The sequence below is a fragment of the Pan troglodytes genome, chromosome 6 (assembly GCF_028858775.2).
Source record: "Pan troglodytes isolate AG18354 chromosome 6, NHGRI_mPanTro3-v2.0_pri, whole genome shotgun sequence".
NCBI lineage: Eukaryota > Metazoa > Chordata > Mammalia > Primates > Hominidae > Pan > Pan troglodytes.
Window position 1 is genome coordinate 32,677,230 of NC_072404.2, and position 72,089 is coordinate 32,749,318.

General features: G+C 39.3%; 1 long non-coding RNA gene and 1 pseudogene across 1 annotated transcript; one reads left to right on the top strand and one right to left on the bottom strand.

The window, feature by feature from the left end:
* Positions 1 to 17,669: 17,669 nt before the first annotated feature.
* LOC134810418 (uncharacterized) lies at positions 17,670 to 56,418 on the bottom strand. Its single transcript, XR_010158370.1, has 4 exons — positions 56,265 to 56,418; positions 47,137 to 47,198; positions 20,050 to 20,184; positions 17,670 to 18,186 (listed from the first exon to the last, which is right to left on the bottom strand). It is a non-coding gene; the product is annotated as an uncharacterized LOC134810418 (long non-coding RNA).
* LOC472319 (large ribosomal subunit protein eL8-like) lies at positions 51,101 to 52,049 on the top strand (annotated as a pseudogene).
* Positions 56,419 to 72,089: the final 15,671 nt, after the last annotated feature.

The window sequence follows — 72,089 nt, forward strand, 5'->3', positions numbered from 1 at the left end:
ATTGTGTGGCAGTCAACAAGAAAAAATATTCTCACTGGAATTCATATGAAGTCATTTACTCTGAAAAGATGTGACATACAACCCAACCAGAACCAAAGGTACTGATAGATGCAGTTCACAATTTGAGTTTTTAGTTCATAATTGTTATTAATCTTATTAGTATAATTTACTAAGTTAGCAAGATTTGCTGTCCATCTCATTCCCATACACACAAACATACACAGTCATGCATCACTTAACAACAGGGACACATTCTGAGAAATGCGTCATTAGGTGATTTTGTCATTGTGTATGTCTGTGTCATCATAGAGTGTATTTACACAAACCTAGATCTATAGCCTGCTACACATCTAGCTAGATGGTATAGCTTATTGCTCCTAGGCTATAAACCTGCACAGCATATTAATGTACTGAATACTATGGGCATTGTAACACAATGGTATTTGTGTATCTAAACATAGAAAAGGTACAGTCAAAATACAGTATTATAATCTTATGGGACCATTGTCATATACATGGTCCATCGTTGACCAGCGTCACTATGTGTCACATGACTGTACTCAGGCACTTTGCTGCCCTGGTCAATCATTTTAAGAATAAGCAATTTAATATGAACTAGAGTTGAGTAATTAACATAATGCTGTACGTCTTTAGGGTTCTACAAATTAGGAATAAGGTGAGAGAACTATCCATCCCATTCCAGACTTGTCAGAGGCTACCTGGTTCCCTGCCCAGGTAGCAGCCCTCTTCTCCCTTTAACTGAATTGATTTCCTTTATCTAAGATTCTCAGTGCTCAGGGACCTAACCATCAGAAGGGTCAGCTTTCGTGATAATCTGGCTCTGATCTTATATCCTAGCTCTAGTAACTGAGTTTCTCCTGCCTGGTTCGGAGACAAAGTCCTTACTGTACTTATTTTTAATAAAGAGACATATTTGTCTTTATTACATCTTGGACTCTGGCTCTGCCTTACTCTTAGTCTTAATTTATAGGCTGCTGTTATATTCCACCTGGATCTCCAGAGAAGAGATGGGCCCAAATCCCATTCTTGCCTTCTATTACTTATTAGGCTTAGTCCCCAAGGTGTATGTGCACTAGGAACATGCCAAGAAAATTCTCATTCTTCATTACTACCTAAAATTTAATGCAGAATCCCTTCTCTTCATGTGAATTGTTTTACTACTCCTCGATGGTTTGATGAAGTTACCTTGAACTGTGAGCAGGTACATTAAAAGATAAAAACTTTTGATTCTCTCCCTTTAATTCTTATCACCAAAATCTCTACTTTCTGCCTCAGAGGCCCAATTGAGTGATCCTAAATATATCATTTTTATTCTTGGTTCATAACAGAGTCAGGGAAAGTTGTCCTTGAGCTTTCCTAAGGGGGAAAATGCAGGGTCACTGATACAACTTAATTTTCCCCAATCCACCCTATTGCTAAAGATGACTCTTCCTGCACTCCTTGAAATTTTACCAATTAGAGAGAGAGTGGATGGGTAACTATCTTCCTTTGTACTTTGATCTAGGTTGGTTTGAGAAATCATGTTTAATGATTTAGTACCTGGATTTAATGGTTTAATACCTAGGTTAAGCATATTATGGCTTTGGATGAAAGATAATTGAGACAGTATTTTGGAATTTAAAACATTATAAAGGAAAGCAGGCTGCATCAGCCTTCCAAATAATGGTTTCAAGACTAGCAGTGTAAAGCAAGCAAGATGTTCATGGTCATATGTTATGCTGTGTGCCCTGCTCTCTCTTTAGGATAGCACTGATCCCCACAAAATCCTTATCAACATTTAATGAAAAGACAGTCTCCTAGAAGAATGAAACTGAAGAACATAGCTGCCTTACTAATTAAACTTTGGCAGATTCGCACTTGGCCTCTGAATCATAATTTATTCTATATGAACTATTTACTGAATTGTTGTACCATTGCCCATATGAATTATTTTGCTACAGGAATTTTGTTTTTGTTATTGTAGCTATTTAAACAACATTAATTTAGATGAAACATGATTTTCTAAATATACTCCTATAAATCATTTTATAGCTAAACAATAAAAACTACCCCCATTTGCAGTGAGCCAAGCTTGTGCCACTGCACTCCAGCCTGGGCAACAGAGCAAGAATCCGTCTTGGAAAAAAAAAAACTAGGTTGGCAAAGATTCCAGAACATTAAATAATTAAAAACAGGTCTGGATTTCTTTCTATATGTAAAGACAAAATAGTAAATTGTAACCAGAGTCCTTCCTATTATTATAGTACATCTATTCTCACTAGGCAATTTTAAAATACCAAGCTGTCTTCAGCAATAGTAATTCGGCGGGTTTGTGCTTAATATATTCATGAAGGGGTTTGATGGATTTGATAACCATAAGCAGCTGTTAACATTAAATTGCCATTTAATTTTTTTCAGTGACTTTCAAAGTTGTCAATATTAAACAGTAGTGTCTTACAAATGACTAAGACCAATATGAGTATGATTAAATAAGATTTAGACTGGTCACGGTGGCTCATGCCTGTAATCCCAGCACTTTGGGAGGCTGAGGCGGGCAGATCACTTGAGGTCAGGAGTTCGAGACCAGTCTAGCCAACATGGCAAAACCCCGTCTCTGGTAAAAATACAAACATTTGCTGGGCATGGTGGCACATGCCTGTAATCGCAGCTACTTGGGAGACTGAGGCATGAGAATTGCTTGAACCTGGGAGGTGGAGGTTGCAATGAACCAAGATTGCGCCACTGCACACCAGCCTGGGCAACAGAGCAAGACTCCGTCTCAAAAAAAAAAAAAAAATTTAAACGGAGCTCAAAATTCTCCCTTTTTCTGTAGTGTCCAACTACTAGGCAAAAGAAAAACACACACATGCATACGCACATTTTTACAGGACTTTAAGTACTGTCTTGTATATCTGCTCACAATTTGCATGGCATATTACAATACTTAGAAATTATTCCACCCCTACCCCCATTTCAACCCCATTTAATTTTTATACTTTTTCCCTATATTCATCCATCAAATCCATGTTTAATTTAATTTCATAATACTAAACAATTTTACCCTCATCCCTAATAGCATAATTTTAAGATACTTTTATTGAAATAATTCAGATATCAACTCTTCCCCTTTCAGTTCTTCTTTGTTTAATGACTACTTTAGTGTGGTTTTATGTACTGAAATTTGGTAAACAAAGAAAGTCCGCATTGTTGACATCTCCCAGTCTTTACAATTTGTGGGCTGCCACAGACATGTCTATGGGACAAGAGATGACATCAAGAATTATGTAATTTACCATTGATGTGCTTTGCTGTCCTTCAGTCCATTTGTTCAACATTCTGAAGACACATTGCAGTGTAATGAGAAACTAGCTTCCTCCTTGTTTTAGTTATTTGCTTTGACCCTAAAACCATGTTATCACTTCAAATATGATGCCTCCCCCAGGAACCCATATATATGAGAAAAAAATCACAGACAATTCCAATTCCTCTCCAGCCAGCTTGCTTTATATTTCTATAAGCATTTGCTTTTACTTTTTAAATAGCTACCTTATTTTTTTCAGAGGTAAAAAATTATTTTTATATTTTATGCAATGCTATGAAAACATACAATTTTTAAAATTTAGAAAAATTACCTAACTTGCTAGAGCACAGAGGACTTCCTGAAGTATCCCCAAATTATCTGCTTTCTTTTTATTGTAATTGACTGCTACACATTAGAAGAGGATTTTCTTTCTTTTCCATTTCTCTCGCTTTCTTTCTTTATTTCTTTCTTTCTCTTTCTTTCTTTTCTTTTCTTTCTCTCTCTCTCTCTTTTGGATCTTGCTCTGTTGCTCAGGCTGGAATACAGTCATAAAATCACGGTTCACTGCAGCCTTTGCCTCCAGGCTCAAGGGAGCCTCCGACCTCAGCCTCCTGAGTAACTGGGACTACAGGCATGCATCACCATGCCCGGCTTTTTTTTTTTTTTTTTTTTAAATAGAGACAGGTTTTCCCCATGTTGCCCAGGCTGGTCTCGAACTCCTAAGCTCAAGCAATCCGCCTACCTTAGCCTCCCAAAGTGTTGGGATTACTGGTGTTAACCACCAGTAATCACTTGAGTCCAGGAGTTCAAGACCAGCCTGGGCAACACAATGAGACCAACACAATGAGACCTCTACAAAAAATTTAAAAATTAGTTGAGCATGGTGGCACATGCTTGTTGTCCCTGCTACTCAGGAGGCTCAGGTGGGAGGACTGCTTGAGCCTAGGTGGTTGAGCCTGCAGTGAGCTGTGATTGCGCCACTGCACTGCAGCCTGGGAGACACAGCAAGACTGTTGCCAAAAAAAAAAAAAAGAGAGAGAGAAGATGGACCTGAATTAATAGAAAGCATTTCCCATTTTCATTTTCATATATCATTTCTTAACTTAAAAAATTAAAAGCTAATATTAAAAAACAATAAATTTGACATTTGAAGTACTGATAAGTCTTCAAATTTCATGCATTCAAATATATTCACATTCTTGATTTGTAATAATTAGAATCACTAGCAGTGTTACCCAAAGTGTAGTCTACTGACAGGTGCCAATCCACAAACTATTTGTTACCAGTACATGAAAAGATGAGTATAGAAAGCCAGAATATTCAGAAATGTTTTATAACAACTTGACACAGTTTCAGCATTTCTTATTGTATTTTATAAATGTATCAGTCAGCATAGATTAGAAACTTAACAAAAAATAAATGGTCCTTCATCAAAGATAGCTTGAGAAGCACTGGTATAAATTACTAAAATCAACAGATACTAACAAAACTTAGTTAAGCTAATAGTTTTAAACTCTTTTCCTACTAAATTATGTTTTTAAAGTCAGAAACACAATGACTCTTATGACTATAAAATCAAATTGAATATAATAGAAAGAATTAATTGTCACTTTTTTTTACGCTATGATTAGTAATATAATTCCTAGATACAAAAACAAAGTCTGCATCTTCTTCTCATATGTATCCCTAACACCAAGCACATTCATAAATTATCAGTAAAAATGTATTCAATTAATGTCACAGTAATGTAGATTGGCCATGATGATTAAGTAAATCAAATCTTTGCCATTCAGTTCAATCATAGAATGACTTCAAGCTCCATCTCTTCCTTGTGCCCTTTCCTCCCTTTTTTTGGCAATGAGTGCTACATGAACAGAGAATGAAAATTAAGCTGCCAACTTTCTGCCTAGATCTTTGCATATACCTGGCATACGGTAGTTGTTAAGTAAGTGTTAAATGTATGATGAAGAAATGTTATCTAGCAGTACAAAAACTATAAGTGAAAGATAAGATTATGAAAAAGGAAAATCTAAGATCTCTACTGCATCAGTGATTGCCACAAAAATTAAGCATAACAAACTATCTTAAAATTCACTGATTTAAAAGAACAATAATTAATTTGTAGAGATCCATGGATTGGCCAAGGGTTAACTGATTCAGGCCAGGCTCAGCTAAGGCAACTCAGCTCTATTCCACATGACTCTTGTCTTGGGTATGTTCTTCTCATGGCAATAACAGAAGTACAAGAGAGCAGGCCCAATCATACGAGTACTTTCTAAGCCTTTAATTATATCACAACTACCAACATCTCACAGGCCAAAGCAAGACATAGGGTCAATTCCTGAGCCAAGGGATGGGGATACAACTTAACCATTTTGGGAAGGCACTGCAAAATTGCTGGAAAGGGTATGAGTCTATAATCCTATTTCTTGGTAGGAAGTGAAGAGTTGGAACAATAATCCAGTCTGTCACACTGCAGTAGGCAGGAAAATATGACAAAGATGTCCATATCCAAATTCCCAGAACCTGTGAATATGTGTTCTTACATAGCAAAAGGGACTTTGTAGAGATGATTAAATTAAGGCTTTTGAGAGAGGGAAACTGTCCTGGATTATCCAGCTGGGCCCAATGTAATCTCAAGGGTCTTTATAAGATAGAGGAAGGAGGGTCAGAGTCAAAGAAAGAGATGTGATGACAGAGACATAGAGAGTGTTTATGATGCTATGCTGCTGGCTCTGAAGATGGAGGAAGAGGCCACAAGCCAAGGAAGCCAGGTGGGCTTAAGAGCTAGAAAAGGCAAGAAAACAAATTATCCCCTGGAGCCTCCAGAAGGAATGCAGTCCTAATAACAACTTTATTTTAGCCCAGTGAAAAACATTTCGAACTTCTGATTTCCAGAATGATAAGATAATACGTTTGTGCTGTTTCAGTCCACTAGGTTTGTGGTAATTTGTTACAGCAGCAGTAGGAAACTAATGTACATATCTACAAAATCTATAAACTGTATAAGATTTCTAAATAATCAATAGACCCATCATATGTAATTACACTACCAAATAAACACCATTTTAGTTGATAGGACTATTTGTAGAAAATACATTAAGGTTTATGACTTTAGTTTGCTTATTAATGTATGTAACCATTAAGCAGTTTCTTTATTCATCAAACATATATTCCATCAACAAAATTACTGAGACCATCAACCCTAAACTCCGGGCTTGACTAACGAATATAGCTTGACAACCTCATATTTACAAAGGTAGTAACTATGATACTCCAGCCTTGATGAACTTCCCTGAGTTTCTTCATATCTTCAAATTCATGCTGATCTGCCTTCCAATCTGCTTTTCAGAGATTACCATCCACTCACTAAACTTTTTAAAACCTAGTACTCATATTTATCCCCTCACTGAGACTTTGAGGTCAGAGGGCATTATTTCATTTGTGGTTAGTCTAGAAATCTCTAAAGTTCTTCTTGATTGCCAAAATGGTTTCATTTTTTCCTTATCTATGCTTAGAGTAAAATTTCTCTAGATAGAATTCTGAAACATTCCAAGCGAAAAAATATACTTTTTAAAACTGAACTGTACAGTGCTTGCTTGGGAAACTTAAAAAAATTATGTCATAGTTTTATAAAATGCATAACAGCAAGCCAAGCTTCAGCCTTTGAGAAGCCTTAGCTTTTTAAAGAATACTCACGTTCATTCTGCCAAGTAGTTTTGAACTTTCATTGCAAATTATTTTCAATTGTTTATTTTTAGTAACAAGTGCCTTTGAATGCAGTACCTATATTGTGCTGATTCTCTGGAAAAATTCTACTTAAGAGTTACCATCTGTCCAGTAAATGAAAGTTGTCCGGTTTAATCATAGTAATTCCTATTATTGCATCACACACTTGTGGAACCATCTTTTATTATTTCTACTACTCATGAAGTCTCATCTATAGGAACTTAATACTGGAGTTTTTCAATACCACATTTTCTGATGTTGTGGGGATTTGCTGCCCTTATGTGATTGCTTTAAGTAGCAACAAGTCATAAAGCCATTACAAAACTCAGATTAAGCAGCTGTTCTTACTGACAAGTTCAATAATTATTTGAAGACATGTAAATGAAGGTCTGCTCCTAAAATACATCTTCTGATCAGCTTGAATCAGCTTGAATAATTTTTTTTTTCTTATTGCTTTAACATCTTTTCCATTTGTGGAAACATATTCAATTGCTTCTTTTTACTGACACACATGGTCATAAGACATGCAAAATATGAAGCATTTAATGTTTCTCTACAAATATTCAATCCTGTTTATTAAAACGGTATTGCCAACTTCCATGGCAATGGGCTCCATTTAAGTAGCTAAGTACAGTACTAATTTTCAAAATAGGAAATTTTGGTCAACTCTTGATGTAAATGCAAGTTATTTCAATAAAGTCAGTAAGCCATAACCTCTTTTTTTCCAGTGGAACTACTCAATTAACATTGTACTTCTCATTGAGTTTTATGTATGAAAAATGAAAACTACAGACTAGAGACAAAATTCTGCCAAAGCTGCTATTATCTGGGTGGTGCACACATGTACACTAATTGTAAGAAGTTTTTGTTTGTTTGTTTGTTTTGAGACGGAGTCTCGCTCTGTTGCCCAGGCCGGAATGCAGTGGCACGATCTCGACTCACTGCAAGCTCTGCCTCCCCAGTTCACGCCATTCTCCCACCTCAGCCTCCCGAGTAGCTGGGACTACAGGTGCCCGCCACCACGCCTGGCTAATTTAGTTTTTGTATTTTTAGTAGAGACAAGGTTTCACCGTGTTAGCCAGGATGGTCTTGATCTCCTGACCTCATGATCCGCCCACCTCGGCTTCCCAAAGTGCTGGGATTACAGGCATGAGCCACCACGCCTGGCCGTTTTTTTTTTTTTGTTTTTTTTTAGACAGAATCTCACTCTGTCACCTGTGCAGTGTACAGTGGTGCCATCATGACTTACTGCAGCCTTGACCTCTTGGGCTCAAGCAATCTTCCCACCTCAGCCTCCCCAGTAGTTGGGACCACAGGTGCCCACCACCGTACTTGTTTTTTTTTAATTTTTTAATTTTTATTTTTTGTAGAAATGAGATCTCACTATGTTGCCCAGGCTGATCTCAAACTCCTGGATTCAAGTGATCCTCCCACCTGAGCCTCCCAAAGTGCTGGGATTTCAGGCATGAGCCACCACACCTGGCTAAGAAATACTTTTATTTAGAAAAATACTGCAAAAACTAGTGTTGTGTATTTTGAAGCCACACTGAGATCCTCTCTAGAAATAAGTAAATTGGGGGAAAAAAGATTCCTCTCTGGGAATTATAACAAGACATCAACACATTAAAGGGTGACAGTAGATATATGCAGCCACGTAAAAGAAGCAGAATAGGCTGGGCACAGTGGCTCATGCCTGTAATCCCAGCACTTTGGGAGGCCAAGGTGGGTGGATCACCTGAGGTCAGGAGTTCGAGACCAGCCTGGCCAACATGGTGAAACCCCATCTCTACTAAAAATACAAAAATTAGCCGGGCATGGTGGCATGTGCCTGTAATCCCAGCTACTCAGGAGGCTGAGGCAGGAGAATCACTTGAACCCGGGAGGCGGAGGCTGCAGTGAGCCAAGATTGAGCCACTGCACTCCAGCCTGGGCGGCAGAGTGAGACTTTGTCTCAAATAAATAAATAAATAAATGAGGCAGAATACCTGTCTCTTTTGTTTAGAAGACTTAGCTATAACCTTATTAAATATGGAGACCTATAATCTCAGCCATAGGGTCAGCTCTAAAAGTACAGAAAAGAGAGAATTACACAGGCAAGCACTGACATTGTTCATCCAAGCACTATTTAAGAAGGAGTGACTGTTAGCCAGGAGCCTTTCCTTTAATGAAGAAAACAAGCTTGTTTATAAGCAGATGGGAATAACCCCATTGAGAAGAAGACATTTAAAATATTTAAGATATAGGAGAGAGAAGGGATAACCTATAGCACAGATTTCCTGAGAAGACAAGAAGTGCTGGGATCCAAAGCATAGGTGAAGATATTGACCTTGGGTATGAAGAGAGATATTCCTTCTATTGTAACTTGAAGGAAGGAGACCAGGATAAGTATGGACATAGGTGGGTTTGGAGATTTGGTATTAAAAGTTGAGAGACCTCCCAACAGAAGGTTTCTATGTACTCTGAGAAGTAGGCCATGAGATCATCTACTAAGTGTTAAGGTCAAGGGAAAAAAGAAGGTAGGAAAGAGGGGAAAGTGGAGGTTTGATTTTTTTAAATGTTTAATAAAGATTAGCCTAGCAGTAGTAATGTCTTCCTCTTCAACTAGCTTGTGGCTAACAGTCAATTAAGTTGACTCAAGAAATCAGAAATGGGATATTTTTATAACAATATAAATAAAGGCAAAAGTGCTGTTATGATGTCACACAATAAAATGACTATTTATACACTATTTAAATGTCAATTTAGGCCCATTTGATCTAGAGTATAGTTTAACTCTGATGTTCCTTTATTGATTTCCCAACTGGATAATCTGTTCATTACTGAGAGTGGGTTATTGAAGTCACCACTATAATTGTATAGCAGTCTATTCCTCCCTTTAGGTCTATTAATGTCTGCTTTATATACTTTGGTGTTTCTGTGTTGGGTGTTTCTCTGTTGGTTTATAATTGTTATATCCTCTTGCTGGATTGACCCCTTTATCATTGTAGTGAACTTCTTTAACTCTTTTTAAAGTCTAAGTTGTAGTCTATTTTATCTAACTATAGCTACTCCTGCTTTTTTTGGTTCCCATTTGCATGGACTGTCTTTTTCCATCCTTTCATTTTTTAGTCTATGCGTGTCTTTATAGATGATGTGGGTCTCTTGTAGGCAGCATATAGTTGAGTCTTATTTCTTTATCCATTCAGCCACTCTGTCTTTTAATTGGATAATTTAGTCCATTTACATAAATGTAATTATTGATAGATAATAGCTTACTAATACATTTTGTTACTTGTTTTCTGGTTGTTTTGTTAATGTCTCTCTTCCTTTCTTACTGTCTTTCTTAGTGGTTAAGTAATTTTCTGTGGTAGCATGTTTTATTTTTATTTACTATTTATTTATTTTTTGGAGACAGGTCTTGATCTGTCACCCAGGCTGGAGTGCAGTGGCACAATCTCAGCTTATTGCAGCCTTCACCTCCCAGGCTCAGGCGATCCTCCTGCCTCAGCCTCCTAAGTAGCTAGGACCACAGGTGTGTGCCACCATGCCTGGCTGATTTTTGTATTTTTAGTAGAGACAGGGTTTCATCATATTGCCCGGGATGGTCTCAAACTCCTGGGCTCAAGCAATCCACCTGCCTTGGCCTCCCAAAGTGCTGAAATTACAGGTGCGAGCCACCACATCCAGCCTCTGGTAGTATGTTTTAATTCATTGCTTTTTATTTTTAGTATATTTATTATAGGTTTTTTCTTTGTGGTTACCATGAAGCTTACAAAAACATCTTATACGTATAACAAGTTATTTTAAACAAATGATAACTTATCTTTGATCACAGAGAAACCAACAAATAAAGGAAAAACTAATTAACTCCACACTTTAACTTCATTCCCCTGCGGACACATTTTTACTTTTTGTTGTCTCTATTTATGTATTTTATATTGTCTCTCTCTTAACAGATTACTGTAGCTAGTATTATTTTTGATAGATTTGTTATTTAGTCTTCATACTAGATTTACGAGTGGATTGCATACCACAATTATAGTGTTAGAGTATTCTGAGTTTGTCTGTGTACTTTCTTTTACCAGTGGGTTTTATACCTTCAAATGTTTTCTTTTTGCATATTAATTTTTTCTTTCATATTAAAGAACTCCCTTTATTAGCATTTCATGTAAGATGGGTCTGGGATGATAAGTTCCCTCAGCTTTTGTTTGTCTGGGAAAGGCTTTATTTCTCTTTTATGTTTGAAGGATAGCTTTGCTGGGTACAAAATTCTTACATGGCATGTTTTTTTCTTTCAGCACTTTGAATATGTTGTCTCACTCCCTCCTGGCCTGTATAGTTTCTGTTAAGAAGTCTGTTACCAGATGAATTGGAACTACAGTATTAGTCCATTTTCACACTGCTGATAAAGACATACAAGAGACTAAGAAGAAAAAGAGGTTTAATTGGACTTACAGTTCCACATAGCTGGGGAGGCCTCAGAATCATGGCAGGAGGCGAAAGGCCCTTCTTACATTATGGTGGCAAGAGAAAAAATGAGGAAGATGCAAAAGCGGAAACCCCTGATAAAACCATCAGATCTCATGAGACGTATTCACTACCATGAGAACAGTATGGGGGAAACCACCCCCATGATTCAAATTATCTCCCACCGGGTCCCTCCCATAACATGTGGAAATTATGGGAGTACAATTCAAGATGAGATTTGGGTAGGGCCACAGAGCCAAACCTTATGAGCTACTTTATATGTTATTTGCTTCTTTTCTCGCTTTTAGGATCCTCTCTTTGTCCATGATCTTTGAGAATTTGATTATTAATTGCCTTGGGGTAATTTTGAGTTTTATCTGGTTGGTGATCTCTGACCTTCCTATACCTGTATATTTATCTTTCCCAAGTTTGGGGAAGTTTCCTGTTATTTCTTTAAATAAGCTTTCTACCCCTTGCTCTTGCACAACTCCCTCCTGAATACCAGTAATTCTTAGATTTGCTCTATTGGGATAATTTTATATATCTTATAGGCATTCTTCATTCCTTTTCATACTTTTTTCTCCTCTGGCTGTGTATTTTCCAATAGCCTGTCTTCGAGCTTATTAATTCTTTCCTCTGGTTGATCCATTCTGCTGGATGAAGAGATCCAAGAGAGCCTCTAATGAATTTTTCAGTTCAGCAAATATATTTTTTCAGTTCTAGGATTTGTTTCCTTTTTTATCATTTCAATCTCTTTGCTAAATTTCTCTGATAAATTTCTTAGTTGCTTTTCTGTGTTATTTTGGAGATCACTGAGTTTCCTTAAAACTGCTATTTTGAATTCTTGATCAGAGAGCTCACCTATCTCTGTCTTGTTAGGGGTGATCACTGGCTCCTTGTTTTGTCCATTAGGAGAGGTCCTGGTTCTCTGCTTGCTATTGTTTCTTGTGGATGTGCATCCATGTCTTCACACTGAAGAATTAGTTATCTATTCTAGTCTTCTCTGTCTGGCTTGTTTCGGTTTTTATTGGGTATGTTTGCTTAGAGAATTCTTTGTAATATACCTGTTGAATACTTTTTTTTGCTGCAACACTTCCTCCTTTTTGGCAGTATATGGCTCTTAAGCCCAGGTTTGCCTTGGCTCAAGCAAACTTTGAAGCAGTGCCCTTCACAGATGGGGGAGTCTCAAAGGGGATATCCTTGCAGTATGGAAAAACTGCCCAGTGGTTAATGCCTAGGTCATCCATTAAACATACCTCTTAGTGCTGCTGAACAGCCACTCTGATTTGATGTCTCTTTTGGCCAAGATACAGAGTAGAGTTCCCCAGTCTGTGGATGCTAGTCCCACCTCCTGCCTTTGTCTCCGACTGTCCTCATGAATTTCACCCGCCCCCATCCCGCCCCGCCACCCCCGGCCCCCAGGCACTTGCAATGCTTTCCATGGATTGAAGCAGGTACAGGGAACCCAAGATGGTGGGAAAGCTGGTTGTCCACCTTGATCTAACGTTTTCCAGTGTAGTAACCATGAGTTGAGGGAAATTTTTCGTATGCTTGGTGCCTGGCAAATCGAGGGAAGGGCATCATGGATATAAAAGTCAAATTCTCTTAGTGTCTACATGGAGTTCTTCACTTCTGTGTGGCCCCAGGAACTGTCTCATCTTTATATTTCAGTTCTGGAATACGGATGGTAATAATCTCAGTGCTATATGTTTATTTTTAATTTATTTTATTTAATTTTTTGGAGACAGAGTCTCACTCAGTCACCCAGGTTGGAGTGCAGTGTCATGATCTCGTCTCACTGCAACCTCTGCCTCCTGGGTTCAAGCAATTCTCATGCCTCAGCATTCCAAGTAGCTGGGATTACAAGTATGTGTCACCACTCCCAGCTAATTTTTTTGTATTTTTAGTACAGGGTTTCACCATGTTGGCCAGGCTGGTCTTGAACTCCTGGCCTCAAGTGATCTACCTCCTTGGCCTCCCAAAGTGCTGGGATTACAGGCGTAAGCCACTGTGCTCAGCCTCAGTGTTATATATTTTAGCTTTCAGTAGGAGGAAGTGAAGTCACCTTGCTTCTGCTCACCATTTTAGTGAAGTGACATCACCTACTCACGCTCTCTTGAGGACAACTTGCACTAATTTGTATCTATTATAATACATATATTTATTTTATTTCATTATAGAATGGTAAAAACAAGTAGTACAATTGGGATAAGAACTCAGGCCTCACTTTGCATTTTAACTGTATTGTAAAATATGTTTTTTTACTTACTATGATGTTTATTTTTGTTTTGCTTTTTATCTATATTGTCCACAAAAAAGACACAAGGCATTTTAAATCAGATTTTAAATAAGTAGTGGTTCATTCCCAAAGTGGACTCAATGAGCCTTAAATTTGGTGTATTTAGGCTGGATGCAGTGGCTCACACCTGTAGTCCCAGCAATTTAGGAGGCCAAGGCGGGCAGATCACTTGAGGCCAGGAATTCAAGACCAGCCTGGCCAACATGGTGAAACCCCGTCTCTACTAAAAATACAAAAAAAGTAGCTGGGGTGGTGGTAGGTGCCTGTAATCCCAGCTACTCAGGAGGCTGAGGCAGGAGAATCACTTGAACCCAGGAGGTGGAGGTTGCAATGAGCCAAGATCACGCCATTACACTCCAGCCTGGGTGACAAAAGCTAAACTCCATCTCAAAAAAAAAAAGAGGGCTCTCAAGCTGCCAGGGCTCTCACCTCCACTTATATCTCTGGCCAGAGGCTAGCTACATGGCAACACTAGCTCAAAGGGGTCTGGGAGGTGTTTATTTGGATGGTCCCATGCCCAGCTAAAAATTCTATTTGTCTGGAAGAAGATCTTAGGGAATGACAAGAAGTCTGCCATAGATGTTGAATATGTTTCTTCTTCCTGGATAACAGCAGAACATAAACAGAGCTATGCCAAGACTAAGCTCTAAAATCCTACAATAGTTATTTAAGATAAAAAGAAAACTTTCAGGGAATAGCTCTACCTTCTGTTTGCCACATGCTACTTGCACCTTGTTAATAGCTTGTATGTTACAAAGTCTATTCCTTTGTTTCTCTGTTTAGTTTGATGAAAACTTTCTTCATAGATTTAATTGTGGCATTTTCTGAATTGAGATTAGCAATCTGTTTCAAGCTCCATATAAAGGGAAAAATTAATTTACATCTGTTTTTTCATCTATGCTAAGAGTCTCAGAAGTGAGTTTGCAATATTAGAAAAACCAAAAAGTAATTGTCGTAAGAGAGAAATGTAATAGTTTTTCCTCACTGACTGCAAGGCTCCTGGCTGAGACCCCTACAACAAAAGACAGATTAAAAAGAGAAAAGCATATAAATGTATTTAACTTTTACATCAATTACACAAGAGCCTTCAGAAATGAACACCCAGGCTGGTTGATGTGGCTCAGGCCTGTAATCTCAGCACTTTGGGAAGCTGAGGCGGATGGATCACTTGAGGCCAGAAGTTCAAGACCAGCCTGGCCAACATGGTGAAACCCCATCTCTACAAAAAATACAAAAAAAAAATTTAGCCAGGTGTGGTGACATGCATCTGTAGTCCCAGCTACTTGGGAGGCTGAGGCAGAGAACTGCTTAAACCCAGGAGGAAGAGGTTGCAGTAAGCTGAGATTGTGCCACTGCACTCCAGCCTGGGCAACAGAGTGAGGCTCTGCCTCAAAAAAAAAAAAAAGAAAGAAAGAAAGAAAGAAAAGAAAAAAACACCCAAAGAAATCGGGAAATCTGTGTAATTTTATGGACTGTTGGGCAGAAGTATGATTGGAGGACGAAAGGGACAAAAGGGTATGGTAATAAACTGGGGGGAGCTTAGCAAAGCCTGTGTATTCAGATTCTTTTCTTCTCTGTATAGCTTTATTCCTTTCCTCTGGATATATGGAAGACCCTTTTGGAATGAGGGTCTTATGGTCTGCTTTAGAGGAAGTTCAGATAATTTATTTTATGGCCTGCTTCAAGGAAGAAAGATGAGAGACAGTCAAAGAGGCCTTCCTGCTTCAGCTGTTTTCTCAAATGCCAAGGTGCCATATTTTGGGGTAGTGTGTTCTGAACCCCGTCATTGTTATTGCATTATCTTAGAAGGCCTTAGGTTTGGGATCCACTCTCTGTTAGCTAAGAGCAGGCCATTATAGGATCAACTGAATTACCAAAGAAAGTATATGAATCTAAATTTAAATGAGATTGAATTGATCCTTTACATATTCTTAATCTAACTTTATATTTGAATTTATTGTGCAAAATAATTGGCTGAAATAGCATTTGTTTGTGAAAATACCTTATTTTAAAACAGAAAAAGTTATAAAGTTTTTATATGAAAAATTAAACCAGTGCTCACTAATGAAGAGTGATTTAGTCTTTCAGTAAACTCAAAGTTAAAGCAGAATCTTCTAGTGTAAAGTATTTTCAGAAGACAAAATCAAAGCAGAGATGTAAAATATCTTATTATTGCAATATTTCAAAGTCTGATCCTTTCTTACGCTGCTTTTAATTTTTTTTCCTCTTCCCTCAAGTTTTTTCCAGCACTTCCTGTTATAGTAGGAGCTTTAGGAGGGTTTCTTACACCTCATTAATGAAGATTTTGAAGCAGTTTTTGCTCTGGATCTTCTTGTTCATCTCTCTGACATCAGGAGTTAGAGTACAACTTGATAAAAAAAATCTGAGATGGAAAGACACAGGCTTTTGAGGGTTTTTTGAAAGTGCTTCTAGGATGGCTAGAAGCATTTTAATTAGAGCTATTATGTCTTATGCTCAGAATACAAAATATACGTATTTATGTTGAAACTGTTATCATGGCGCACTGAGCCATTAATACATTACTATTCTAAAATAAAAAATTAAATGTGAACTATATAACTGATCAGTCTTCAGTTGCTGTGGGGAATAAAAACAAACATTAATAATTCACTTACTGTTAGAGCATTTCTACTTTTAAAAGGTGCAGTACTCTTTATTTTTAATTATTTAATTTAAAATGCTGTATGACATGAGCATTTTAAATGCTCAAAAAATCAGACTGGTATCAAGTGAAAAGTAAAATTGCCTTTCCCCTTCTCTAACATTATTACTCTGAATTTTAATAGGTATTTCCAAAGTGTCTTCTAAAAGGTTTGTACTAATTTACCTTTCAATGTTCTTAAACATAGTTAATAACAAATGTACTTAATAAGTTGTTATTCATTTGCTTAAAGCATTTCCATATTTATTGGTTATTAATCTAATTTAGTTTCACAGCCCTCCTATGAGATCAAGATATTAATCTCCCAGTTTTATAAACTTAAAAACAAAAATAAAGAGACTTTAAGGTGCTCAACAGTAATTTCATGGTGTGCTAGGAATTGAAATTAAACTTCCCATCTTGTGTAACATTATCTGGTTAATGGCCTATACTTCTGGGCTAATTGGTAAAAAAGAAAAAAAAGAAAAGATTTGAATATTGAGAATCTGGTGGGCATCAAATATCAGCTACTATTCAGGTCATCTAATTTGTTCTCTGACTTAGAATAAAAGTCACATTTATGATCAATTTGGTATCCTTTCTATATATGTGTCAACTGGGACTCATTAGGCAACAGTTAGGAAGACAAATAAAAGGCATAGCGCACTGGAAACAATGCAGTTCCTGTATTTTAGAGATTCTGGGAAACGCTTTATCTTGAGTTTCATATCTCATCACAGAATCTTCATGGTACCTGGGTAGCCATTGTGTCCAGTTGTGCATTATTACTTAAGAACCAAAAAGCACCTCCGGTGTAGACAGTTCTGACTCTGGAAAGTTTAGTCCTGACCTCAACAATGACAGTTACTCTACAGAGTATCCAGAAGCTAGATGAAACTTATATGAGGAATTAAAGTTTTAGCTCTGCTATGCCATGAAAGTCTGATGGCCAAAATGTCTCTCCTAATGTCCCTATGGTATCTAATCATGCCCACAGTTCTCACTCAAATGTTTTAAAAGAATCTCCATCCCTGCTACTACTACCTCTTATGTTCGCACTTGGCCTTCATGAGACTGACTTGGCATAGGGATTTATAGTAGAGGGACACCTTCGAGTAAGAAAAATGGATGTCCTCCTCTCTGTTGAACTAAATAATAACTCTATTCTAGTAACAGCTATAGACCCAACTTATCAAATTCCCATTAAAGTTAATTCTCAAGGTCTAAACCTACAGGACCAAAATTGTATTTATTCAACTGAAGTTCATAGTTTCCACAAAGTTGTCTTTGGATGAGAAGTGAAAATGTTAGGTAAACATCCACAAGGCTAAAAACAAACATGGTTATTTAGGGAATATCCATATAACAGTCATAAAAATTCACTTTGAAACTGAAAGTTGAGATCATGTAGGCAAAGTCTCTACATCTTATGAATATGTAAAAAGCAAGAAAGAGACTGAATATAGAGGCTGAGCTTTCATACCAATTTTATTTACCCCATAACATTTCATCTCTTGTCCAAAGCTCTGTATTATCTCATTTTCATGCCTCTCAGTCACTACTATTAAATCCTAATGGCTTCTGCAGGATTGGATTGGGCTGGATTCAAGGTATCTCATGCAGATTTGGCTTTTCTTTGTTTGACTATAAATTCGGACAGGAAGTGGTTTTGCTGGTAGATCTAGGAATACAGTCAGAATAGACTGATGTGTGAATCAGCAGATGGAAACTTGACCTTGTGTAGATGAGCTAGGAAAAAATTAAAACATCACTAGCCTAATATCTAGACTTCATCTCTATTTTCAGTTTAATTGCAATTTAACCCTGTCTTGTATAGCTCTGGAGTGACACAGAGGAGGTCTGGAATTCCAGCTCTGTCAATTTATGAAGGAACTTGGGCAAGTTATCTACCCTCTCTGAATTCCAGTTTACTCATCTGAAAAATGAGGATGAGATGACTGTTGTGGGGATTATAGATTGAGTTTGTATGTCTGACACATGACAGTAGCTAAAGAACTAGTCAGATAATGGTAAACATTAACAAGCTTCCAGGTGAAATGTGAGACTTTTATTTTATTTTTGAGACGGAGTTTCACACATGTTGTCCAGGCTGGAGTGCAATGGCACAATCTCGGCTCACTGCAACCTCCACCTCCTGGGTTCAAGCGATTCTCCTGCCTCAGCCTCCCGAGTAGCTGGGATTACAGGCACCTGCCACCACACCTGGCTAATTTTTTGTATTTTAATAGTGATGGGGTTTCACCATGTTGGCCAGGCTAGTCTCGAACTTCTGACCTCAGGTGATCCAACCACCTCAGCCTCCAAAAGTGCTGGGATTACAGGCATGAGCCACCATGCCCGGCTAAAATGTGAGACATTTTAATCAACAGTCCCTCTTATTAAACTCCTCCAACTGTTCTGGAACCACAGGAACATGTAAAACTAGTCTAAAGTTTATAAAGAGAAGAAACTGGAAAGTTCACTAATTCGTTCAACAAATGTAAGCATAGAGAAGGATGCAAAGCTGCCAGATTATGAGGTAAGTCATGTATATACATCACTATATTAGAGGGTAGAACAAGATTTGTGCCACAAGAGAAATTCAGTTAACATCCTATGGAGCTTTGAGAAAGAAAATATTTTTTCAGCTGAATTATAGAAAATATTTTATGGAAAAGGTAAGTTTAAGCAGAGTGTTAATAAGTAAACAGGCAGACTGCATATATGATATACTAATTCAATTTAACCAAAGCATGGAGTGAATGAAGAAGTGAAAAGTGAGATAGACAAAATGTAGATTTGGCCCAGACTATAGAAGCATTGAAAGGCCAAGCTGCAGCATTTGAGACTTTTGAGCAGAGGAATGATATGATCGATGTAATAGTTTTCCTGAGAGAAAATTCATCTGGAAGCTTTGTGAAAGAAAGACTGAAGGGAAGAGATACCAAATCCAATTAGGAGATTGCATAGTGATACATGTGGAAGATTATGAGGTGCTGATCTGAGGTAAGAGCAATAGAATTAGAGGAGAAGGAGTGGATTCAAGAGTTGGGGGAATCAGAGTATGTGAGGATTAGCAAATATGCTGTTAATTACTAACAAAAGGAGAGTAAAGTATAGATATTTCTAGCTTCTTATTTTTGTCTTAACCACAAAAATGTATGTTCTGATTCTGCCTTTATTTTCATTAGAATAATGGACTATTTTTAAGCTTTATGTCAATTTAAGTGTTTAATAAATATGGGATGTTTGATAACCAATTTTATAATCTGCCAATATTACTTCATTAGGAATTAAAAGCTAATTCCATGTTTGACTTCTGTTTTATTCTTCCTAAAAGTTCTGAACTGTTATCATTCCTAGAAGATGGTTCTCAATCCTGTCTACTCATTGGAATCCCATGGAAAGCACTTTAAAAATTCCAATATCTGAACTAATGAATCAGAATCTCTGGGAATTGGACTTGAGCATCAGTATTTTCATTTTAATCTTCCCAGTGATTTCAAGGTACAGCTTCAGTTGAGAATGACTGACCTTGAATAAGATATATTTTAGTCTCTAAACAAGAACTCCTGTTCATGTTGCTCTCTATCCATTCATTCTAAAACTCACCGAGCACACTCCTGGTTGTCATTCTTATGTCTTAACTGAGGGTAAGGTCCCCAGGATTCCTTTATGTTCAGCATTCCTTAATGGTCTTTCCCCACTCCGTGCCACTTTATCTTGGAAAAGTGAATAATCAAATTCCTATAAAAATGAGAAAATCAATCTGAACATAAAGTAGACATCACTGATAGCAGACAGCAAAGACAGAAAAAACATGGGTCCCTTGGTGAAATAAACTGTTACATCAATCAATCCAGAAGACTTGTCTACCACTGGATTTTAGGTTATGAGAGCCAAAAAAAATTTCCTTATCATTCAAGCCACTTTGAGTTGGAGTTTCTGTCACAGCCAAAGCATATCATATTATATCATCAGTCTTTTATGCACTTGAAATAAATGGTTTTAGATCTTGTCTGTTGATTCTAGACTTCAGAAATGACAAAGTGAAAATGTGAAATGTGACATCTTTTATAGGGTATCCAGCCACAATATTCTTGTCTTAGTATAGATATGTGGGCTGTACATGCTGCACAGCTGTGAAAACTTCGACTTTGAAATCTGACACATTTTCAGGCTGTACTCTGACCATTTGGCTCTGTTCTTTCATTTCATTGTTAGCAGCACAAACTATACTACGTGGAATTTTCTTATGGTGTTCGTTCAATGAATGTTCAAAGAAGAAAATAATTCCAAGGTCTAGACTCTGAATATGCTCTTGAAATTTAATCACACCTGTAATATTACCAGAAACTACTGTCATCTATTAATTTTTATGTGTGTTGAAAATATACAAAAAATCCATTTCTTCAAAAGATGCCTCTTGAAGTACAGAAGAGTGTGAAAAAAAAGGCAATGTAAGAATCTACCTTTCTATTTTATTATATACGTATCAGGAAACTCTATAAGGAAGAAGTTATTAACAATGGTTAGAAGAAGTGGGGGGACTAGGTAGATGAGGATGTTGTGGGGAGACATGTCACTGTGTACCTTTTAACACCTTTCTGATCTTTGAAATAATGTGATAATATTACCTATACACAATTTTAATTAAAATGGATCCTAAATTAAAATTGATACCTGATCCCTAAATGAGTAAAAACCATTTATGCCTTTTTGTTGTGGTTCACACAATTCCAAGTCTAAAATGCTAAAATACTATCCCCTTCCTTCTTCAACAAGATAAAAATCCTGTTCTTGTGCTCAGTTCAATTGCCACTTCCTTAGTTAATCTTATTCCAATGCCATCAGGAGGAACTCTTTCCACCTTGCTCCCATGACATCACTTCAATAAAAAGTAAACTCAATCTTAAAATTCTAAAATATACATTTTACCAGAAGTACTCCCAAATTAACTGATTATTCTGACATTGAGAACCCACCAACATAAGAAACCCTATCATCTCCAGTCAATGCCATATTAGACTTTCAGCTAAAACAATACTAAATGAGAAATTTAAAATTTAAAACATAAAACTTCCTTTGTGGACTGCTCTTCTTGTTGATCCCATTCTATTAGGACATCCAAAACATTAAGCAAGCTCACAAATGACCGGTAAGCCCCACAGAGAAAGCATCAAACATCCAATATAGAGTAAAAATAATCAAAGTAAATAAAGGGAGGGAGACATGGTTAAATGTGAGAAACAGAAGAAGGCTGAGTTGGTATTCCAGCCCAGAACATCTGAAGAATAAGCACAACTCACAAACCCTACAACTAACAAGTGGCATATCAATACTGGTTCGTTATAGCTCAGTAAAGGTTGTTTGCATAATTGTCTATCAACTTGACTCATCTGTCATTTCAAACAAGATCTTGTTCTCAACTTTCCCATCTCTAGGAATAGACAGAGGAATCCAATTCTAATAATAATAATAATTCCAGCTAGCATTTGTTAATTGTTTATTATATGCATCTCCTACCAAGTATATATTCCAGGCTCAAGCTGAGCATTTAAGAAACACTTGCAGACCCAACCAGATTTATCAAAAAGTCAATGAGCAGATCATGTAATAAACCTAATTTTTAAAAATTTATCCTTTGAATAGATTTATAAATCATAATGCAGCAACACACTATAATGGTATAAAGCTGCTAAAAATAACTATGACAACTATGCTAAAACATGAAAGAACAGGTAGTACATAAAGTTAAATCTATAAAAGCAGAATGTCAAATGGTATGTAAACTCATTAAAATTATGTAAAAACATGTGTATATGGATGAGGTTCAGAAGATAATATACAAATTTTAACATGGTTGTGTTAGAACAGTGGGATTACAGATGATCATTTTTTCCTTTTCTCAAAATTTCTTTCAATGTTTTTGCTAGCCCATGTATCATGTTAACCCTACATTGGTCAGCAAATAGGTTCAGCTGCATAAGATCTAACATATTGGCAAATTAAAAGATTACAGTGTATTTCTCTCTCATATATATCTCCAAATATATAAGCCATGCAGAGCTGATACAGTGGTTCTACTATGTCAAACCTCAAGTTCCTATCTTTTTATTTTGCCATCCCTTCTTCTGAGTGGTCTCAGATGGCTCATGATCCTGTTTGTATTCCAGCCAGTGAGAAGAGGGAAAGGGCAAGAGGCAAGCACACTCTATTCCTCTAGAATCACAGTGCCTGACACACAAGAAGACAAAAATAGTAAATGAATGAATGAATGATCAACTCTACAGTAACTCTAGTTTTGAAAGACCCAAGCAGGGAAATCCTATAATAAAAGATATTTCACATTACTAGACATGGGCCTCTCATGTTTTCTCATTGACCTTAGAAATATCAGGAGTGTGGAGAGTAAGATGCTTTGCAAGCTAGTGGGAAAATATTCTATTGTTATTTATACCCATTTAATCTTGGAGGACTGACTCAAGCTATAGGCAGATGCCTCACAATAGGCATATGCATTTTACTCAGCTCCACTAAACCACTTCATCCAATCTCCTGGCCAGCTAATCTTCCTATAACCTTCTGAGTTCAAGGTCATAGCTGGTGGTGTTAACAGAAATCATCCCAACTGGGTCTGTAATAATAAATGTCAAAAAGACTTGTAGGCAAATTGTTATTTCCCTTGCTTCTAGCTTGAGGCACGTACAATATCTACTGAATTCAGGGATACATCTTAGGGAGTATCTGTGGGTGAGGAGAATAAAAGTGCTGCTACCCAAAAGGGAGATCTTGTTTTCAATTCAATTTGCTGACTTCTCAACCAAATTTAGCATTATGTGAATACTCAATTATGGCTTTTTATGCCTGCCTTATAGATAAGTTGGTAAAAATCCTTCAACTGGAGGTAATTTAAGCAGGTGCAAAGATAAATCAACACATATGTGAAGAGATGTTCTTCCTGCTAAATTATTAGTAATCAATACCTTAGATACTACAATTCCTGCTAAGGTGTGACAGGATGTTGATGGTTTATAGAAAGTATTTGGCATGTTAATATTCCTAATGTTTCCTTATGCTGAAAGCATATAACATTTATTATATATTATATGACTTCCTGGTATGGCACTTAGGAGGCTACTTGTAAGTCAAATTATTCACATGATATTGCCTCTGAAGTGATACAAAACTTTAGTTCTCATATAACCATTGATTTTTTAAAATGTTTTCTTGAGAGAAAAAATTTTTAAGAAACTCAAGGGCTGGCCGGGCGCGGTGGCTCACGCCTGTAATCCCAGCACTTTGGGAGGCCGAGGCGGGCGGATCACGAGGTCGGGAGATCGAGACCATCCTGGCTAACACGGTGAAACCCCGTCTCTACTAAAAACACAAAAAATTAGCCGGGCGTGGTGGCGGGCGCCTGTAGTCCCAGCTACTCGGGAGGCTGAGGCAGGAGAATGGCGTGAACCCGGGAGGCGGAGCTTGCAGTGAGCCGAGATCGCGCCACTGCACTCCAGCCTGGGCGACAGAGCGAGACTCCGTCTCAAAAAAAAAAAAAAAAAAAAAAAGAAACTCAAGGGCTAAAACAGTCGCCAAATTCCAAAATAAAAATCATTATTTTCCTTGTAAATCAGACTTCCCTCTTGGGTTCCACATTAGTTGATGCCAAGACAACCCACCTCAGTCACTTGATGGTATCTACTGTGTTTCCTGTATTTCCAGTGTCCAGGGAGGGGCCCACAGTACCATCCTCCTTTCCTCTCGACTAGGTAACAACTAATAACTTCCTAACTCTTCTCTCTACCAACAGTATAAAATTTGAATTCCTTTCCTATAACATTTAAGGTGTATCCTAATTTGGATTCATCTAACTTTCCAGCATTATTTATTTCTACAAACCCCCAGCATACCTGATCCCTAAATGAGTAAAAACCATTCATGCCTTTTTGTTGTTGTTCATACTATTCCAAGTCTAAAACGCTGGACTACTATCCCCTTCCTTCTTCAACAAGATAAAAATCCTGTTCTTGTGCTCAGTTCAATTGCCACTTCCTTAGTTAATCTTATTCCAATACCATCAGGAGGAACTCTTTCCACCTTGCTCCCATGACATTTTATTTGTTCTGTGTGGTATTAATAGTATAACAAATCTGACAAAATAAATATAATATGTTATTATTTTTAAGGCTTTACTATGTGCCAGATACTTAGCTGAGTAAGCATTAACTCACTGAATCATCATCATTATTATTCTGTATCATAGGGGCTTCTATAAGATTAAGTAACTTATTTAAAGCCATGCCCCTAGAAACTAGGGAATTTGAATCCAGATCCTCCGACTCCAGAGATCATGCTCTTTTTAGAGCATTCTACCTGATACTGGTAATATTTAGAACTCTAACTCTCTGTCTAAACTATAAGTTCTTTTTTTTTATTATACTTTATGTTTTAGGGTACATGTGCACATTGTGCAGGTTAGTTACATATGTATACATGTGCCATGCTGGTGCGCTGCACCCACTAACTCGTCATCTAGCATTAGGTATATCTCCCAATGCTATCCCTCCCCCTCCCCCCACCCCACCACAGTCCCCAGAGTGTGATATTTGAGATGTGGGAGTATGTCTTTGTAGCTCTGCATATCCACAGTGTCTAAGTGCAAGCTCCGCCTCCCGGGTTCACGCCATTCTCCTGCCTCAGCCTCCCGAGTAGCTGGGACTACAGGCGCCCACCATCACGCCGGCAATTTTTTTTTTTTTTTTTTTTTTTGTATTTTTTTTAGTAGAGACGGGGTTTCACCGTGTTAGCCAGGATGGTCTTGATCTCGTGACCTCATGATCCGCCCACCTCGGCCTCCCAAAGCGCTAGGATTACAGGTGTGAGCCACCGCGCTCGGCCCATATTCTTTAATGAATAAATGGAAAACAGGATGTGGAAGTTTGAGAACTCTAATATGGTTTTCTTAAGTCTAATAGTTTTCTTATACTACTCCTTTGTTTCCTAGCATTCAGATCCTTAGCTCATTACTGCAGATTACAAAAACTGCATATAAACCACAAAGAAGAAGCTGCAGCTGAAACAGGGCTCTGAGACCCATGTTAGCTGAACTGTCCTGAGAAGTGAAGCTATGAAAGTATCACATGATGAGCAGCCCAACCCAGGCTCAACACTTGCGAGTCAGCTAGAAATATAATGGCAGTGTGAGCTGATTTCCACACACTGGCAAAAGTTTTGTCTAAGCCACAGCATCCCAGCCCTCCAAGCATTACAACTACGATATTTATTGAGCAATAACAATTGCTAGATGCAATTCAGAATGTTGAATTGGGCATCATCTTTACCCAAGAGACTTGTAATTTAAATTCTACAGGCATACAGAAACTTAAGGAGGAAAGAAGGCAACGGCTTTCTCTCCTCTATCTCCCACCCGCTATGTGTAAACAATGCAATATTCCTCCGGCAATTCAAGATAGCCCCTGGATACTGTATTAGGCACTCAGTGAAGAAGAGTTAACTCACTGAGGCTGAGGTGATAGCATTTAGTGTGCTGGAGTAGTGACTTGCCATATAGACTCCAGTGTCCCAAACAACTTAGTACAGTTTCTAGATGTGGTTAATACTCTAACGTAGTTTATGATGTGAGATCAAAGATGTAGCTAAGGTTGGACCTAGAAAAAAATTGTAAATGAGCTGGAAATATAAATTGCACCTCTCCTAATAGCATTACCTTCTGTTCTTTGGTATATGCCTCCTCCATTCCACTAGGCATCATCCCATTTATAATTTCAACTAATCTCTACTAAACATTTAACTGGCAATGAGCCAATTAATGCATTACATTTTAAAGTTAATTTTTATTTTTATCAAAGTAATACATGTACATAATTTTAAAAATAAAACATGAGAAAAAAGCAGTCCCCAAGCCAAACTCCCCTTCAGCTCCTATTCCTGATTCCTTATGGTAACCACTTTTAATTTTTTTTTAGCTATTTCTTTTGATGTTTACATCCATTTTCTAATAATGTGCTTATACAGTTATTTCTTGATTTTTGAATTTTAAACATTATTTAATTTACTTCATTCTATGGAATATGGGTTACCTCTTTTAATATAACCCCTCGCCTGACACACACACCCAAAACACATACATATTTCCCCTTCTCCATCTTTCCAACATAATTATGGCATCCATTTGGGCTAAATCCACAATTAAAGCTTATATAACTATGAATCTATTAACATTATTTACATCTCAGTTTTGGAGTATACTGTAATTACATTTCTTACACAACTTCATTTCCCAAGAGTTTATATTTGCATCTATTATTTTTGGTTGCTTGATTTTCTACATAGCTGTCATAAACTCATTCTCAAATGCTCCATTGGACTGAAAACTCTTCTCAAGATAGTCAAACACTTCATGCAATCTATCAGCTTAATCTGTTTCTTGGAGACATCCATATGGACTTTCCTGTCCTTCTATTAAATTCTGGACTGTTTTCTAGGATGCTGGATATCTGCCATTATGGGGCTTTCCTTTGCCAGCATCCTGGCAAAGATCCAGATCCTCTGCCTCTCTCCTGTATTAGATCCCTTGTCTTTTCTATTCCATGACTTCCTCGTTCTGATTTTACTTCTTCATCTTAATGGAACATATCTTCCCACACTTTCTTGAAAAAATGGTACAAGGGCAGTAACTTTGTTGAGACTTTACATATCTGAAAACACATTTACCCTCATATTTAGATAGGTATAGAGTTTTATTTTGCTAAGTATTTTTTCTCAGAAATTTAATAGCATTTCTCCATGTTTTCTAGTTTTTGTTAATTTGTTTTCTTTTCTTTTATTTTTTGTTTGTTTGTTTTTAGAGATGGGGTCTTGTTCTGTCACCCAGGATGGAGTGCAGGGGGTGCAATCAGCTCCCGACAGCCTCGAACTCCTGGGATCAAACAATCCTCCTGCCTCAGCCTCCCAAGTAGCTGGGGCTTAGTTTTTTATTATTTGATAATCCAAAAGAGTGAACATCAGTATAGTCAGTGGCAGAGCTAGGCTTCCAGCCTATATCTAATTCCAAGCCCAGGAATATTCTTCTCCTATGATATCCAGCCTTTGTATACTAAAGTATGAAGTTATAAATTTGAAATATTTCCAGCAGTAGCTGCAATTTGATAAGGGACTCATTTGCAGACCTAAAGCTTGAGTCGAAGAAGCAAAGTTATGATGGTAAAACAAGATATGTAGTTAAATTGAGGGTCAGGACCCCTGAAACCACAGGATATAACTGGTCTTCTATCTCTATTAAATGTGTCAAGTTGGTAGCATTCCCCAAAGTTTCTTGGGACTCCAGAAATTGCATGTTGGGAGATAATTCTCCATGGGTCTCTCACATTTCTGCACGTCTTACAAGCAGAAACATTGACTGCCTCTGTCCCAGACTATTGTTTCAAGCAATCATCCATGGGTGGTACAGATAGTGTTTTGCTCTGAAGCAAAGGGCAAGTTTGCCTTCAGCTCTGGAATATAGAGACAGTGTCTCCTAGGGCAAAAGACAGACATGCTTATGGCCCATTATAAATGATTTGGGTTCTCTGAACTCAGGGTTCTTCATTTATAATACTCCCCGTTGCATGTGCAAATATCACCTGCTCCTCTTTACATTGCCAGGCAGTATTTGAGGTTTAAGGGGCTGGTATAAATGCTTATATTCTGTCTACTGTTAATGCTATAAGTAATAAACTGTCCTTGGTTTATTATATAACCAAGGAGTATATATAACCCAGGAGTATTATATCTTCTGCCAGCACCCATGAAACTGACAGGCTAACTTAGCTTGCAAATTGGATACAATTTCAGGCCCTTTTCAGCTTTTGAGACATATAATCAAAATATATAGAAAAACAATTCAGGGAGTATATAGATTAAAAAGAGTTTCCTATTTAAAAAAAATTTTTTTTGGCTTGGGAATACAAAATTAAAACCAAACCACAGTCTAGAAGTCCAATATACTTGAAATTTGGCTTCAACAAGTTAAATATTTTTCCAATGCACCTAAAGTGCTTAGGTGTTTCTTATTAGTATTTGATATTTCTATGACCAAACATTCTCTGTTTACTTTTAAAGAGCTTCCACAAGATTTTTTTCCTGTAAGATACAACTATTTGGGGCCGGGCGCGGTGGCTCACGCCTGTAATCCTAGCACTTTGGGAGGCCGAGGCAGGCAGACTGCCGGAGCTCAGGAGTTCGAGACCAGCCTGGGCAACACAGTGAAACCCCATCTCTACTAAAAATACAAAAAATTAGCCAGGCGGACTGCCGGAGCTCAGGAGTTTGAGACCAGCCTGGGCAACACAGTGAAACCCCATCTCTACTAAAAATACAAAAAATTAGCCAGGCGGACTGCCGGAGCTCAGGAGTTTGAGACCAGCCTGGGCAACACAGTGAAACCCCATCTCTACTAAAAATACAAAAAATTAGCCAGGCGTGGCTGCGTACACCTGTAGTTCCAGCTACTGGGAAGGCTGAGGCAGGAGAATTGCTTGAACCCAGGAGGCGGAGGTTGCCATGAGCCGAGATGGCGCCACTGCACTCCAGCCTGGGCTACAGTGCAAGACTCCAACTCCAAAAAAAGAAAAGAAAAGAAAAGAGAAAAGATACAACTATTTGGGAGGTAGCTGGGAAAAGGCTCCTTTACGATTAACTAAAGACTTCAAGGTCTATTTCAATTATTCTTATAGACCCAAAACCCAGTAGAATATCTTAAATGTCTTATAAATCCTTAACTTAAAGGATAATATAAGGAATGTCTTTTGAATGCATGGCCTGTATTCATTTCTACTTACAGCATCATTAGCAACATCAGTGAATACGCTGAAGACTGTGAACTCTGACCTCGTAAAGTAGTACATGTGCAGCATTACTGCAGGTTAATCTTCATCATCACTGTCACTCTTTAAATACCCAGACAAGACATAGTGTCAAGAAGAAAGCATCTGTTTGTCATCATGCAACATATAGTCCTGACCACATGAGAAAGAACAATCCAGAGCCTCCCATATATGAGAGGAAGTCTCTGGAACACAGTAACTCTAAAAAATTCATTCATTGGGCTGTTACCTCCCAAGGTCATCCCAGTGCAAAGGTCACCTAAAAAAACTATGGGGAGGTTCTGGGATGAACGAAAACAGCACAATGTTGAATTTATGCCACAGCTGTGATAAAGGGAAAAGAACATAGATTGTAGATTCAGGAAAATGCTATTCAAATTCTGGTTCCACTCTGAGTAGTCATGAAACTTTGGGTATATTTTTTTACCTTCTCTGAGCTCAAATTCCTTATGTAAAAATTGTGATACTATTATATGAACTGTGATAAAACCTGACAAGACTGTTTTGAGGATTACAATATAATGTTATGTGCAAAATGTCTGACACATAATGAACTCCTAATAGGTATTTGTTGAATCTAAACTGCAGAGAAGGCCCTGAGCAGTGCTAGGCCTTACCGATTGACATGATACAGAATCCTCAGACCCATTAAAAACTTGATGAGCAGGGCGCAGTGGCTCACGCCTGTAATCCCAACACTTTGGGAAGCCGAGATGGGTGGATCACCTGAGTTCGAGACCATCCTGATCAACATGGAGAAATCCCATCTCTACTAAAAATACAAAATTAGCCAGGTGTGATGGCACATGCCTGTAATCCCAGCTATTTGGGAGGCTGAGGCAGGAGAATTGCTTGAACCTGAGAGGTGGAGGTTGTGGTGAGCCAAGATGGCACCACTGCACTCCAACCTGGGCAACAAGAGCAGAACTCCATCTCAAAAAAACAAAAACAAAACAAAACGAAACAAAACGCCTGATGAAGCCGGGCTCAGTGGCTCATGCCTGTGATCCTAGCACTTTGGGAGGCTGAGGTGGGCGGTCAGGAGTTTGAGACCAGCCTGGCCAACATGGAAAAACCCCATCTCTACTAAAAATACAAAAACTAACCAGGCATGGTGGCAGGTGCCTGTAATCTCAGCTACTCAGGAGGCCGAGGCTGGAGAATCACTTGAACCCAGGAGGTGGAGGTTGCAGTGAGCCTAGATTATGCCACTACACTCCAGTGTGGGCGACAAGAGCAAAACTCCATCTCAAAAACAAAACAAAACAAAATAACACCGCATATCTACAACTATCTGATCTTTGACAAACCTGACAAAAACAAGCAATGGGGAAAGGATTCCCTATTTAATAAATGGTGCTGGGAAAACTGGCTAGCCATATGTAGAAAGCTGAAACTGGATCCCTTCCTTACACCTTATACAAAAATAAATTCAAGATGGATTAAAGACTTAAACGTTAGACCTAAAACCATAAAAACCCTAGAAGAAAACCTAGGCAATACCATTCAGGACATACGCATGGGCAAGGACTTCATGTCTAAAACACCAAAAGCAATGGCAACAAAAGACAAAATTGACAAATGGGATCTAATTAAACTAAAGAGCTTCTGCACAGCAAAAGAAACTACCATCAGAGTGAACAGGCAACCCACAAAATGGGAGAAAATTTTTGCAACCTACTCATCTGACAAAGGGCTAATATCCAGAATCTACAATGAACTCAAACAAATTTACAAGAAAAAAACAACCCCATCAAAAAGTGGGCGAAGGACATGAATAGACATTTCTCAAAAGAAGATATTTATGCAGCCAAAAAACACATGAAAAAATGCTCACCATCACTGGCCATCAGAGAAATGCAAATCAAAACCAAATGGCAATCATTAAAAAGTCAGGAAACAACAGGTGCTGGAGAGGATGTGGAGAAATAGGAACACTTTTACACTGTTGGTGGGACTGTAAACTAGTTCAACCATTGTGGATGTCAGTGTGGCGATTCCTCAGGTATCTAGAACTAGAAATACCATTTGACCCAGCCATCCCATTATTGGGTATATACCCAAAGGACTATAAATCATGCTGCTATAAAGACACATGCACACGTATGTTTATTGCGGCATTATTCACAATAGCAAAGACTTGGAACCAACCCAAATGTCCAACAATGATAGACTGGATTAAGAAAATGTGGCACATATACACCATAGAATACTATGCAGCCATAAAAAATGATGAGTTCATGTCCTTTGTAGGGACATGGATGAAATTGGAAATCATCATTCTCAGTAAACTATCGCAAGAACAAAAAACCAAACACCACATATTCTCACTCATAGGTGGGAAGTGAACAATGAGATCACATGGACACAGGAAGGGGAACATCACACTCTGGGTACTGTTGTGGGGTGGGGGGAGGGGGGAGGGATAGCATTGGGAGGTATACCTAATGCTAGATGGCGAGTTAGTGGGTGCAGCGCACCAGCATGTCACATGTATACATATGTAACTAACCTGCACATGGTGCACATGTACCCTAAAACTTAAAGTATAATAATAAAAAAAAATTTTAAAAAAAACAACAAAAAACCTGATTGCATGACTTTGCCTACTTAAAATGAGTCTATTTTTTCCTTATGTTAGGTAAAGTGTTCAGCACCTTCAGTAAACAAGCATCAGTCAGCTCTAGACAAAACAAAAAAACTTTATAGCTGAGCTAGGGTTAACCTTATTTCTGAAATTATTACATTAAGATAAAGGTGAAAATAGATGGATTTATACCTGCTAATAGAGAGTCTGAACGCCAAATAGGAAATTTGGGCTTTATTCCATAAGCAATAATGACAGCTTAAGAAAAACTATTCTGATAGCAATACATGAAATGGTTTGGTGGTGGTCAAAAAATAAAGTAAGAAAGATCAAGGCCAGACACTGTGACTCGTGCCTGTAATCCCAGAATTTTGGGAGGCTGAGGAGGAAGGATCACTTGAAGCTAGGAGTTCAAGACCAGCCTGGGCAACATAGCAAGACCTGTGTCACTCAAAAAAAAGAAAAAAAAATTAGCCGGGCATGGTGGTGCATGCCTATAGTCCTAGCTACTTTGAGAAGCTGAGGTGGGAGAAATGCTTAAGCCCAGGAGTTCAAGGTTACTGCGAGCTAAGATCACACTACTACATTCCAGCCTGGGTGACGGAACAAAACCCTGTCTCTGCCACAAAAAAAAAGGGAAACAAAGAAGGAAGGAAGGAAGGGAAGGAAAGAAAGAAAGAAAAAAAGAAACATCAGTAAGGAGGAAATTTAAGTATTCTAGATCAGAGGCATCAGGCATTCAAGGAATGTTGGTAGTATTCACGTATCTGATATGAAGTCAAAAAAACCTCTTACTGGCTGTAAACTGCTCATGGAAAATGAGTAAATAGTTTACCCTTCAGATGATAGTGAGTTTATCATACATCAGTCCTAGTAACTACTTAACAAAATAATTTCTTCAGGTAGTTAGGTTGATTTTTTTACATATCATTCTTAATAATAACATGGATATAAAAATACAGCTTGGTTTCAACAGACACTTTTGTATAAAATTTATTTATTCTAACATAAACTCTTCATTTTTGAGGGAGGAACATAGAAAAGTTATCTTGAAATGATAAGATATGAATTTGAGAGTTCAGTGAAACAATGTCAAACTTTTGGTTTAAGCTTTCAGTTTATAAACATGTTAAGTTTTTTTATATGATCAGTATAGGAAATGGGCATTGACACTGAGTACTCTATTACAGGGCTGTATGAATGCAGAAGGCTCACAAGTTGAAGGAAATTGTAGCTAACATTTCAGGTTATTCAGGGCAGAAGAAATCATCTCATTATTTGTGTTCCATTTATGACTGGAAACTCATCCTCTCAAATATTGCCATGATTTTCAGCAAGCAAGATCATTTAGGTTTACCATCTCGGGGGCTATTATGAAATATTGGGTGGACATTACTGGGTTCATGTACTTGTTTACTTCTTTCATTTTTCTCTTTGCTGACCAAAGGAAATTACAAACCATTATGTGCAACTGTGTATCATTACAGATTTATGAGAGAATAAATGGCTCCTTTGACAGATTTAAGAATGCAAAAGCCTTAAGGAGATACTTTCCTCAAAATATAATTCCATTTCCCACTCCCAAAATTGATCTCTCTCAAACTCCCTTCTCCTCTGGAACTGCTACTCCCAGTGCAGAGAAAACAGAACATATATATGTATATATGTGTGTGTGTGTGTGTGTGTGTACATATACATATATATGTACACACACACATTATATATATATAATTTGAAATTTCATTCACTCTACTATAGTCAATTCTTCAAGTTCATAGTTGTATTCAGTATTCATCTTAACGGCAAGATCAATCTTATGGAAAATATCAGTTCTGTAATAATAAAGAAAGGAGTATAAAAGCTTGTGAGTGGTAAACCATGCCCCTCAAAGTATAACAGTTTTAACTCAACTAGAACTCAAATAATGAAGGCTAAGAACTAAGACTAAGACTTAATTCCAAGACTAATAATTCTATACTCAATGATTTTGAGTATGGAATTCTCAAATAAAAGGAAGAGTTAAACTCACCATAAAGATCCAAAGAAACATAGTTTGATGAAGTCATGAACAACTATTATGCCAAATGCACAGTATTAGTAAATCTTCACAGTCTTGATTAGGTAGCATAATAAGAAAGTCAATGATTGGTAAGGTAACCAATCAAGCTGTTAATAAAGTGAATTCCCCTCAGTACTAGAATAAAGAAGATAAGCAAAACTGAAGTGAAAAGAAAAGAATTGTGGTAGACTGTGAAAGGTGGCCCACAAATTTGCATATGTGACTTTGTACCACGATGACTTTGTGCACTATGAGTTTGTACCATATGGATGAGCCTGAACTAGCCTACTAATGATGATAGATACATGGCTATCACTTCACCAGACATAGAACAATCACCAGACATGTGTGGAACCATCCTAGACAATCTAGCTTTCTTTTTTGATGGAAGAAATACACAGTCAACCCACAAAACTGTGAGAAATAATAGATATTATTATAATTCACAAAGCTTTGGATAGTTTATTATGGTGCAAAAGCTAACTGATAAAGAAAATGGTACTAGGACTGAAGTGCTGCATTACAGCAACCTGAAATATGTAGCATTAGCTTTGGGACAAGGTGATGGATAGAGGCTGGACAAGTGACAGGAAAACTGTTAGCCAAAATTGAGAAAATAGAGAATAAATTGTTAGGAGCAAGAAAAGTGGTAAGAAACTGCTATAGCACTCAGGAAAAATGGCAATCTGTATTATATAGTAGTGCAACAATAGCAAAACTGTTGCCTATGATAATATGGAAGATAGAAAATTTACCCGATGGGCCAGGCATGGTGGTTCACACCTGTCATCCCAGCACTTTGGGAGGCCGAGGCAGGCAGATCAGCTGAGGTCAGGAGTTGGAGACCAACCTAGCCAACATGGTGAAACCCCATCTCTACTAAAAAAATACAAAAATTAGCCAGGCGTGATGGCGGGTGCCTGTAATCCCAGCTCCTCAGGAGGCTGAGGCAGGAGAATCGCTTGAACCCGAGAGGTGGAGTTTGCAGTGAGCCGAGATTGTGCCACTGCACCCCAGCCTGGGCAACAGAATGAGACTCTAAAGGAAAAAAAAATAGAAAGAGAGAAAGAGAGAAAGAAAGAAGAAAGAGAAAGAAAGAAAGAAAGAAAGAAAGAAAGAAAGAAAGAAAGAAAGAAAGAAAGAAAGAAAGAAAAGAAAAGAAAAGAAAAGAAAAGAAAGGGGAGGGGAAGGGAGGGGAACGGAGGGGAAGGGGAGGGGAGGGGAGGGGAAGGGGAAGGGGAAGGGGAAGGGGAAGGGGAAGGGGAAGGGAATTTACCCAGTGGATTAGAGAATCAGCTAAGGAGATTCCCAGGCAAAATATTGAAGGAATAGATGTTTTTTAATTGTATAAGATAACATACAAAAACAAGAGAGAGCTAAAGAAAGAACTGTGCAGTTTTCCTGCAGAGTTCATAAGCAATATAAAGGAGCCAGAACTTGAGAGCTGGGGGAAAGACCCTTCATATTTCTCGTCTCTCTAGCCATTAAAAGATTCTCAAAGTAATAAATGACTGGCTGGGTGTAGTGGCTCATGCCTGTAATCCCAGCACTTTGGGAAGCCAAGGTGAGATGATCATTTGAGGCCAGGAATTTGAGGTTACAGTGAGCTATGATCACGGCACTGCACTCCTGTCTTGGCAACAGAGCAAGACCCTGTCTCAAAAAAAAAAAAAAAAAAGAAAGGAAATGACTTCACAGTGAAAATCCAGATCAAGGGTGTGGCTGAAAGGCCCCTTGTTAAACAACTGAATGGTGTAAGGTGGTGCCTAGAATCTTTTTTTTTTTTTTTTTTTGAGATGGGGTCTTGCTCTGTAGCCAGGCTGGAGTGCAGTGGTGCGATCTCGGCTCATTGCAACCTCCGCCTCTCGGGTTCAAGCGATTCTCCTGCCTCAGCTTCCCAAGTAGCTGGGACTACTTGGGAGGCCACCACGCCCAGCTAATTTTTGTATTTTTAGTAGAGATGGGGTTTCACCATGTTGGCCAGAATGGTCTCGATCTCTTGATCTCGTGATCTGCCCACTTCAGCCTCCCAGAGTGCTGGGATTACAGGCGTGAGCCACCACGCCCAGTCGGTGGTGCCTACAATCTTAAGGATGTATCACAGCAGCCTGGTATACGGCCCAAAGATGAGAGTGACTTTCTCAAAAATAATTAGTGATGTGGTCTTTAGGGCATGGAATATTAGGGCCCAAACCATATTCATAGGAGGTCCACAAAGTTCCAAAAAGTTTTTAAAAGAGTTAGACTGATAAAAATCCCTGCAAGCTTGGACAAAAAAAAAAAGTTCAAAATGAGAAGATTTCTCTGGGCCTCCAAATTTTCACATACAGAGAGCAGGCTAAGAAAGCCACCCACCTGCAAATATGAACTATTTTTTATTGAAAACTAAGAGTGTCTCAGAGGGTAGAGGAAAGAGCCCATAGTACAACAAACCTCCTTCCTCTGAGAAGAACATCAGAGGACAGTAAGTTATAGAATTGAGCCTTGGAAGAACTGGGGCCTAATCAAAAAACGTTCTCTGCTTCTTGAATAGAGGGACCCCAGCAACATCTGACAAGCTAGACTTCAGAATTTTTATGGACTACTAACTGTTACATATCTCTCATTTCTTCCCTTCTTTAAATGAGAGTATTTGTCGCTCTATTTTAAGTAGGGTATGGGGGCAGATAGCTTCAAGAGGAGCTGCACCTGAAATGCTGCACCTTATCCACTTCTAAACTAAGTGCAGATCACAAGATCATAGACTTCAATACTGATACCTTGGAACAAAATAATGGGGGGATTTTCATGAAAGCAAGGATTTTTCTCTGTTTTTCTCCTTGTTGTATTCCAAACACCTAGGACAGTGATAGGTTCATGATAGGCCCTCAATAAATATTTATTGAATTAATGAATAAACTCTTTAAAAAGTTTAAACTCACATATCATTTCATTGCTCTTTTTGTATCGTATTAGCAGACATTTGTGGCTTTCATTGCCAAAAAACAAAAAACACAGGCCAGGCATAGCGGCTCATGCCTGTAATCCCAGCACTTCAGGAGGCTGAAGCAGGAAGGTCACTTCAGCCTAGGAGGTCAAGGCTGCAATGAGTCATGATCGCCCCACCGCATTCCAGCCTGGGTGACAGAGCAAGATGCTGTTGCACAAACAACAACAACAAAACCCCAATGTGACCTAAATGTGGTATCCTGTTCCCAATAGTAGTTACTTTCAAAAAGAGGTAAAACCTCAATGTGAATCCAGCCACTTGCTCAGAGGAGCATCATAAGGAAATAAGAGAAGCCCTTCAAAGCTCCTAGTGAGCGGAGATCAGCTTGTACCCTGAAGCATGAGATTCTATTAGTACCTTTTGTTAGTATTCATAACTAACAGTATTATGACTGGTCATACAATTATCTAGCTTTTCTAATTCATCTCTTGACTGAATCTATGACCTCCCAGGCTAATAAATTCCACAGGTTAGCCATACATTGGGCAAAGAAATATTTTCCTTATGCTTTTTAAATTCTAAATTTATTTCAGCCATTAATTTTACAGAATGAGTGACCCTTGTCTTAACAGTTGGAAGACATAAAATTAAGTAAATTGGACCTCCAATAAGAATGTCATTTTAGCAGTTTTGTGTGGTAATGTTTCATTTATCACGTGAACATGTGGCTGTGTTAGAAGAGTATCAATAGGTAATTATTTTCCTTTCAGATTTTTACTTTCACAGTAGAACAGAAAGGAAATTTCAGGATAAAGATAAAGAGAAAAGAAAGAAAACAAACAAGGGATACATGACACTGTCTGGATCATGGACTGCTATCATTTTACCTGTGTTCTTTAAAATTGCTATGTTCTAAGATAATAAGATAAAAAAAATGGATTCAATCAGTTTTAAAGCTGAAATTTTCCTGGGTAACAATAACAGCATTTGACTATGTTTATCCCTTAGATTAGAAGCAAATGAAAGAAAAAGGATTTGCTGTTGACGGAATTTTATACTTAAGGCTAATGCTGCCTGTAAAACAATTAACAAAGTATTGTTTAATATAATTACTGCCTGGGATCTGTGTGTATGTGTCATTTTTCACAGTCTGTTTCATTGAAATGTATAAGGTCAGCTAATAAGAAGCAGTTTGCTGGCCAGGCATGGTGGTTCATGCCTGTAATCCCAGCACTTGGGGAGGCAGAGGTGGGTGGATCATGAGGTCAGGAGTTGGAGACCAGCTTGGCCAACATGGTGAAACCCCATCTCTACTGTAAGTACAAAAATTAGCCGGGCATGGTGGAGCATGCCTGTATTCCCAGCTACTCGGGAGGCTGAAGCAGAAGAATCACTTGAACCCAGGAGGCGGAGGTTGCAGTTGAGCAGAGATCGCGCCACTGCACTCCAGCCTGGGTGACACAGCAAGACAGCAAGACTCCGTCTCAAAAAAAAAAAAAAAAAGAAGAAGAAGAAGAAGAAGCTGCTGTCTGCTGCGTGATTAATCAGGAATCAGGTTGGGGGCCTCAGTAGGATTAAGCCTTGGAATAAACAAGGATTATTTATTTATTTAGCTTTGGTAATTTGGAAAAGCTTCACTCACTGAACTAATCACAAATTTTTTTGTAAGAACACAAGATTCCCCATTATTTAAGTTTACACTCCCGATAACCTCTTTTTTTTTTTTTTTAGACAGGGTCTTGTTCTGTCACCCATGCTGCAGTGCAATGGCTCGATCACAGCTCACTGCAGCCTTGACCTCCTGGGCTCAAGCAATCCTCCCACCTCAGCTGGGATAACAGGCATGCATTACCATGCCTGGCTAATTTTTGTATTTTTTGTAGAGATGGAGTTTTGCCATGTTGCCTAGGCTGGCCTCAAACTCTTGGGCTCAAGGAATCCTCCTGCCTTGACCTCCCAAATTACGGAGATTACAGGCATGAGCCACCACATCTGGTCCCAATGATTATTAGGAATAATACACAATCTTAATACAGAACAAGAAATGGTGGACATTGGGGAGTAAAACAGTGAAGCATTTTGCCACTGATGGGTTTCAGAGAATGAAAATGTGCACACTGGTAAAATAACTAATATTAAAGATTATAATGTATTGTTAATCAATATCTGCATATGTTGGCACACATGCATTAGAAAAAAAAATTACAGCTGGAAAGAATTTTGCAATCATATGGCACAACTTCAACATTTCAGTGAAGAGGAACTATGAACCTGAGAAGTGATGTGTACAAGGTAACAGAGCTACTTAACGGAAGGCAGAAAGGTTGGGCAACAGTGCTAACTTTCTTCAACAGCAACAATTCTGCCTAGGTCATAATAACATCTTGAAAAAGGAGAACCCTCTGACATGTGACCAAAGTCTGGTCACCTTTAAGATTTCACCCCAGGCTGTTTTTTGCTCAAGCCCAGATAAATCTGCTCTCTTTCTCCAGAGCCTGGAATGCTAGAAAGACTCTTTTACTTTGGGCACAATCAGTGGAAAAGCAACTTAGAAACTTACAAGGAAAGAGTTGCAGTGGTGCTTCTTCCTCCATAATCTCCCTGCCAAAAGATTAGAGTAACTAAATTCTTTTCAGTAGTGTAGCCTTCAATACATATGACAACACTCATGAGTGTGTTGATCTAATATATACTAAGATATTATTTCTAAAACTGTATGATTCAAATTTTCTTTATATTATGACAAATAATTATAATATTAGGTCACATATTATGGGTCTGGCCAGAGGCATGGAATCATGCTACTGTTGCTTCTACTACCACTAGTTCTCTACTCTATAGAGATATTTTTATGCTTTGTATGTCATTCTGTCACATGAAGTATGTTGTAATGAGTATATTTATGAGTGTAGCCATTGGGAGTGGAAACTGATGTATTATGTAGCCTTGCACCTCATGTGCAGCTGAATTATAATGCAGATCTTAACAGCCAAGAAGTCTGTAATCAGAGAAAAAAAGAATTTCAAAACATAAACTATGTTCTTGGCACTAGCCTTGAATACTGGACATTCATAACCCACAAGTGCCCAGACTATAAATTTGCAAGTTGCATTAATACGGCAGTAAAAGTCACTCTTCTGAAAGCTGCACTTGTAAAATATTTATAAATTCACATGGTTGTTCCTGGCAAATATCTACCTCTGTCAGCTCTGTCTTTTTGCTCCCAAAGCAGCAGAGTTTGTGTCCTGTGTAATTCACAATATGTTCATAAAAAATTATTTTGAAAAATCAAGATAGAAGATATTTTATTCTAAGGGGCAATATATCTGCTCCTCCAATGGTATGGTGTTATTATTTGATCTCCTGAGATCCTTTCTCATCAAGTCTTTTTCTCTGAACAAGATTCCAAATTAGCAAGGCAAGTCCTGTGGAGTTGTCTTTAAAATCTCACATTAATATGTACAACACAGGCCAGGCACAGTGGCTCACACCTGTAATACCAGCACTTTGGGAGGCTGAGGCAGGCAGATCACCTGAAGTCAAGAGTTCGAGATCAGCCTGGTCAACATGCTGAAACCCAGACTCTACTAAAAATTCAAAAAATCACCAAGGGTGGTGGTGGGCACCTGTAACCCCAGCTACTTGAGAGACTGAAGTGGGAGAATCACTTGAACTCGGGAGGCGGAGGTTGCAGTAAGCGGAGATGGCGCTACCGCAGTCCAGCCTGGGCAACAGAGTGAGACTCAGCCTCAAAAAAAAAAAAAGAAAAAAGTACAACACAGTGGAGTTTTTCCTTCCCAAGTCAATATGTATATCAATGTCACATGGTAAAGGAATTTTCTTTTTTTTTTTTTTTTTCTTTTTTATTGATCATTCTTGGGTGTTTCTCGCAGAGGGGGATTTGGCAGGGTCACAGGACAATAGTGGAGGGAAGGTCAGCAGATAAACAAGTGAACAAAGTTCTCTGGTTTTCCTAGGCAGAGGACCCTGCGGCCTTCCGCAGTGTTTGTGTCCCTGGGTACTTGAGATTAAGGAGTGGTGATGACTCTTAACGAACATGCTGCCTTCAAGCATCTGTTTAACAAAGCACATCTTGCACCGCCCTTAATCCATTCAACCCTGAGTGGATACAGCACATGTTTCAGAGAGCACAGGGTTGGGGGTAAGGTCACAGATCAACAGGATCCCAAGGCAGAAGAATTTTTCTTAGTACAGAACAAAATGAAAAGTCTCCCATGTCTACCTCTTTCTACACAGACACAGCAACCATCCGATTTCTCAATCTTTTCCCCACCTTTCCCCCCTTTCTATTCCACAAAACCGCCATTGTCTTCATGGCCCGTTCTCAATGAGCTGTTGAGTACACCTCCCAGATGGGGTGGTGGCCGGGCAGAGGAGCTCCTCACTTCCCAGTAGGGGCGGCCGGGCAGAAGCGCCCCTCACCTCCCGGACGGGGCGGCTGGCCGGGCGGGGGGCTGACCCCCCACCTCCCTCCCGGACGGGGCGGCTGGCCGGGCGGGGGGCTGACCCCCCCACCTCCCTCCCGGACGGGGCGGCTGGCCGGGCGGGGGGCTGACCCCCCACCTCCCTCCCGGACGGGGCGGCTGGCCGGGCGGGGGGCTGACCCCCCACCTCCCTCCCGGACGGGGCGGCTGGCCGGGCGGGGGGCTGACCCCCCACCTCCCTCCCGGACGGGGCGGCTGGCCGGGCGGGGGGCTGACCCCCCCACCTCCCTCCCGGACGGGGGCGGCTGGCCGGGCGGGGGGCTGACCCCCCACCTACCTCCCGGACGGGGCGGCTGGCTGGGCAGAGGGGCTCCTCACTTCCCAGTAGGGGCAGCCGGGCAGAGGCGCCCCTCACTTCCCCGACGGGGCGGCTGGCCCGGCGGGGGGCTGACCCCCCCACCTCCCTCCCGGAGGGGGTGGCTGGCCGGGCAGAGGGGCTCCTCACTTCCCGGTAGGGGCGGCCGGGCAGAGGCGCCCCTCACCTCCCGGACAGGGCGGCTGGCCGGGCGGGGGGCTGATCCCCCCACCTCCCTCCCGGACGGGGCGGCTGGCCGGGCGGGGGGCTGACCCCCCCACCTCCCTCCCGGACGGGGCGGCTGGCCGGGCGGGGGGCTGACCCCCCCACCTCCCTCCCGGACGGGGCGGCTGGCCGGGCAGAGGGGCTCCTCACTTCCCAGTAGGGGCGGCCGGGCAGAGGCACCCCTCACCTCCCGGACGGGGCGGCTGGCCAGGCGGGGGGCTGACCCCCCCACCTCCCTCCCGGACGAGGCGGCTGGCCGGGCAGAGGGGCTCCTCACTTCCCGGTAGGGGCGGCCGGGCAGAGGTGCCCCTCACCTCCCAGACGGGGCGGCTGGCCGGGCGGGGGGCTGACCCCCCCACCTCCCTCCCAGACGAGGAGGGAGGACGCTCCTCACTTCTCAGACGGGGTGGCTGCCGGGCGGAGGGGCTCCTCACTTCTCAGACGGGGCGGTTGCCAGGCAGAGGGTCTCCTCACTTCTCAGACAGGGCGGCCGGGCAGAGACACTCCTCACATCCCGGACGGGGCGGCAGGGCAGAGGTGCTCCCCACATTTCAGACGATGGGCGGCCGGGCAGAGACGCTCCTCACTTCCCAGATGTGATGGCGGCCGGGAAGAGGCGCTCCTCACTTCCTAGATGGGATGGCGGCCGGGCAGAGACGCTCCTCACTTTCCAGACTGGGCAGCCAGGCAGAGGGGCTCCTCACATCCCAGACGATGGGCAGTCAGGCGGAGACGCTCCTCACTTCCCAGACGGGGTGGCTGCCAGGCAGAGGCTGCAATCTCGGCACTTAGGGAGGCCAAGGCAGGCGGCTGGGAGGTGGTTGTAGCGAGCCGAGATCACGCCACTGCACTCCAGCCTGGGTGCCATTGAGCACTGAGTTAACGAGACTCCGTCTGCAATCCCGGCACCTCGGGAGGCCGAGGCTGGCGGATCACTCGCGGTTAGGAGCTGGAGACCAGCCCAGCCGACACATCGAAACCCCGTCTCCACCAAAAAAATACGAAAACCAGTCAGGCGTGGCGGCGCACGCCTGCAATCGCAGGCACTCGGCAGGCTGAGGCAGGAGAATCGGGCAGGGAGGTTGCAGTGAGCTGAGATGGCAGCAGTACCGTCCAGCTTCGGCTCGGCATCAGAGGGAGACCGTGGAAAGAGGGGAGAGGGGAGAGGGGGGAGGGGGGAGGGGAGAGGGGAGAGGGGAGAGGGGAGAGGGGAGAGGGAGCTCTATCTACCACACAGTCCTTCTCTCAAGGAATTTTCTATGTACATACTCTCCCTATAGTATTTAGGAGATGTTTCATATAGGAGACCTTCTAGATAGACCTGTCTAGATAATTTGTTTTTTCTTAAGACAGGAAAAAAAATTAAAAGACATCAGATTACATTTTCATATAGATGTATACCATACCGATGTAGTCCATTATTTCTAGTGGGGAGAAAGTCCCCCAAAATCATACCTACTAACAGACTGAGTACTTGACAATAAAATATGCTGTTGTATTTGTATTTGTTTAATTTTTACTGCCATCTAGCTTTTCCTTCCCTCTCTCCCCATGAAAAAGGATTTAGGGGCCGGGCACGGTGGCTCACGCCTGTAATCCCAGCACTTTGGGAGGCCAAGGCAGGTGGAGCACAAGGTCAGGAGATCGACACCATCCTGGCTAACACGGTGAAACCCTGTCTCTACTAAAAATACAAAAAATTAGCCAGGAGTGGTGGCGGGTGCCTGTAGTCCCAGCTACTAGGGAGGCTGAGGCAGGAGAATGGCATGAACCTGGGAGGCCAAGCTTGCAGTAAGCCGAGATCACGCCACTGCACTCCAGCCTGGGTGACAGAGCAAGACTCTGTCTCAAAAAAAAAAAAAAAGAAAAGAAAAAAAAAGAAAAAGGATTTAGGTTGTTTATAATGCAAACATAATTGTTATAAAGACAGAACAGTTAAAGGTGAGATCAGAGATATAAAACACCAGATAGTATTATAGTCCTTAAATTTGGGGAGATAATGCATCCCTTTGAAAATCTGATGAAAACTTTGTGCTCTTTCCCCAGAAAATGCAAATAAGTATATACAAACAAACAAAACACATAACACACAATTTTGTATACTAACTCAGGCATTCAGAGACCACCAACACCATTCCACAGACCACCACAGAGGAAGGAGAAAGAAAATGTATATCAGGAAACTAGAATAAAATTATTAGTACCTTTAAGCATGAAGTTTAGCTCTAACTTTTAGTCAATACAGAAGGGAGAATTCAAAGGGTTTCATAGATCTCAATGTTTAACAGAGAAATACACATCAGGTTTTCAGGAGACATATTTTGAGAGGAATTTGTCAGGCGGATGAGTCTTGGATTTATTTTATTTTTTATTTTTTTTGAGACGGAGTCTTGCTCTGTCACCCAGGCTGGAGTGCAGTGGCGCGATCTCTGCTCACTGCAACCTCTGCCACTTGGGTTCAAGCGATTCTCCTGCCTCAGCCTCTGGAGTAATTACATGCGCCCGCCACCACACCTGGCTAATTTTTGTATTTTTAGTAGAGATGGGGGTTTCACCATCTTGGCCAGGCTGGTCTTGAACTCCTGACCTTGTGATCTACCTGCCTCGGCCTCCCAAAGTGCTGGAGTTACAGGTGTGAGCCACTGCGCCTGGCCTCACATTTATTATTAAATACACGATGCACAATGCCTTTAACAGGAATTTTGCAAAAACGCAAAACTATTTTCACATGGCCATTTTTACATTGTTCCCTTAATAAATCTTGAGGATATTCTTAATAAGTAGTAATTCTTATGAGTAGTTATACCAACTGAGCCTAGATAATCTGGCTTCTGTATCTGACCTGACATAGCAACAAATGGTTTCTCTCTAGAGAAAGCTCCAGTATTCATAAGGCGCAATGTGCTTGCAGCAGCCTTCCTGGAACTACAACTAAGAAGCTGCAGCATCACCAAGGCCTCCTGAGAAATTGTACAGACTCACTAACCCACATACCTGGCAGGACTCATGTGTCAAAAAGGTGACTCTAAGCAAGATGCCAAGAAATACATGAATTTAAGAGGCAAAACTAAAAACTATAAATAGGTTAGAGTGTGAATGAAGGTGTACCCGCCTCGATTTCTGCTCACTGTGGAGAAGCCTATGGTTTAAGCACTGATCTTATTTTGTCCGTTAAAGCCCCTCCAATCAAGTATATGACCTGGGGATGGGAACACTGATTCCATACCAACTGAGGAGTAGAAGAATTCAAAGCTAAAGAACGAAGAATATTATTGCAGATTAAGAATATCATTAGACAGAAATTGACTGTCTGATTATGTTGATTCATCACATGCTATGCTGGTGATCAGCAGCCCAAATGATATACATATACCTTTTTTTTTTCCAAAGAAATTGTCATGTAATCTTTTTAAAAGCAGTATGGACTGATACCTTACCAAGCCAGAAGAACAAAATTTCTTTTTCAGATGCTTATGACAAAAGGACTTGGAATTATCTGTCTAAATAATGTCAAAATAGCCATTATTTCCTTCCACAAATGAAAGAACAGGATTGGGGATTAACTTTGTGGGATTCAATTAATTTTGCACTTGGCATAGTATATGGAAACAGTTTATAACATTTGGGCTTGGAGACTCTGGGTTGAATATTTAAACCATTGCTTGAGACATAATCAGTGGATAGAAAATTCTAAGAACAGCAGCCCTACTCCAGAACTTCTAGTGGGTGACATCTGGGGTGAATTAAGTTTCTGTTCAGTCCCAGCTTTAGCTACAGATGTGGAGGTGTAAATGTGCTTTCCAGGAACTGTAGATTATATGAACATGATGTAGACTACTTTTATTAGGAGTTCAAGTACCACATTTCCAGAAATATAAAGAATGACAGCAAGGAAAAAGGCCTTTAGAGCTTAAATTACAACCACATCTAATGAACTCAGAGGTGTTTTTCACTTACTAGGGTATTGCTTTTCAACTCCTGTAGCTTAAATGAATCTAGTGATCATAACAGTAAATATGGTTTCCAAAGGTATCCCAAGAGGTATCATTAGTCACATATTACATCCTTTTCTAATTTGTACACTTTCCATGTTTCAGGGTTTCACAGGACTGCTGAAACCTCCAGAATTTCATGTTTCCCTCAGCAGTCTACAATAACCCTTAATCTGAATGACATGTATTATTTCCTCAGCAAACATGTGATGTGGGAAGCTTAGTAAAAGATTTATTATAAGAAAAGGCTCAATGTTTTATTTCCTCCCCTAATTGAATTCATTATTGCTCTCTGTTTAGAAATGCTATGTTGATGTATTACACCTCAGAACAACTATGCACGTGCCATCTGCAGCAGGAAGGTTTATTAGACTACAAATCAGGATACAGATGTTGGAGGGAAAGCTACGTATGCTAAGTCATAATACATTAAAGCACATTTTAAATCTATATATCATGGTGGTCCAGCAGATTTTTATTTTTTTAAATTAGGTATTGGTACTTATGAAAATTCAGGAACTAGAAGCCCTCTCTTCATATACACGATAGATAAAGTGATAAGCTGCTGAGGTGATAAGTATAATCCTGTAGATGGGGAAAAGGACTAAGTAACTTCAAAAGAAAAAGCTCACATTCTTATTCCGTAATACTAGTGAAAAGATCCACATTTAAAGTCGGCATTCTAAACCAAATGAGCAGATAAGTCTTTTGGGAGTGTAAATGATCACAGTTTTATTGATCTTTTTCACAAATTTAGATTTTCATCCATTTACTAGAAGAGCATTTATTGAGTACCTGTTACTTGCTAGGTGACTCTAGGATGTGCTCTAGGATTTTATTAAAACGAGACTCAGTTATATTATTTTGATGTAAGAGGAGTTGTTTAATTTTTCTTTCTTTCTCCAACTGTTCAAGTTCAGGCCCAATAATGGACAAATTGCCGCCAGAAAGTTTACAAGAATATATCAACTACTTCATTGGTTGAAAGAATTAGAGGAACCTTGGTCAGCACAGCTGAGAGGATTGCTTTCCTGAGAGATGACGTGATTCTCTTCCATTAGACTCACAAAAATATAACTCAATTCTATCAATCTTAAACAAATAAAATCTAGGATGCTCACATTTTCTAGAAGGATTAATGTTCTGTAGATCTATTGATCTTCTACATTCTTCTTAAAGTATCCAGGGTAATCATTAACAATACTTTGTTTTGATTTACTTGCCTGGTGTCTGAGGCTCTTCCAGCTCTCTACAATACATTTGCGCTTTATTCATGATGCTTATTCTGTAGATAAAGACAGCACATTACTGGCATTTGTAACTGGGAGGCTTAAAATTTTTAAACATAAAATTAGAGATAATCTAATGTTTAGATAAGGGTTAGATTTTTAAATAGGGTATAGAACTTCAAAAGAAGGTGGTTTTCTCTTTCCCTGGAAATATTCAGAAAACAGTCTACCTTTGGTCTTCCAAGAAGCACAGACAAGGGCAATGATTCAAGAAACCACTGTAAAAATGCAGATCTCACCCAGTAAAGGAGAGTATCTTACTTCCTATTAAGCATAGTTAGATGGGTGATTATTATTAATCATATATAGCATTTGCATAACAATGAAGTTTGGATGGCACTATCACACACTGTCTCATTTACCATATTAAGGAAGCATGTATTCATTCCTCAAATATTTTATAAATGCCTACTAGGTGCCAGACTGCATACTTTGTACTTGGAATGCAAAGGTGAGTAAGACAAATTCTCAGTGAGCTTACTTTCTAGTTGAGGAATACAATGTTATTAAATATAATGTGTTATAATACAGACATGATGAAGTACTGAGGCAACATGGGGTTACTAGTATTTTAGCCTCACTTTACAGAAAAAAAACTGACCAAAAATATTGATATTAATATTATAGGGCAGTTTTAACAATTAAATGAGAGATTGTATTAAGTTACTTAGTACAATGACAGCCCATAGTAGGGAGTCCATAAATGTTATTTCAAAGAGGTAGCATAGAGTAACAGTTTGGAGAATGGATTCTGTATCAAACCTTTTGGCTTGGATCCTGGCTACGTCTTAGTTTGTGTGGCCTCGGGAAAGTTATATGATATATCTAGATCTCAGTTTCCCCAGGGCTAAGATGGGAATAACAATCATAACCACTTCTCAGGGTTGTTGTTTTGAGAATCAAGTTGTCACAGATGTTCAAAAGAAGTTATTCATGGCAAAGATCAAAGCTGGGAGCAGGTCCAGAAACTATATCCCACCAAACTTATAGTTATCCTCTCATAAAATAGAGATACTGTGGCCCTGAAGAGTGAGATGTCCTCATTTTTACCATAGGGAGGAGAACTCCCTAGCAAATAGTTCAAGCTAGGAGAAGGCAGCAAAGAATATTTGGCATCTTGAAGGTTAGAGGGAAAACTGGCCTGAAGAGAGACGGCCAAAAAGAGAGGGAAAGCATGGTATGACACCAATAGGGGTTAGGGGAATGCGACTTGGGCAGAGGTCGGACTGAACAAAGCAGAGGGAAACGGCTTCAAGAAGAGAGGAGGAATATGCCATCCACACATCTCCTAGCACTAAATACGGGATAATCTTTCCAATATGTCCAATCTGTATTTTGCTAAGTGGGGGGTATTTATTTTTATTGGATAATTCCTAAAATGTTATAAACAGAGCTTAACTAAGTAAGAGTATCCAAAATAGCCCAATAATTATCTTTCCAGGTGTCTGGTACCAACATGCTCTTTTCTCTCATTTGGATTCCCACAAAGAAACTGTTGGACATGAAAAAAAGAGGCAGATATTGGTTCATAATATGTCTCATGATACTGAGAGAATTTTCCTGATTGCAATTTTTCATTTCATTTTTTGAATGAATGATTTAAATGTTCTTTCTGTACATAATGGGACAGGAATTGTATAACTATTACCACAATCCAATTTTAGAACATTTTCAGAGAATGAAGGAGTTTTAACCTGTGATTTAAATGCTACCAGTTTATGGATCTCTGTTCTTGTACCAGAGACAATCTGAAGATTCTCTCCAGAAGTAAACATCCTAACCAGCAATCACCAACATTAAAACATGAGCCTGTTTTACTCTTTGAGTGGCTAGCTTCCTGTGAAAGAATATACATTGCCTCTCTTCTTTTGTTACCTTTCTGATAATATTGGCTATGCTGTAGGCCAATGTATTACATTAGAGAGCATTTCGAGGAAAAAGTCCCTTAAAGCTCCTTATATATATTACAATTTTCTGCTATACATCATTATTACTAAAATGATTCACAGCTAGTGTAGCATGTTTAGGCAAGCTCAGATACTTGGCAGTAGAACACAATTCTTTTAATAGCCTAGCTCCAATGGGTAACCCTTTGAAAAAGGCATTTATTGTTAGTTCTGTTAGCTATTGAACCAGTCTTTGCATACTTCGATGCATAAGCATACAAATGGAAATTTTTATTTTAAGTTCTGTGCTATACTTTGCATATGAAACAGAAGTTCTTTAACTATACTGTGGGAAATTCAAATGTATTTCCTCCTCTAGAAGGAAAATTAATCTGAGAACAAGAGTCTACTTTGAGATTGTATAGAAAGGGCAAATATACCCTCTGATATGCTGCTTAGTCCTGATCCCCACCCCACCTCATTCCAGTACCCTCATTAACAAGAAGCTGTCAAAATACTTGAACATCATGAAATAAGAATGGTATTTCAACAAAAGATCAAATGCTTAGAAATCCACACCCCAAACCAGGTTATTCTTTCATTCCTAAATCAATAAGCCGGCAAAAACAAGACCATATTTGAGCTGGCAAAACCTCCTATGCCCTTACATTCTGTGAAAACATAAAAGGAAAAAAGAATTCTTCCACATTCTTCATGCGGTTTTCCATGAAAGCACTCATTAAATGATGTTTACATATAATGATGACAGAGTGTAGATGGGTGTACTGCTTGGCATTGGAAGGGCAGTGCCCTGGAGTCTTCCTCCAGTTCAATCTTGAAAAAAATAACAGTCCTTTTAGTTTTTTTTATTATTATACTTTAAGTTTTAGGGTACTTGTGCACAATGTGCAGGTTTGTTACATATATATACACATGTGCCATGTTGGTGTGCTGCACCCATTAACTGTCCTTTTAGTTTTTGGTGTACAAACTTGGCTCAAACCATACTATAAAGCACTTTTGTATGAAGACTGCCATAAAAAAAATCACTGCAAAATGCTCCACTGTCAGTTAGAGTCCGCACAAGCTAATGCAAGCAAGTTATGCACATTAAAATAAACAGCAGAGAATTGGGTGTGAAAACAGTATCAATCAGGCGTGTCCATCTGACCATTATAACTTTAAAATATCTGTAGAGCAAAGCCAGTTTTCATCAAGGTCACTTACTGCTCAGAAAAAGCTTTTCAGCTTCAATAAAAACACCGAAGAAACAAAATAAGGTTTTTAAAAAATGATGTTCAAATAGGTGTGTTTCATTTTATGTCACCTGTAAGAAGCAGGGTTTCCATCTAACATGAGATTCCCATTCCTATTCCTCTGTAAAGGCACAGTTCTGATAAGTTCAAGGACATGTTTGAAAAATGAATAATCACCTATATTATTATTTCTTTGAGAGCTAATGTGGCTTTTATTGAAGGAAGTCGCCTGAAAGGCTTTTATTGGACAAGCTGTATGCTTGTTCCCCAGAGAGCTGCCCCACAAAAATTCCTCAGAATATGAAAACTCTCCTATTAGCATTAAATTTCAGGCATTATATCTTCAGAAAGGCCTTGTTAAATTTACATTTGCTGTCTATTGCAGTCTGTAAGGTTTAACGCCAAGCGCTGGATATTTAGATTAGCCCTCTCAATCTCCATTTTACTATCCTTCTCTTTGGAGAGATTAGATAGCTAAACACAGTTTTTCAGAGCACAGACTCTGAAAGTCAAGAATTGGCCTTGCCACTTAATAGTATGACTGGTCAGCTTATACTTACACGGTAGCCTTTCCAGAATACTCTGAGAAACACTATAAAGTGATAGGGATGAAGAAACTGAGCTTATTGAAAATGGAAGAACCAAATAGTAGACTGGTAGCTCCTAACCAGGGAAACAGAGCAGTCCACAGTTCCTGAGAGATTGTGGCCCCAGGCTAAGAAGGTTAACTTACAGTTTCTCAAGTATAAAATAAGGATGAAACTAATAGTATCCAAGTGCTCGGCACAGTGCCCAGCACACAGTAAGAGCCCAAAAGATGTTAGCTATTTTTTTCCTTAGGTCCTTAAGAGGCTCTGGCAGCTGAGAAAGAATGAAAAAGGGCAGGAGCGCCCAAGATACCGAAAAGAAAGAAGGCCAAGGGGAATAAGGTGGCTCCGGCCCCTGCTGTCGTGATGAAGCAGGAGGTTAAGAAAGTGGTGAATCCCCTGCTTGAGAAAAGGCCTAAGAATTTTGGCATTGGACAGGACATCCAGCCCAAAAGAGACCTCACTTGCTTCAAGAAATGGTCCCACTATATCAGGTTGCAGTGGCAGAGAGTCATCCTCTGTAAGTGGCTGAAAGTGCATCCTGAAATTAACCAGTTCACCCAGGCCCTGCACCACCAAACAGCTACTCAGTTGCTTCAGCTGGCCCACAACTACAGACCAAACAAGAGAAAGACAAAGCAAGAGAAGAAGCAGAGGCTGTTGGTCCGAGCTGAGAAGAAAGCTTGCAGCAAAGGGGACATCCCCACTAGGAGACCACTTGTCCTTCAAGCAGGAGTTAACACCGTCACCACCTTGGTGGAGAACAAGAAGGCTCAGCTGGTGGTGACTGTACGTGATGTGGATCCCATCAAGCTTGTCTTCCTACCTGCCTTGTGTCATAAAATGGGGGTCTCTTCCCCTGCATTATAAAGAGGAAGGCAAGACTGGGACATATAGTCCACAGGAAGATCTGGATCACTGTCACCTTCACACAGGTGAACTTGGAAGACAAAGAAGCTTTGGCTAAGCTAGTGGAAGCTATCAGGACCAACTACAACAACAGATACGATGAGATCTGCCGTCACTGGGGAGGCAATGCCCTGGGTCCCAAATCTGTGGCTCGCATTGCCAAGCTTGAAAAGGCAAAGGCTAAAGAACTTGCCACCAAACTGGGTTAAATGCACACTGTTGAGTTTTCTGTACATAAAAATAATTAAAATAATACAAATTTTAAGAAAAAGAAAAAGGGCAGGAGACCACCCATTGCAGTGGGCTATGCACTGGCTGAAGAATCCTTTTTTTTTTTTTTTTTTTTTGAGACGGAGTCTTGCTCTGTCACCCAGGCTGGAGTGCAGTGGCATGATCCCAGCTCACTGCAAACTCTACCCCCCGGGTTCAAGTGATTCTTCTGCCTCAGCTGGGATTACAGTGATTCTTCTGCCTCAGCTGGGATTACAGGCACCTGCCACCATGCCTGGCTAGTTTTTATATTTTTAGTAGTGACGGAGTTTCACCATGTTGGTCAGGCTGGTCTCGAACTCCTGGCCTCAAGTGATCTGCCCACTTCAGCCTCCCAAAAGAATCCTTCATCTTTAGTTTGCAGTGAGAAAGAAAGAACCACATAAGACTCTGCAATGGAGATACTGGAGTACAAGATTAGCCAGGGACAACTTTCTAGTTTAATGTGCAGAGTTCTGTGAATCTTTTTGTACTAAGTTTTCAGGAGTCTCCCCACCCTGAATTGGGTGTGCAGCCACTTTTTGATCCACTGGCACATAAGGCAGACACTGTGCCTAGTCTAAACAAGAAATGTTTCTCTCTTCTTCCCTGGTAACAAAACTCCAATTTGTATTCAGGTTTTTGAAAGAGATCCCTTGATTTCAGGAAGGGTAGACCCCTACCTCAACAACAAGGAATGAGCTGAAATTGGTCTAAATCAGTCATAGTAATTTTCTTTTCTTTCCTCAGGGATTGGCCAATGAGTGGGCACATGACTGAATCCTGGCCAAGGAGACAAAGGGAAAGTCCACTAGGGAAGGCTCTCTTCCTAATAAAAAGACAAGACTCCACAAGTAGAATGTCTCTACCGGTCTTCCTTCTTGTCCTGAACATGGACATGGTGACTGGAGCCACGGTAGCTATATTCTGGCCAGGAAAATGACGAAGAAGCTGGCCCTGAAATCATTAGATTACTGAACTGACTCAGGCAACTGCCTACCTCCAGACTTCTTGTTATGTTAGAAATACAAAGCTCATTTGTTTAGGCCTGTACAGATGACTTTTCTATTTCTTGCAGTCAAATGCATTCTGATTCTGTGCTTTGTCTACTTATTTCTTACCTCTGCCCTCTGACAGATGAGGCCCAACCCATTTTTCTTACTTGGCTTTATTTGAACAAAGATTCTAATAAGCACAAGAAACCACTCTGTTGATAACTCCTCTAATATAAAAGGAAAGAGTCATGTTCTGTAATAAGTATTTTGTATCCAATTGGTTTATAAATTGAAAACACAGTTTAAGCAGAAAGATAAAATCAAATACAGTCTCTTGCCTACTTACTTCTCATCTCTCTCTCTCATTTAGTTCAAAGAGACATAAAGTGACACCACTCCATCATTTTTGACAGAGCCACACGTGTAATGCAAAACATATGCTGAAGTTTTGTAATTACTTGGGTTCCTTGAGCAGAAGAGAGATGAGCTCATTGTATGTTCATGGTCTCTTCTCCTTCTGTGTCACCTGCTACCATACCAGGTTGATGCCCTCTCAGACATCAGTTACTACAAGCAATAATTATCATTATTATTCTAATGCCTTACATATGAATGCTGTTTGGCAATATTTCAGAGTGCTTTTAAGTTAGTTCTCTCCCTGAAGGCTCACAACTCTACCACTTACCTGTCATATCACTCCCATAAAAGATTACTGTAGAGACTCTGAGGGAAGGAATCCTCATTTTAGAGGAGAGATGTCATTTTCCTTCTCCCCTAAGTCTAGCTCTGCTGCAGGCACAAATGGCCTCCTACTATCTGTTCAACCCCACTCCTCTCCTAAACTAATCACGACCAGCACCAAGAGGGTTGTGGAGTTAGTCTTGCTGCCTATAGCAAAGTAAAAATTCACAAGCCTGCCTATGGCCCTCTGGTCCTTCATCCTAGTGTAGGTATTTTTCCCACTCTGATCAGACCTCTGCTAGGATTTTCTAAGGTGACATTGGAATCTCTTACTGGAAGAAGAGTTCTATTCGAATCTTGGGCCTGATTCACTGCCAAGCCTTTGCTGATCACTTAGGCCCACAGACTAGATTTCTGTTCTAAACTGGGTTGATCTTCTACTAAAATGTAAGTAATATGAAGCCAGAGAATGTGCTGTTATTTTACTGCACTATCCCTAGCACATAAAATAGATTCTCATTGGTTCACAGCAAGTGATTGGTAAATATCTGTTGAATGAATGAATGACTCATAACCGTTCCTCACTAGAGGTTTCTGCTACTGTGTCCTAAACATCAGATTAAACCCCTTGGATACTGACATTAACCTAAGCCCATTCATAGCTGCCTTACCTCTTCAAATGACAACTATGAGCTGTTAGACACCTCTTCACTACAGATCTCCTGTTTCCACCTTCTTCCCTTTTTCCTACTGACCCAGGCAAATGAGGCCTCAGGATGCCAAGCTCTCAGCTGGATCTGCCTAAAATACACCTTGATAAAACAAGACTTTAGAGAGATTATAATACCCTAACAGGGTAGTCCCTAAAAGTTGAAGAACACTGAAAATAAACCTTGTCTCTTTTATTTCTCCAGATGGCCAATACATAGATGAAAAGACAATCAACTGTTATATATTAGCTATCAGGGAAATGCAAATCAAGACCAAATAAGATACCTCTTTACACCCTCTAGGATGGCTATAATCTAAAAAGACCAATAACAAGCGTTGATGAGGAGGTAGAGATATTGGAACCCTCATACATTGTTGGAGGGAATGTAAAATAGTGAAGCCACTTTAGACAATGGCTGGGCAGTTCCTCAACATGTTAAACATAGAGTTACCACATGACCCAGCAAATGCACTCCTAGGTATTTACTCAAGAGAAATGAAAACATATGTCCACGCAAAACTTGTCTGCAAATGCACATAGCAGCATTATTCATTATGACCAAAAAGTGAAAAAAAAAGTAAATGACCATCCACTGATGAGAATCAAAATGTGATGTATCTGTAGATGAAATGATATTGTGCAATAAAAAGGAATAAAGTACTGTTATAAATAACACAACATGGATGAACCTTGGAAACATTATGCCAAGTAAAAAAAGCCAGACACAGAAGACCACAGCTTATATGAGTCCATTCACATGAAATGTCCAGAATAGGCAAAGCCATAGAGACAGGAAGTAAATTAATGGGTGTCAGGGGCTGAGGGAAAGAAAAATGAGGAATGAGTGCTAGTGAGTACAAGATTTCTTTTTGGGGGTGACAAAAATGTTCTAAAACCAGAAAAGAGTAACAGTTGTACAACTTTATGAGTATAATAAAAACCAGCAATTGTACTTTGTTTTCTTTTTTTGAGACAGAGTCTCACTCTGCCACCCAGGCTGGAGTGCAGTGGCACAATCTTGGTTTACTGCAAGCTCTGCCTCCCAGGTTCATGCCATTCTCCTGCCTCAGCCTCCAGAGTAGCTGGGACTACAGGCGCCCACCACCACGACTGGCTAATTTTTTGTATTTTTTAGTAGAGACGGGGTTTCACTGTGTTAGCCAGGATGGTCTCGATTTCCTGACCTCGTGATCTGCCTGCCTCGGCCTCCCAAAGTGCTGGGATTACAGGCGTGAGCCACTGCACCCGGCCAATTGTACATTTTAAAAAGATTAATTTTATAGTATGTGAATTATATCTCAACAAAGCTGTTACAAAACAACAACAAACCTCCTCCTTTTACAATGTTTTTGGGGCCGGAAGACTAATATGAGATGAGGCTGAGATGAAAACTGGGTCTTCTGCTTCTTCCCTCTTCTTTTCTTCCTTCCTTCCCACTGCTCCTCCCAATCACTCTATCACTGTTGCCCTGAGGCACTCACCTGCTCCATCAGTCCCCAGAAACAGTAACAGGTATAGAGGCAACAGAAAAATCACTTTACCATGCTCCCATTACTACAGCCCATTAAAGCCAGGGACAAACTACCCTGGCTGTCCAAAAGCAAAAAATGCCTTTGTCTAGGACAGCATTCTTCTCATAAATTACAATAATGCAAATGTAAAATATAAATTTTTTCATCCTATTTGTGAACTAAAACAAAATACTTAAAACATTTTCATTTTACCTTTAATATATTCTTAAAGTAAAGATAATGGAAATCTGAATTATAAATTTTTTACTTACTCACCATTTAAACCACATTGTTTCTATTTTCTTTTCCTCTTATTGCTGAGCAATGAAAATTCCTTTGTTACAAAATATAGAAAAATATGTTCCTTGGATAGTCTAACTTCCAGAACCACTATATATTCCATCTTTGCTTTCAACAATTAATCCTCAGTCTAAAAGGGGAAAACAAGATAATCCCTCATTTAAATGATCAATGGAAGGAATTCATACAGAATAGCAGACAACTCTCACAACTCTATCATTCAGAACTTAACAAAATTTTTAAAATAATATTTCAGAAACACAAATATATCAATATTTTAACAGCAAAATTTTCTGTCTCTCCTAGGCTTCTAGCACATATATATCTCCATTCTTGAGCCTTACTACATGCCAGGCGCTGTGCTGGTATTTCACATATGTTATGTAATTTTATTCTCATTACAATTCTTTCTGTCAACCCAGGAGACTTCCAGTTTGAGACAAGAGAAAAAAGGGTGGTAGTCAACTCGGGAATTGAGTTGGAGTACCTGCTTCAAAATATCTCTTTTGATTTGTTATTTTACCTGAAATCCCACCATTAAATCCCACCCCTGGATTTAACGATTTTTCTCTCTGGCTTAAGCTATAATCAAACAGGACTGAAGTCTCATAGATTCTGGAAGCTCAGATTTAAAGCAAGTGTGGTAAGGATAGGCAATGGAGACCAGAGAACCCAAAGCCTAACTCAGCAGTTTGGCCCAAGGAGCTGTCCCCATATGAAGATCATTGGTCACAACTCTTATTTCTTAGAAGGCCCTGACAGATGTGATTCTACAAGGACAGAGTTGTTTTCAGAGTCCCTATTTTCTTGGTTTGTTCATCTCCTACCTGCTATTTCACTGGCTTCTGATAAAAGATTGTTTTTTAAAAACTCTGTCTACCCACTACTAAGGCTGAGAAAGTTTGAGTGATTTGCCCAGTATCACAGAGTAAGTGATAGAACTAAGTAAGTGATTGAACCCTCACAAAGTTGGTGTTCTCAATTACTTCTCGGCATTTTTTTCCCACTATACTAGTATAATTCATGCATTGTTAAGAAGTAACCCAAAAAATGTTTGTTTTGGGTCCCTCCAACTACTTACTTTACTTCCCAAATATCATTTCCCTGATGCCTTCTCAAAACTGACTTTCAAATTGTTTTATTTATGCTTGGATGAAAAATGGCTAAATGGCTGGCTTTCCCAGAATATCTTCCTTTTGATAAAACCCAAAATTTAAACTAAAACAATGAAGATTTAACTTTAGAATTTCAAACATTATGAAGAATGGAGGTTAGCTCAAAGTATGACTAAGTGGATTTAGCAGAAATATCTTAAACTTGGAAAATATGAAAGACCCTTCAGCAAACTGAAACTTGTTTTCAGCATGATACTACTAGAAATAGAACTATAGTTCAAAGAGGGTTTTTTCCAAGCTCCTAATTTAAATCAGCAAAAGAGTGGTTTCAGGTTCCCACAACACAAGCCATTTGATGGGATATTTTATCAAAAAATATGAAAAACTATTGCTGTGATGCTTTTAAAGGGGAGATAAGAAGAATGGCTGTTAGCCGAAAAGTCCTCTATTCTTGATTTAAAGAAAAAAGACAAGAGGGAAAGCCATGCTTTTTAAATTCTTCTCAGTCTGGTTTCTCTGACAAACCTGTTTGATAGGCATCAGGGACCTGAAGCAGTGCTTCCAGGGAAAAAGTAGCCATCACTCATGGTTCATCGGATTTCTGTGACAGAATGATCACATTCTGTAGAACTTGGCATAAGCACATCATTATTAAGCCTTGCTTTAGCATTTCTTAACTGATCACGGATGCTGCAGTCCTCGGTGGCTCCTCTCTGTTGGCACTGTTTGTAGTTATTTGACCTTTTCTCAGTGGATAATCCACACAGAAAGCCCTAATTACTTCCCCAGCTTTGACCAGCCAGCAGTGTGAATAATCAATGACACTCATTTAGGTATTGCACAGTCAGATGCTTATGGTGTTTAAAGAACATTTTTCCTTTGACCTGCCACAGCTGTAAGACAATTACAAGCAGTAAAGCTACTGTTGTAATCACAAGATGACCAGGTGACCTTGTAGGTTTAAAGTTGATGACTGGGGCCTTGACTGGGACGTAGTCAAGATACAGAACATATTTTGGGAGAGAAAGGAAGCTTCATTGTATACTAATGTGACATGCTCAGCCCCAAGAGCAGTGTTCTGAAATATTGACAAATCACAAGACTCATATTGGCAGGTAAAATTCAGCATTTATATCCATGGCCTCAGCTACTTCTTTCCATTGTACATAAAATAGTAAATAAATAAGAATAGAAAAAATACTGAAGTCTATCCATACCTCTCTCTAAACTTTTTAAGGTAGAAATGAAGATAAAAATGGAAGTAAGTTGTCCTATCTAAACAGATATTTACAGGTTTCTAGAATGTTAAATTTTTTTTAATGTATTCAAATTGCTATGAATCCTTATGAACTCTCAGGCCAACTTTCCCCACAAAGATCACTATTAAAAAGATGTGATGTCTGGGGTTCTTTGAAATAATGACTAATTACCAAATTACATATAAAGCTATAACATAAGTTGTAGGAAAATGGAATATGATATTTCTAATAGAGTATTGTTCCTGGAAACACTAATGTATTGAAAATCCTTTGGAAACAAGGATTGATCATGTAAAGTTTGGGAAACATAGGATACGATATCCTTTTCATGGAGATTTACAATGTGCAATTAGCATATTAAAGGTTCTGGAATGTGTTTCTCAAAACAATTTTGGGAATGCTAGTTTATAGGTCTTTTTTTCCTTGTTATTACCATCTTATATAAAAATTGAATTTATAAATATGAGTTTTTGCCTCAGAATGTGAATGAGTAGACTTTCTACTTCACTTTTCAGAAAGTTTTGTACTTATTTATTAAAAGGAACACAAAATAAGATCAGTAAAAACACTCAAGAAAACAAGTTGGTAGAACAATGAAACAGTTATGTTCCTGGCAGAAAAGATGAAGAAAAGGACATGTCCTAAATTAGGGACACAGCAGAGGAGAGTTTTGGAATGGAAAAGGCCTCAGATAAAGGAAAGGGAAGGTGTGAGGTTAACACACAGACCGTCTTCTCCTTTTTCAAACTGAAGGCTGTCCTGATTTAATCTGGCAAAAGAAGGCAAACCAGCTCATCAGCATGCAATTGATGATTTATCCAGCTTGCTGTCAGACAGAGCACTGTGTAAAGACACAGGAGAGAATGAGGAAAAACAGGCAAACCTTAGTGAGTAAGCCAAGAAGGCAAATCACTAAAAAAACACACACACAGTAAAAAGACTGCACATTTGCTGGTATGATCTTGATTAATCCCAAAACAGCTGAAGCTTTCATGTTTGGGGCGACTAGGATGTGTAATGCAAGTTTTTACTCATACTAGCAGAATCCAATTCATAGTATTTGTAGTAAATGAGCTGGTTTTTAAAACATCACTTTTAGGTTCAGCAGGCATCACTGTGTTTTCCTGTAGTGTATGCCATGTTTGAGTGATATTTATAATTATTTCCTTATATATGTTTATTGCTTTGTTGGAAGGTGAGGCCTATATTTTTCTGCATTATACAGCACCCCAGGATTAGGGTGGATTTACCTCTTATTCTGCAATACTGTCTTTCAAGGACCCAATAACTCTGTATAACTAGTTCCAGCTTGTAATGTGTCTGGGAATTTTTTGACTTTTGGAATCCATTGATGTCCTCCAGAAACATTCATTCTTAAATGTTGCCAAACCATCAAGAATATGAGGTTATTATAAGGTCAGTAGTAACAGGCAGTTAGAAACATAAGGGGAAAGGGGTTGAGAGGCAGAGGCAGCAGCAGCATGAGGAACAGTTACCCATGCATATTGCTGACCAAGTAATTTTTTCTGCAATTCTGTAAAACTCAGTCTTTTAATTAAAGGCCTCCCAGTGAATGGGGCAAGACAATGTGTGGAATGTATTCAGGATTGCTACCTCTAGTCATACATTTTACCTCCTCAACCCTTTAATGTCAGTTTACAGCCTCTATATAACTGGTAGCACCATAGATCCCATTCTAAATCTGAGCAAGAAAAGAATAAAAAAAATGAACAAAGCCTCCAAGAAGGCTGGGCGCAGTGGCTCATGCCTGTAATCCCAGAACTTTGGGAGGCCGAGGCGGGTGGATCACAAGGTCAGGAGATCGAGACCATCCTGGCTAACACGGTGAAACCTCATCTCTACTAAAAATACAAAAAAATTAGCCGGTTGCGGTGGTGGGTGCCTGTAGTCCCAGCTACTCGGGAGGCTGAGGGAGGGGAATGGCGTGAACCCGGGAGGCGGAGTTTGTAGTGAGCCGAGATTGCGCCACTGCACTCCAGCCTGGGTAATAGTGCGAGACTCCGTCTCAAAAAAAAAAAAAAAAAAAAAAAGCCTCCAAGAAATATGGGACTATGTGAAAAGACCAAATCTACGTCTGATTGGTGTACCTGAAAGTGACAGGGAGAATGGAACCAAGATGGAAAACACTCTGCAGGATATTATCCAGGAGAACTTCCCCAACCTAGCAAGGCAGGCCAACATTCAAATTCAGGAAATACAGAGAACGCCACAAAGATACTCCTCGAGAAGAGCAACTCCAAAACACGTAATTGTCAGATTCACCAAAGCTGAAATGAAGGAAAAAATGTTAAGGGCAGCCAGAGAGAAAGGTCAGGTTACCCACAAAGGGAAGTCCATCAGACTAACAGCTGATCTCTCGGCAGAAACTCTACAAGCCAGAAGAGAGTGGGGGCCAATATTCAACATTCTTAAAGAAAGAATTTTCAACCCAGAATTTCATATGCAGCCAAACTAAGCTTCATAAGTGAAGGAGAAATAAAATCCTTTACAGACAAGCAAATGCTGAGAGATTTTGTCACCACCAGGCCTGCCCTACAAAAACTCCTGAAGGAAGCACTAAACATGGAAAGGAACAACCGGTACCAGCCACTGCAAAAACATGCCAAATTGTTAAGACCATTGAGGCTAGGAAGAAACTGCATCAACTAACGAGCAAAATAATTAGCTAACATTATAATGACAGGGTCAAATTCACACATAACAATATTAACCTTAAATGTAAATGGGCTAAATGCTCCAATTAAAAGACACAGACTGGCAAATTGGATAGAGTCAAGACCCATCAGTGTGCTGTATTCAGGAAACCCATCTCATGTGCAGAGACACACATAGGCTCAAAATAAAGGGATGGAGGAAGATCTACCAAGCAAATGGAAAACAAAAAAAGGCAAGGGTTGCAATCCTAGTCTCTGATAAAACAGACTTTAAACCAACAAACATCAAAAGAGACAAAGAAGGTCATTACATAATGGTAAAGGGATCAATTCAACAAGAAGAGCTAACTATCCTAAATATATATGCACCCAATACAGGAGCACCCAGATTCATAAAGCAAGTCCTTAGAGACCTACAAAGAGACTTAGACTCCCACACAATAATAATGGGAGACTTTAACACCCCACTGTCAACATTAGACAGATCAACGAGACAGAAAGTTAACAAGGATATCCAGGAATTGAATTCAGCTCTGCACCAAGCTAACTTAATAGACATCTAGAGAACTCTCCACCCCAAATCAACAGAATATACATTCTTTTCAGCACCACACACACCTATTCCAAAATTGACCACATACTTGGAAGTAAAGCAATCCTCAGCAAATATAAAAGAACAGAAATTATAACAAACTGTCTCTCAGACCACAGTGCAATCAAACTAGAACTCAGGATTAACAAACTCACTCAAAACCGCTCAACTACATGGAAACTGAACAACGTGCTCCTGAATGACTACTGGGTACATAACGAAATGAAGGCAGCAATGAAGATGTTCTTTGAAACCAACGAGAACAAAGACACAACATACCAGAATCTCTGGGACACATTCAAAGCAGTGTGTAGAGGGAAATTTATAGCACTAAATGCCCACAAGAGAAAGCAGGAAAGATCTAAAATTGACATCTTAACATCACAATTAAAAGAACTAGAGAAGCAAGAGCAAACACATTCAAAAGCTAGCAGAAGGCAAGAAATAACTAAGATCAGAGCAGAACTGAAGGAGATAGAGACACAAAAAAACCCTTCAAAAAATCAATGAATCCAGGAGCTGCTTATTTGAAAAGATCAACAAAATTGATAGACCGCAAGCAAGACTAATAGAGAAGAAAAGAGAGAAGAATCAAATAGATGCAATAAAAACTGACAAAGGGGATATCACCACTGATCCCACAGAAATACAAACTACCATCAGAGAATACTATAAACACCTCTATGCAAATAAACTAGAAAATCTAGAAGAAACGGATAAATTCCTTGACACACACACCCTCCCAAGACTAAACCAGGAAGAAATTGAATCTCTGAATAGATCAATAACAGGCTCTGAAATTGAGGCAATAATTAATAGCTTACCAACCAAAAAAAAGTCCAGGACCAGATGGATTCACAGGCGAATTCTATCAGAGGTACAAGGAGGAGCTGGTATCATTCCTTCTGAAACTATTCCAATCAATAGAAAAAGAGAGAATCCTCCCTAACTCATTTTATGAGGCCAGCATCATCCTGATACCAAAGCCTGGCAGAGATGCAACAAAAAAAGAGAATTTTAGACCAATATCCCTGATGAACATCGTTGCAAAAATCCTCAATAAAATACTGGCAAAATGAATCCAGCAGCACATCAAAAAGCTTATCCACCATGATCAAGTGGGTTTCATCCCTGGGATGCAAGGCTGGTTCAACATATGCAAATCAATAAACATAATCCAGCATATAAACAGAACTAAAGACAAAAACCACATGATTATCTCAATAGATGCAGAAAAGGCCTTTGACAAAATTCAACAACCTTCATGCTAAAAACTCTCAATAAATTAGGTATTGATGGGATGTATCTCAAAATAATAAGAGCTGTCTATGACAAACCCACAGCCAATATCATACTGAATGGGCAAAAACTGAAAGCATTCCCTTTGAAAACTGGCACAAGACAGGGATGCCCTCTCTCACCACTCCTATTCAACATAGTGTTGGAAGTTCTGGCCAGGGCAATCAGGCAGGAGAAGGAAATAAAGTATTCAATTAGGAAAAGAGGAAGTCAAATTGTCCCTGTTTGCAGATGACATGATTGTATATCTAGAAAGCCTCATCATCTCAGCCCAATATCTCCTTAAGCTGATAGACAACTTCAGCAAAGTCACAGGATACAAAATCAATGTGCAAAAATCACAAGCATTCTTATACACCAATAACAGAGAGCCAAATCATGAGTGAACTCCCATTCACAATTGCTTCAAAGAGAATAAAATACCTAGGAATCCAACTTACAAGGAATGTGAAGGACCTCTTCAAGGAGAACTACAAACCACTGCTCAATGAAATAAAAGAGGATACAAACAAATGGAAGAACATTCCATGCTCATGGGTAAGAAGAACCAATATCATGAAAATGGCCATACTGTCCAAGGTAATTTATAGATTCAATGCCATCCCCATCAAGCTACCAATGACTTTCTTCACACAATTGGAAAAAACTACTTTAAAGTTCATATGGAACCAAAAAAGAGCCCACATTGCCAAGTCAATCCTAAGCCAAAAGAACAAAGCTGGAGGCATCACGCTACCTGACTTCAAACTATACTACAAGGCTACAGTAACCAAAACATCATGGTACTGGTACCAAAACAGAGATATAGACCAATGGAACAGAACAGAGCCCTCAGAAATAATGCTGCATATCTACAACCATCTGATCTTTGACAAACCTGACAAAAACAAGAAATGGGGAAAGGATTCCCTATTTAATAAATGGTGCTGGGAAAACTGGCTAGCCATATGTAGAAAGCTGAAACTGGATCCCTTCCTTACACCTTATACAAAAATAAATTCAAGATGGAGTAAAGACTTAAATGTTAGACCTAAAACCATAAAAACCCTAGAAGAAAACCTAGGCAATACCATTCAGGACATAGGCATGGGCCAGGACTTCATGTCTAAAACATCAAAAGCAATGGCAACAAAAGACAAAATTGACAAATGGGATCTAATTAAACTAAAGAGCTTCTTCACAGCAAAAGAAACTACCATCAGAATGAACAGGCACCCTACAGAATGGGAGAAAGTTTTTGCAATCTACTCATCTGACAAAGGGCTAATATCCAGAATCTACAAAGAACTGAAACAAATTTACAAGAAAAAAAACAAACAACCCCATCAAAAAGTGGGCGAAGGGTATGAACAGACACTTCTCAAAAGAAGATATTTATGCAGCCAACACACACACGAAAAAATGCTCATCATCACTGGCCATCAGAGAAATACAAATCAAAACCACAGTGAGATACCATCTCACACCAGTTAGGATGGCGATCATTAAAAAGTCAGGAAACAACAGGTGCTGGAGAGGATGTGGAGAAATAGGAACACTTTTACACTGTTGGTGGGACTGTAAACTAATTCAACCATTGTGGAAGTCAGTGTGGTGATTCTTCAGGGATCTAGAACTAGAAATACCATTTGACCCAGCCATCCCATTACTGGGTATATACCCAAAGGATTATAAAACATGCTGCTATAAAGACACATGCACACGTATGCTTATTGCGGCACTATTCACAATAGCAAAGACTTGGAACCAACCCAAATGTCCAACAATGATAGACTGGATTTAGAAAATGTGGCACATATACACCATGGAACACCATGCAGCCATAAAAAATGATGAGTTCATGTCCTTTGTAGGGACATGGATAAAGCTAGAAACCATCATTCTCAGCAAACTATCACAAGGACAAAAAACCAAACACTGCATGTTCTCACTCATAGGTGGGAATTGAACAATGAGAACACATGGACACAGGAAGGGGAACATCACACACCGGGGCCTGTTGTGGGGTGGGGGGAGGGGGAAGGGATAGCATTAGGAGATATACCTAATGTTAAATGACCAGTTAATGGGTGCAGCACACCAACATGGCACATGTATACATATGTAACAAACCTGCATGTTGTGCACATGTACCCTAAAACTTAAAGTATAATTAAAAAAAAAAAAAAGAAACTTGGAAGAAAAAAGTTGAGGAGGCAAACACCCAGCAAGCAAAATATATAAATATCTGGCTTCATACTGAACCCCTGAATACTAAATGTGAAATTTTAAGAACCAGTATAGGGGATATGTACTACATACAGCCAAAAAAAAATTTTTTTTTGAGATGGAGTCTTGCTCTGTTGCCCAAGCGGGAATGCAGTGGTGCCATCTCGGCTCACTGCAACCTCCCTGGTTCAAGCAATTCTGCTGCCTAAGCCTTCCGAGTAGGTGGTATTACAGGCGCCTGCCACCATGCCCAGCTAATTTTTGTATTTTTAGTAGTGATGGGGTTTCTCCATGTTGGTCAGGCTGGTCTCAAACTCCTGGCCTCAAGTGATGCACCTGCCTCAGCCTCCCAAAGTGCTGGAATTACAGGCGTGCGCCATTGTGGCCAGCCTCAAAATCACTTTTAGTGCTTTATGGATAAGGAAACAGGCACAGAAAAGTTAAATTACTTGACAAAGATCATAGCTAGTATGTAACAGAATAGACTACAAACAGGTGATCCTCCAAATTTAGTGCTTTTTATTTTGACTGCAACACAATGTTTCTCTTAAAAAAATGTTGATTCAATATAGGGTATATAAATATATTACACATGTAATAAGATATTTATAGATATGTCAGTTAAACTTTCATATCTTTCTCTTTAGCATAAGAAAGTACCAGGTTTACTGTAAGTACAAGAAAAACAGGCTGGGCGCGGTGGCTCACGTCTGTAATCCCAGCATTTTGGGAGGCCGAGGTGGGCAGATCACAAGGTCAAGAGATCGAGACCATCCTGGCCAACATGGAGAAACCCCATCTCTACTAAAAAGACAAAAATTAGCTGGGGGTGGTGGTGTGCACCTGTAGTCCCAGCTACTCGGGAGGCCGAGGCAGGAGAATCGCTTGAACCCAGGAGGTGGAGGTTGCAGTGAGCCAAGATCACGCCACTGATCACGCCTGGCAACAGAGCGAGACTTCATCTCAAATAATAATGATAATAATAATAATAATAAAATGGAAAAATATACATCTCAGGAAAAAATTTAAATAATTTTAAATGAGAAACCTAGGATTTATCATATGAACCCTATTTATGTTTATTCTTAGCCACATTGATTCAGTTGAAAAAAGATGCTTCATTTATGACATCTAAAATTCCAACCCATAATCAGAAGCAGCAGAATGGTCATGGTGAAAATATTTGCCCTACATCTGTGTCTACTTAGGGTTGCACATCCAAATCTGCTTGGCATTATTTGTTTAATTTGGAGAAAGGACACCTAATTTTCTTGTTTCCTCATTGACTAAACTGCTGTATACAAGAGAATGGTTTCTGCATTCAGAATGAGTTCCTACATGATTAAGAAACCAATTCAAAGGAATGCTTCTTAAACCTGCCGCAACTTAGCAACTCATTATTATTAATATTTTCATTGAACCATTCAAAGCTTTCTTGATATAAACACAATTTTCTTTTTCTAATCAGTCAGCCTATCTGAACATTATAGTTTGTTTGGTTTTTCCAGAGTTCTGGTTGGTTGTTTGCTCTGGGGAATGTGGCCTCTTTTATAAAGTTAATAGTTTGGAAAAGGTACTGTAAGAAAGCTTCTAATGGTGCAATGAGTGTGTTTAACAAGCATTTCCAGGAAAAGATTTTGGTAAGTCACTTGTATGTTTCATCCATAGAAAGCCAAAAATCTAAATGTCATAAACATATTCCTGAACATTTGATAAATGCTATAAATTGGACTGATTGAACTATATAAAATATTCGTAACATTGTTCTACATGAAAATGTATTCCAAGTTCCAGTTTAACTCGCCAGGAACAACCCCTTGGCTGAGAATCTATCTCGTGACCCAGTAGGGAAGCTCTCTCAGCAAGAGGGAGATATTCTTAATAGTTAGTAACCTAACTCTAAATTTGAAAATAGGAAGGAAAATCTTTGGGGCACATACTCCCCTAAGATGATACATATTGTGACCAAAGAGTGATCTAGAAAGAGACTTTCCATGCACTCCCATGAAAAAGTTGTCAGAACTAGACTGTCCTTACCCTTAGGTGTGCACTGCAGCCCAGACTACTCCTCTGAGTCACATTCTAGCTTTCTCTTTCCTGTAACATCTTAACAAGCATTAGCCTGTTAATCATTTTCTAGGGATAGTTCTGGGGCTGGAAGCTGCTGTGAAATAAAGCAATTTGGGGAAAATCTTAAAGATTATCTAGACCAGAGGTACCCAAACTTTCCCAGGTCATAGCACTATAAATGTCTTAAGTAATTTTTCATAGTGCCCCTAGGCCAAAAGAAATAACTAACAGTCTCATTAATTAAGTAGTTAGGTCCAAATACTTAGTAAGTATTTGGGTTCTGATAACTTAGGAGGTGGTCTTACACACACACACACATAGCCAAACAAACAAATTAAAACCAAATCATATTTTTACTTAACTTCTAAACAGCCACAATTACTTCCTAATGAGATACGTACCCCTCTTCAGCACTCACATCTCAAACGCTGGAATTAAACTGCACTCCCTTCTTTCTCGTTCTACACTGATTTCTACATAGTACTTGTTTTTATCATAGCAATGACCAAAAATCCAGCTTTACAAAGAGATGGCATTGAAAGACATGTAGTGTGAGCTAATGTTGTGAACTATTGCAAGCTGTTGCTTTGCCTGGTGTCTGAAAAACATCAAGCATCATTCTATTTCCCTTGAAATTTTAAAATGTCCTGCAACACCCTTGTGAGTTAACTGTAGCACCCCAAGGCACCTTGGTCACAGTTTGGGAATTGGGAATCTAATATCCTATTTCATGGACAAGAAAAGTAAGACCAAGAATAGTTAAGAAAATTTTCCAAGATTATCCAGCTAATTAGGTTAAGTAAAAAACAAGAAGTCCTGTTTAAAATACTGAGAATTTAGCCCATGTTCTTAAATTTAACTGGATCCCACAGATCTTGATTCTGCAGAGCAAACCTATGGACATGAAACTAACCCCACCTCCCAGGGCATTCCTGTCTTTGCATTCACTACTAGATGGTCCTCAACACAGTGATTTTTTTTAAGGTGAAAGGAGTTAAGAGAGCTGCATAATAGCACAGAATTAATTATAAGAACCAAGAGTAGCACCTGTCTTCAGACCCTTCATTATGGCTTTTTTTTCTTTCTTTCTTTAGGTGAAGTTTCACTCTTGTCGCCCAGGCTGGAGTGCAGTGGCGTGATCTCGGCTCACTGCAACCTCCACCTCCTGGGTTCAAGCAATTCTCCTGCCTCAGCCTCCCGAGTAGCTGGGATTACAGGCGCCTGCCACCATGCCCAGCTAATTTTTGTATTTTTAATAGAGATGAGTTTTCTCCATGTTAGCCAGGCTGGTCTTGAACTCCTGATCTCAGGTGATCCGCCCGCCTCAGCCTCCCAAAGTGCTGGGATTACAGGTGTGAGCCATCGTGCCTGGCCAATTAAGAGCTTTCTTTATCACAACACAGTTTCCTTTCCTCCCTTATCTAGAGGCCCTCTTTACGTCCTCTACTCATCAAACTCTCTTCCTCTTTGCCTCTTCTTTTTGTTCTTCAGTGCATTCTACTTCCAGGAACCATATGTCCTTATGGGATCCTATTCCTACATACCAAATCTTAGATACTGTGGTAGAAGCTACTGTTTACCTCCCAGTATTCATTCCCTCCTTCTTCCTTGTAAAAGGACACCCAGTTTTTTTGCTGGGCTAACTACAATAAAGATCACATTTCCAGACTACTTTACAATTAGATATAGCCATATGATGAATTTCTGGCCAGTAGGATATAAACAGAAGTAATGCATGCAATTTCTGAAAAAAAAAAAAAAAAAGTGTTCTTAAAAAGACGGGATGTGACCTTTCTCCCTTCCTTCTACCTGCTGGCTGAAATTAGAATATAATGACTGGAGTACAAGTAGCCATTCTGGACCATGAGGAGGAACTGACAGCTTAAGGATAACAGCAACAATGTAGAAGGAGCCTAGTTCCTGTTGATCTTGGGTGTCTTTACAAACCCTGGTCTACTCCCCTCTGGATTTCATTTATATAAGAAAGAAATACATCTGTATATTATTTAAGCCATTGCTATTTGAAGATTTTTGTCAATGCCAGCTAAACCTACTACTGTACTAATAAATACAGACTATCTTCATGATAATATAATAACACATAATGTACTTTAGAACAACTCCTATAGATTTCCACTATTATATATTTAATATATGTAAAACTTAGGACACGTAACTCCAGATACCTGTCAGAAGTATATGAAACCAAACTCACTACTACCCCTTGAGGATTTAGTGAAATTTTCATAGCCTATGCCTCACACGGAAACATATTTTATAAACCAAGTGACATCTGACTAAAACATATAAAGTTAAGTTTTCTTAAGGGGATAAATTCTCACATAAAATTGGTCTAGTTTAAGGCAAAAAATTAAACACTTTGATTTATCTCCATTATCTCCCTCAACCCCACTAATGAAGGAAGAGAGTCCTTAAAACATAAGCCCACTGACGAACAACAATGAGAGAAGGAATGAAGTCACAAAATTTTGGAAACTAGAAAGCAGATGAATAAGCAATAAGACTGCAAAAAGCTGAATCTTAAATGGGCAGTGGGAATAGCTAAGAAGCAACCTAATTTGCTTCAGAAAAACACTCCTAAAAGGCCCAGAAAGTGACATCATACAGCACTCTGGAAGTGAAGAGGTGAACATAAAGCTATTCTTTCCTCAATTTCATGCAGCTAGACAACTGCCTCTCCCCAGTTTCAGGAGAAGACAAGATGTTTATTCTCTGGAGAGGGTAAAATATGGGGAATTATGACTGCAGGAACCCAGGCACAATTGAGATAGAAGTTATCATACTAAAAATAGGGAAATTAAATGAAAGTTTGCACAATGAACTTTAAAATCCCCAGCCCTCTTGTTGTATTCCACTCTTAGAATGCTGGCAGCTGGATTTTATCATACCCCAGAAAGATATGAGAATTTATTATAACCATGAAAGAAGAACAGGATGCTTAAGAAAAAAATCAGAGAACAAGGAAGAAGTCTTGAAAATTCTCTTAGAATTTCCAAGAGATCTTGGAAAATTAATAAAGGAATTGAAGTTTCCTTGAAGAAAAGAGAAAAAGAAAATGGATTTTCAGAAGGATGGAAGGAAGGAAGGAAGGAAGGAAGGAAGGAAGGAAGGAAGGAAGGAAGGAGAAGGGGAGGGGAGGGGAGACTGGGTTCAGTGGCTCATGCCTGTAAGGCTGAGGCGGGTGGATCACCTGAGGTCAGAAGTTTGAGACCAGCCTGACTAACATGGTGAAACCCCGTCTCTACTAAAAATACAAAATTAGCCAAGCGTGGTGGTACATGCCTGTAATCCCAGCTACTCAGGAGGCTGAGGCAGGAGAATTACTTGAACCAGGGAGGCGGAGGCTGCAGTGAACCAAGATCATGCCACTGCACTCCAGCCTGGGCAACAAGAGTGAAACTCCATCTCAAAAAAAAAAAAAAGGAAGAAAGAAAAAATTCAAGAAAACTTCTTACCACTGAAGAGCTTGAGTTTCCAGAAATGAAAAGACCCATGGAGTACCAAGCACAATGGATAAAAATAAATAGACCTACATCTCTATAAAAGAAGATCATTATGAAATTTCAGAGCCCTAGGCCAGAAATAAAAAGGGTTTTAACAGATCTTAGATTTAAAAAAAAATACAAGATTGACAATGAGAATGTCATCAGACTTCTCAGTAATAACATTGGAAGCTAGCAGGTAATGGAGAAATGCCTTAAAAATTATAAATTTTAATGATGAGTTCATGTCCTTTGTAGGGACATGGATGAAATTGGAAACCATCATTCTCAGTAAACTATCGCAAGAACAAAAAACCAAACACCGCATATTCTCACTTATAGGTGGGAATTGAACAATGAGATCACATGGACACAGGAAGGGGAATATCACACTCTGGGGACTGTGGTGGGGAGGGGGGAGGGGGGAGGGATAGCATTGGGAGATATACCTAATGCTAGATGACGAGTTAGTGAGTGCAGCGCACCAGCATGGCACATGTATACATATGTAACTAACCTGCACAATGTGCACATGTACCCTAAAACTTAAAGTATAATTTAAAAAAAAATTATAAATTTTATTAATTAAATGTGAAGATAGAATAATGGATTTCAGTCATTTAAGATCTCAAAAATTTCTAGGAAGCTGTTAGAAGATATGATCAATCAAAATAAGAATGTGAAGTAGGAAAAAAAAGACATAATATCCAGAAAACCAGGGGCTCCAACACAAAAGAGACAAAGTGAATTCCTTGAAGCAGGGGTCAGCAAACTATATAGCCTGTGGGCCTAATTCAGCATGATACCTGTTTTTATATGGCCCAAGAATTAAGAATGGTTCTTACACTTTTAAGTGATTTCTAAAAATAAAAATAAGAATATTCCATGACACCTAAAAACTATATGAAATTAAAATTTCAGTGTTCATAAAGTTCTACTGGATCACAGCCACACTTATTGATTTATGTATCATCTATAGCTGCTTTTGGGCTGTAACAGCAAAGTTAAGCAGATGCACCTAAGGCTATATGGTCTACAAAGCCTACTTTACAGAAAGTTGCCTTACCCTAGAGGATGGTA